The sequence below is a fragment of the Setaria viridis genome, chromosome 5 (genome assembly GCF_005286985.2).
Source record: "Setaria viridis chromosome 5, Setaria_viridis_v4.0, whole genome shotgun sequence".
Taxonomy (NCBI): Eukaryota; Viridiplantae; Streptophyta; class Magnoliopsida; order Poales; family Poaceae; genus Setaria; species Setaria viridis.
The window spans coordinates 11,664,891-11,736,979 of record NC_048267.2 but is presented as its reverse complement, the minus strand read 5'-3'; the positions used below and the strand labels follow the sequence as shown (position 1 = coordinate 11,736,979).

The 72,089-nt window shown below is 44.8% G+C and overlaps 2 protein-coding genes and 1 non-coding gene across 8 annotated transcripts in view; 2 read left to right on the top strand and 1 right to left on the bottom strand.

Moving 5' to 3' along the window:
• The window catches only part of LOC117858049 (casein kinase 1-like protein HD16), a 6,241-nt gene extending 1,881 nt beyond the window's left edge, over positions 1-4,360 (top strand). The window contains exons 3-16 of one of the 2 annotated variants that reach the window (XM_034741032.2): positions 70-143; positions 276-345; positions 528-583; positions 666-737; positions 823-917; positions 1,018-1,084; positions 1,175-1,304; positions 1,407-1,625; positions 2,146-2,366; positions 2,441-2,615; positions 2,783-2,873; positions 3,332-3,489; positions 3,662-3,850; positions 3,941-4,360. In XM_034741032.2, coding sequence (XP_034596923.1) covers positions 70-143; positions 276-345; positions 528-583; positions 666-737; positions 823-917; positions 1,018-1,084; positions 1,175-1,304; positions 1,407-1,625; positions 2,146-2,366; positions 2,441-2,615; positions 2,783-2,873; positions 3,332-3,489; positions 3,662-3,850; positions 3,941-4,000 — 1,677 coding nt within the window. In that variant the 3' untranslated portion in view covers positions 4,001-4,360. The remainder of the gene's footprint in view (positions 1-69; positions 144-275; positions 346-527; positions 584-665; positions 738-822; positions 918-1,017; positions 1,085-1,174; positions 1,305-1,406; positions 1,626-2,145; positions 2,367-2,440; positions 2,616-2,782; positions 2,874-3,331; positions 3,490-3,661; positions 3,851-3,940) is intronic. The other variant, XM_034741033.2, reaches the window with a different exon arrangement.
• Positions 4,361-11,953: 7,593 nt separating this feature from the next.
• LOC117857234 (probable RNA-dependent RNA polymerase 3) lies at positions 11,954-62,182 on the top strand. Its single transcript, XM_072293918.1, has 19 exons — positions 11,954-12,467; positions 12,948-13,531; positions 13,745-13,865; positions 14,490-14,573; positions 15,517-15,706; positions 16,822-17,005; positions 17,313-17,400; positions 17,476-17,619; positions 17,945-17,986; positions 18,089-18,160; positions 18,530-18,636; positions 19,072-19,220; positions 19,365-19,590; positions 20,415-20,640; positions 60,294-60,439; positions 60,991-61,150; positions 61,424-61,568; positions 61,700-61,833; positions 61,931-62,182. Exons 2-19 carry the CDS (start codon positions 13,263-13,265, stop codon positions 62,180-62,182), a joined length of 2,739 nt encoding a protein of 912 aa, XP_072150019.1. The 5' UTR covers positions 11,954-12,467; positions 12,948-13,262.
• On the bottom strand, positions 23,367-27,629 carry LOC117857235 (uncharacterized). 5 transcript variants are annotated; one of them, XR_011898292.1, is made up of 3 exons: positions 26,032-27,458; positions 24,384-24,961; positions 23,367-23,764 (listed from the first exon to the last, which is right to left on the bottom strand). It is a non-coding gene; the product is annotated as an uncharacterized protein (transcript). The 5 variants fall into 5 exon arrangements; XR_011898293.1 differs by having other exon boundaries at positions 23,367-24,543; positions 24,706-24,961; XR_011898294.1 differs by having other exon boundaries at positions 23,367-24,961; positions 26,032-27,043; positions 27,144-27,457.
• Positions 62,183-72,089: the final 9,907 nt, after the last annotated feature.

The window sequence follows — 72,089 nt, the reverse complement described above, 5'->3', positions numbered from 1 at the left end:
TAAATGCTTCATAGTGTTGGAACTGAAAAGGTTTAGTCACATCAATTTTCATACCTCTATATCTGTCAGGTTGCGCTGAAATTTGAACATCAAACCAGCAAAGGTTGCAACTATGGAGCTCCTTATGAGTGGCAAGTTTACAAGTACGTACTGATTTGTGAATCATGACTAGTTGTCTTTTATTTTTTTTTCTTTCTATGTAATTCTTTTTGGTGTTAGTTATTTCTTGGGTTGCATTTAACCACTCCTGCTTATTTGAAACCTCTCTTTGGCAGCACTCTTAGTGGAAACCATGGTGTTCCACGGGTACACTACAAAGGAAAACAGGCTGAGTTTTACATCATGGTATTGGACAATGAACTTCATATATTTGTTTCACTTGCACGCATAGATATTATATGCATGAGTTTTTTTTAGTTTGGTTTCTCGTGTGTTTTCCTAGCTCTTTGGAGTCTTATTTTGTACCTCTTTCCTTAATAATATCGACAAAATTTTGTTCTTATTAATCGTATTCGGTCTGCATGCAGGTTATGGACATGCTGGGGCCAAGCCTATGGGATGTTTGGAATAATAATTCCCACTCGTGGGTATCTGTACATCATTATAATTAATCTTTACTGTTCATATTTAACCCTTTCCATCATTTCCAATCTTGTATTTTACAGGATGTCTGTTGAGATGGTTGCTTGCATAGGCATAGAGGCAATCTCCATACTGGAGAAGATGCACTCTAAAGGGTAATTTGTTTACTGTTGTTGAGATAGAACCATGGGTCTTGTATAGTTGTTTTGAAACTGTATTTCATAAGATGTGTATATGCAGGTATGTCCATGGTGATGTGAAACCTGAGAACTTCTTGCTTGGTCCTCCTGGTACCCCAGATGAGAAGAAGCTTTTTCTTGTTGACCTTGGATTGGGTAAGTTGTAACCAGATTCAACTCTTGTCTTGTATCATGTCTATTTGATGCCAGACATTTATGTTGTTTCTTCATAAAATATTATTTTGTACTTGTGCAGCAACTAAATGGAAGGATGCTGGTACGGGGAGCCATGTTGACTATGATCAGAGACCTGATATTTTTAGGTTCGGTTGGGAATATTTGTATGCTGTCCTTTACCACGCACATTACTTCATTGGAATGCTTTTGTCATTTGTTTTTTCCTTCATAAACAGGGGTACTGTTCGCTACGCTAGTGTGCATGCTCACTTGGGAAGAACTGGGAGCAGGAGAGATGACCTTGAATCCCTCGCATACACACTTATTTTTCTTCTCCGTGGTCGCCTCCCTTGGCAAGGATACCAGGTTAGTTGATGTTCAGGTCACTTTTATTCTTACTCACATTATTTATTTATTTATTTTCAGTCTTAAATTGTTATTTCTCATTCCATTGTTCAATCAATTTAGGGAGAGAACAAAGGTTTTCTTGTCTGCAAGAAAAAGATGTCAACACCTCCAGAGTCTTTGTGTGGAATTTGCCCACAACCTTTCCGGCATTTTGTTGAGTATGTCGTGAACTTGAAATTTGATGAAGAACCAAACTATGCGAAGTGCATATCTCTTTTTGATGGCATTGTTGGCCCAAATCCAGACATAAGACCAATAAACACAGATGGTGCTCAGAAGGTACATTATTCCTATGTGAACTCTTTATTTTTATTAGCTCAAAGGACTTGCATCCTTGTCCTATGTCTTACCCCAAGTAATTTATGGTTCCATTGGCTCTGGAGCCATTGTCTATGTTAGCAAATAGCAATCACAATGCTGCTAGAATCCTATATTTGTTTACTACATAGGGGTAACCCTGTGATTTAAACTTTGCGGGAATCTGTTATACAATACACAGCAGCAACAACAACATCAAAGCCTTTCAGTTGCAAGCAAGTTGGGGTAGGCTAAATCTGTTATACAATACGCATCAACTCAAATTTCCCTTGTTCATTCTGAGAAACTCAAAATATTGTCTATGGCTTACATGAGAATAGAAATATAGTATTATGCTATCATAGGCCATACGAAGACACTTGTCTTTTAGAGTAATAAAAAGGGCAATGAGATTTCAATGCGTAACATGATATGCAGCGGAAAAGATAGTGAATTGGCAAAAGTACAATAGTTGACCCCCATTTTCAATTCTCGATTGCAGGTTATACATCACCTCCTTTTGCATTCATGCAATAAAAAAGTTATCTTCTTAATAACTAATGCTCAATCGGATTTCCAGCTAATATATCAGGTTGGCCAGAAGAGAGGCCGCTTAATAGTGGATGAAAATGATGATGAGCAACCCAAGAAAAAGATCAGAATGGGGATGCCTGCAACTCAGTGGATTAGTGTGTACAATGCCCGTCGACCTATGAAACAGAGGTCTGCTGGATGCATCTATCTGCCAAATAGCAGTAAAGAGATTTTTTCTATTTTCTTACCCACATTTGTTTCAGGTACCACTACAATGTAGCTGATAATAGATTACTACAGCATATTCAAAAGGGAAATGAAGATGGCTTGTTTATCAGTTCAGTTGCCTCATGCTCAAATCTGTGGGCTTTAATTATGGATGCTGGAACCGGTTTTACATCTCAAGTATACGAACTCTCTCATCACTTTCTTCACAAGGTAAGCAGTATCAATTCTGTTTCTTTCCTGGATTTACTATTACTATTATCTGTTTATGGTTGGGTGTCAACACGTCACTGATTAGACATCCTCAGTGATATCTCAATTGTCATTTGCATGGTGTTGTTTTATGCTGTCAGACCTTTAACTTGCCTGCGTTATGTTAGGAATGGATAATGGAGCAGTGGGAGAGAAATTTCTATATCACCGCACTGGCCGGTGCGAATAATGGCAGCTCTCTGGTGATCATGTCAAGAGGTAATTATTCTTAATGTTTCAGCTTGATGCCTGGACTGCAGAAATCACCCAGACAAATATGATCTAGTGACACTGGACACTGGATCATCACTGCATGATCTAGTGACAAGGTTCATCTCAGAAATCACCCAGACAAATATGACATGACATGTTTCCCCCTCAACTTTAGCACCTACTAAACTAAAAAGAAACTCCTTTAGCATCTACTGTAGGAGCCATACTCGTTACTCCCTCATGAATCATGATGGAGATGTGTTTAAGCTTCTAACACAATAAGCTATATCTTTTTTGACCTAATAAATAAGCTATACCTAGGAGACTAGGAATATGGGCGGGGGTTATAGACTTTAGTGCCTTTTTGTTTGGATGCTATGTGAAGTGGAAATGCTTTGATATCGGAATATTTGTTTTTGCTGTTGGTATAAATGAACAAGAAATGACTCAGTGTGGTTTTCCAGGGACGCAATATGCGCAGCAGTCCTACAAAGTAAGTGATTCATTTCCCTTCAAATGGATAAACAAAAAATGGAAGGAGGGCTTTTATGTTACTGCTATGGCGACAGCTGGGAGCCGATGGGCAGTTGTCATGTCCCGCAATGCTGGTTTCAGTGCTCAGGTATGTGCTAGCGTGTCTTTGGTTTACAGTGTCAACAAACCCTAAATGGAATCAAACTGATAAACTCAGATGTATTCTTGGTTGATGAAGTAAATCTGGAAAGAATTTAACATTTAAGTATAGAATTACGGAGGATCCATTCCTGACCTGAGCAGTGGTGTTTCTTTTGTAGGTAGTGGAGCTTGACTTCTTATATCCAAGTGAGGGCATCCACATGCGTTGGGACAATGGTTATCGCATCACGGCAACGGCTGCCACGTGGGACCAGGCAGCCTTTATCTTGAGCGTCCCTAGGAGAAAGCCTACTGATGAAACACAGGAGACATTGAGAACATCTGCTTTCCCCAGCCAGCATGTCAAGGTGGCTTCACCTTCCTCTCTTTTTTTAAATTTGTGAGCTCCAGATAGTTCTTTTTTATTTGTTTCCACCTGCTGATCAATCTGTTTACAGGACAAATGGTCGAAGAACCTCTACCTTGCTTCCATTTGCTATGGAAGATCAGTATCGTGAAGCCCGTTCTCTCGAGTATGATCTACTAATGTCAACCACAGGTGGTGTTATGATAAGAGGTGGAGGATTTTGAAGCTCAAAACTTTGCTAACCTACTTACCCGCAACTAACAAAAGGTAACTTATATGAGAGAGAGAGAGAGAGAGAGAGAGAGAGAGAGAGAGAGAGAGAGCAAAGCCGGTTGTGTTTGGCTAGCATGCAGCAAAGAACAGTGTGGTCTGTTTTTGTTTTTTTCTCTGTCGGTTGTGTATAAATTATCCAAAGCATTTAGAGTATGCTGTAAAGAATGTAGAAGCGTACCAGCTGAACCGTTGCCATGTACAGTAAGTTGAAGCTTTACAAGGTTTGTTTGGCTCCCAAGTCCCAGACGTGCTGTTTCATTTGTAGAGTGCCAGCCGGTTTCGTTCAAAACATCAGATTTCCTTGGAGTTGGTTAGTAGAGAAGGCTGGGATGGATCGGTGGTCACGCAGTTATGGGGCCATGGGCTTATGTTATGGCTTGTACGAGTGGAAACTCGAAGCCCTCAGGGGAATCGGAATCCCCCATGCACATGCCGTCTGAAGATGCAGGCTTCTCGCCCGTATTGCGTTTGACGTCGACGAGACGAGGCTAGTACGATCCTTTCTTTTACAGAGCACGCAGATTGGACCTCATGCTCTAGTTCACTGACAACCTGGACCCGTACCCGGTGCTCCACTTTGATCACCACTTTTTATTTTTATTTTAATAATCGACGGTGCCGAAGTCGAACGGCTCGCTTGTGTCATGAACAGATATATGATGGGCCAGTGGCCATGTAAGGTGTGCGTGGGCCGATGGGCCGGATATTTGTGAACTGCATGTGTATATTTTTCTTTTACTTTACTTATGTGTATATATATTCCGTGGTGAACCGATGTGAAGCAGTTGCCGAGCGGAGCAAGAGGAGGCATGCGCTTTTTTTAAGAGCAAATACCACCACTGCACTGCATCACTTTGACTCCCTCCTTCAGACTGCAACAATGACAGTTCTTTCTTCAACTTTTGTATCTTATAAAAAAAACAATATTACTTTTGCCTCCGGATAGATTTTTTTGATCGCATAGTTACACATAGGTTTTTCACTATTTCACCCACGGTCGACTGTGCATCACGATTAAAGAGATGGCGGTGAGCATTTAGGATTTCAAGAGGCGCAGTTGGACCGGCACTCTTGCATCGTCAGGTGGCAATTCTCTTTCCGAGATTGATCCGGACAACAGTAGCAAGCGGTGCCTTTTATCCTATCGAAGAACCCACACCACGTGCTGATGCAAAAGGTCACCTTTAACCTTTCTCTCATATGATGATGGTGTGGCGTTGGCAGAAGTAGTGATGGAACTCATGGTGGCATCCTGTAGTAGCTGATGGCGACCTGCAGTTTTTTCTATTAAACTACTGCAATCCTTAGGATAATAGCAACAACAATACAATCACACAGATACTTACAGTACACAGGGAATACTAAGGATCCAGTAACCAAGGCGGACAAGAACATGATCATCATCTTGTTGCCCTTCATAATGTGTATGCCTTTGCAACTAGACTAGGCGAACGATGAGAAGACAATGGTTGGATGTGAGCAATGAGGACGCTCACCCCTCCATGTATGTATGAGCCTGCCGAGCATTAATTCATTGCTTCATATATAGCACAGCTCATGATGCTCCCATTAAGAACTGCAGCAAGAAGCATCGCCAACTCGGTAAGACATAAATTCCTCATCACATTTATAGATCTCAAAAATGAACTGTTGACAACATTTTACTATCAGCTAGTCTAGAACTCTAGATTGTGCTGGGATTTACAAACCTGCTTGACATGGACGCAAGTTTTGTCTTCGGGGATGTTAGAAACTCCGTTCAACAAGATCTGCCGAGCACGATCTGGTAAGGTTCTCGCCAAGAAATCTGCTTCCAAAATTCTGCAGCAGAGGAGGCTTAAAGAACAGAGTTTTCGCTGGTTCACTGTTACAGTGTGACATGCTTCATCCTTGCCCTGAACACAGATGCACGGTCAGGGCTGCACTGCAGTGCTTATGCCCCAGCTGGGCTGATCAGAAATTCAGTACATGTTGGCAGCCATTATCCTGGCCAGCAAGCACGTCCTGGTATCCTCAGGTGCGACTCTTGGATTCCCTGCGATGAACATTTAGAACAGAAATGTTCAGGCCACTTGAAATTTCTCGAAATTCTTTACAGGCAATGGTCCAAGGTTCAAGAGCAGTAACTCGGCGACGACGGTGCACCGCGCGAGCTTGAGCCAATCTGCTGATAAATCTGTTTACAGGACAAATATAATGGTCCAAGAACCTCATGCCCCCTTTGGAACATAGGATTGCAAAAACATAGGAATAGGAAAAACTTAAGAATTCTATAGGAATGCAACTACAAAACATAGGATTAGAAAATATAGGAATTTTTCCTAAGGTAGGTGTTTGGAATGGCATAGGAAATTCACAGGAATGGAAATCTTATGAAGTGTATAATCCCCAATAGCATTAGCTAAACTAACAGAATGGAAACCTTAATGGGTGCTCAGGGACTTGCATTAGCAACAGCTAAGCTCATTTGCCTCGATCCCATGCAAAGGGAAAAGAAAAAAAGAGGTCTGACTGGATGCTACCGGAAAAGAGCTCTTTCTTCTTGTGGTTTTCCTATGAAGAAATGAGCAGCATAGGAAACTTTCCTTCAATTTTCCTATGCTCCAATCCTCCGTTCCAAAGGCATGGAATCCTTCATTTTTCCTCCAAAGTTCCTCCAATCCAAAGGAGGCCTCAACCTTTGTACCATATGCTATGGAAGATCAGTAGTATTTGGCCTGGTTTGGTTCCCCTGCTTATTTTTAGCACCCGTCACATCGAATATTTAGATACTAATTAGAAGTATTAAACGTAGATTATTTACAAAACCCATTACATAAGTGGAGGCTAAACGGCGAGACGAATCTATTAAGCCTAATTAGTCCATAATTTGACAATATGTTGCTACAGTAAATATTTGCTAATGATGGCTTAATTAGACTTAATAGATTCGTCTCGCCGTTTAACCTCCACTTATGTAATGGGTTTTGTAAATAATCTACGTTTAATACTCCTAATTAGTATCTAAATATTCGATATGACACATGCTAAAAATAAGCAAAAGTAACCAAACGCCGTGCCCAGTCGGGGTTGCGTTCATTCAAAGCATCAGATTTTCCTTCAAGTTATGGATCGGTGGCCACGCATGCAGTTATGGCTGTGCGAGTGGAAACTCGAATCACTGACCTGACCTCGTGTTTTCCAAAGGGACGTACGCACAGCTTGGCTGAGCTTACTTTTGAGTTGACGCATGAGTCTAGAGCAGCAGAGGGTGAGCAGCAGAGGGGAATCAGGCCTTGTTTAGTTTTTTTTTTCTAACTTTGGTACTATGAAAAAAAAAATTTCCCATCACATCAAATTTGCGGTACATGCATGGAGTACTAAATGTAGACGAAATCAAAAACTAATTGCACAGTTTTATTGTACTTTACGAGATGAATCTTTTGAGAATAATAATTCACAAATACAAATGAAATGTTACATTTGCGCATTTATAACAAAATGCAAACTTTGCCTCGGAATCTCCCGCGCGGCCATGCCCATGCCGCCTGAACCAGAGGCATGCAGGTGAGGCTTGTCGCCCGTATTGAGTTTGACGTCGACGAGACGAGTCGAGTCCGATCCTTTCTTTTACGGAGCACACGGGACGTTGGGTCTCGTGCTCAACCTGGACCCGTAACCGGGGCTCTCCTCTCCGCTTTGATCAAGGCGAGTCCTGCCGGTCCATCACTAGGCTCCACGCCTCCGCCTCCGCCTCCGCCTCCGCTGCGCCCGCGGCCCGCGCAGCGCCACCAAACGCTGCTATGGGCCTGTTCGTAACATCGGATATTTAATACTAATTAGAAGTATTAAATATAATTTAATTATAAAACTAATTATATAGATGGAGTCTAATTCGCGAGATGAATCTATTAAGCCTAATTAGTCCATGATTTGACAATGTGGTGCTACAGTAATCATTTGCTAATGATGGATTAATTAGGCTTAATAGATTCGTCTCGCGAATTAGTATAGGGGTTCTGCAGTTAGTTTTATAATTAGCTCACGTTTAATCCTCTTAATTAGCGTCCGAACATCCGATGTGACCCCTTCTAAAGTTTAGTACCCCGCATCCAAACAGCTTTATGATCCCCACTTACCACTGCAATGGCGCTGGACCAACAATGGGATCTTTGTACACTGGCTGCAGCCTGCAGCATCCATCGAGAGTGGAATGAACTACTCCGTGCAAGAAAATGCCATGATTACTCCTAGCTAGTACGAAAATGCCAACAGTTAACTACAGAATTATGCAAAAAGAAAAAGAAAAGAAAACAAAGCCTCTGTGCCGTTATCAGGCCCGGTAGCGTGTCACACCCAGTTTGAAAATCAAAAGAAGATGACTACCATATGTGTATCATGATCAAGTTTCATGTGTACGATGACTTCAGTAAATATCAAATACGGTGTTAAAATGTAAAGAGAGAGTTACATAGATTACATAATCAGAAGCTGAGATAAAAATCTTCAATATAAGCAGTGGATCTCTAATAACTCCACATGCAGTTGATCGGGGGAAAACGTACACCTAGCAATTTTTCAAAGTCTCCAACAGAGTTGTTTTGTACTGAACAACAGATATAGCAAGCATAAGTACAATTAGAAAATATGTAGTGTAAGGCTAGGTCAAGAAATAGGTTTACTGCATTTAAGCATTTTAAAGTTGGTCAAATTTTATTATCAAACTATTTACTAAAATGTAAGTTTATACCACCCAATTAAGCATGAGAGCAAGGATATATCATGAACAGAAATAAAATACATGTTTATTGTTCTTCAAGTTCAATTATCATGCGAGGGTTCATGACGCTCTTGATCCTGAGCACGGCTGATATATCAGTTTTACACTCTGCAGAGGTTGTACACTTTCACCATAAGTCGCGTAAAAGTTTAGAAGAACTTTAGACCCAACTATGCTGTACAAAACTAGACACTTATCACACTCCCGAGATGTGACTGTACAAGGACGCTACGAGGCCTTTACAAATATTCTGTAGTAGGTAGTGGTTCACTAAGGTTTCGACAGTTGTGTGTGTAACCTTCCCCTAAGGTGAGTATCAACAAAGAGAATACCACTCAAAGGAGCCGAGCTATACCCCATCACAAGGCCCCCTCTTGCCCTTTCAGTAAGACCACCAGAAACTAGAGTCTCTAATTAATTAGTCAAGATCAGATCCTGTTCGTCTTATGGTTGTACTGTTTTCCTGGGTGGTCATCCCATGTTCCAGTTAAAGCATGTGAGATAAATCAGATTCATCATTGTTCATTAGTTCCCACCATAAACAAGTATAGCAACTAGCATGGCTACCCAACAATAAGGTAAACCCAGGTTTACAAGGAATAATATTGGAACCTAGATAAATCCTTAGGACCATCAAATTAAGACTCAAACGTGCATATCATATATTTCATCATCACATATAAATGGTGTATAGGATAAAATATGATCAAGGACACATCTTGACTTCCTTAAAGTCCTAATACTATTCAGAGTCTTTGAAGTCTTCGGGGGTGTTTGGATCCCCAGGCTAAACTTTAACCCCTGTCACATCGAATGTTTAGATACTAATTAGGAGTATTAAACATAGACTATTTACAAAACCCATTGCACAGATGGAGGCTAAACGGCGAGACGAATCTATTAAGACTAATTAATCCATGATTTGACAATGTGTTGCTACAGTAACCATTTGCTAATGATGGATTAATTAGGCTTAATAGATTCATCTCGTCGTTTAGCCTCCATCTGTGTAATTAGTTTTATAATAAACTCATATTTAGTCCTCCTAATTAGCCTCCGAATATTCGATGTGACGCGAACTAAACTTTAGCTTAGGATCAAACACCCCTTCTTGAAATTCCTCGAACCACGCTTCTCGAACTGCGCTTCTTCTACTGTTACATGATCATCCAAATTCCAAAGCAACTAAACAAAGCAAACAAATACATTTGCTAAAACAACACAACTTGTTTATCTATCGTACACGTTGCAAGGATGTGTGAGCGCGAGAATCACTTAAACCGGAGCTAAAACGAAGAAGTTACGAGATAAGCAAGATTTCAGAGACTCGGATGCAATTAACTCAAGAAAGAGCTTCAACGCACGTAAAACAGTGCTCGCAATTAGATCCAAGGTCACGGTTAGATCCGGAGAAGGGCTCGGTTTGGACTAGGTTGAAGGCGTATAAAAGATCAAGGAGGTTCTTCTGCAAATCATCCAAGACACATAGAATTGACAAATTATTACAGATGAGTCCGGGGCCCTAACTGCAAAACGCTGAGGGTTTATTTTGCAAAAGCTCGGAGAGCTTTGACCAAGGCAGATGGGGCTCCGGCAGTCTAGGACCACGGCGGGGTGGCGCAGAATGGGAAGGTGGTCGAGGGGCTCTTGGGGGTGGCTCACTGGCGGCGGGGCGGATGGATTCCGGCCGGAAATTCGACGGCGGATGGTGCAGCCGGCTCGGGCTCCACGCGGCGGCGGCGGCGGCGGGGACCGGCGGGGCGTCCTCGGCTCGGTTACGCGGGGCTCCAGGCGGTGGCGGCGCGCAGGCGGCAGACGCACGGGGCTAGGGGCAAAGGCGCGGCCGGCGGCGCTGATGGCGACGGGCGCGCAAGCGGGGGCGCGGCGTGGCCAGGCGAGGACGGCGGCGGCGGCGGCGTGCGGTGCAGCAGGATCTCGGGCGGCGCCTTTTTATAGGCGCGTGGACCCGCGCCCGCGTGGCGCGCACGCGGAGGTTCCTGATAGGACAGAGAAATTCTCTTTTTTAGAAATATTTCTCGTGTAAAGATAAATCTAGAAAAATTTAGATAAATCAATTAAGTCACGAAAAATACTCTTGGAGCTTGTGAAAAGGATTATAGAGCCTTCTAATAAATAGATTTAGCTCTAGTAAAAAGAAGAATTAATCCAGAAAAATTTGGAAGAATTATCAGAGAACCTAACAGTCGTATAAACATATTTTAAAATCATTTTGCGCTCAAGGTTTAACAAATGCAACCAGCATGAATACAACACACTTCAACTTAAAGTTCATTAAGTTAATTTAGAAAAGATTATAATGCATAATAAATTCACATAGAAACCTTAAAGTCTTAAACGAACTCAAACAAATTCTAGAAAGTTATAATTAATTTTATTAAATTGCAAAAGGTGAAAAAAATTAGGGTGTCACATACACGGCTACTGGGCAATAGGAAGAGGAAGAGCTCGATCGATGACGATGACGCAGGAAGGAACCTGAGCACTGGAGCAGTAGCGAGTCTGAATTATCCTCTGTCGTTACCCAGGCCCCGCCGCCGCGCATTCCAAAGCCTTCCCAAACCGCGCCACGCGTCCTGTAGCACTGGAGCGCGGCAGGCGGCTCCCCCCACCCGTCCAACGGTCCTTAAGTACCCACCCAACGGCTCGTCTCATCTCATCTCATCTCCGGCTCCCACTGCCACGCGGGCCCCGCGCACACTTGTACTCTCGCGTTCGTATTTGATCGCAACCGGAGAGCGCCGCTCCTCGCTTCCCCACTCACAGCCGGAGGCTTTCCAAGCAAGATCTTGTTTAGTTGCCAAAATTTGGAAGTGACAAATTAGTGTTACAGTGCTGTAGCACACTGTGGCATTTCATTTGTATATGTGAATTATTATCTAAACATTGACTAATTAGGCTTAAAAGATTTGTCTCGCAAAGTACAACAAAACTGTACAATTAGTTTTTAATTTCATCTATATTTAGTACTAAGATACCGCAAGTTTGATGTGATGAGGAATCTTCTTTTTTATACTGCTAAAATTGGGAGTTGGTGGTGAAAGCCAAACTCGCTCCCTCCCCTCTCGCCGCGACACAGCCCACTCTTCCCTCTCGCCACCGCCGGCGGAGGGCGCATGCTCTAAACCCTAGACTCTACGCCCACCCGGAGACCGGCTGCACCTGCAATGCAGCAGCCCTCGCCGTGCTACGACGACCAGCCGACGCCGCCGCGGGCGCTGGGGCCGCCGGTCCTCCCGGCGGCGGTGTCCGCGGAGCTCGCGCGGCTCGAGGCGGAGGTGGGGCAGGCCGCGGACCCGCAGGCGCGCGCCAGGCTCGCGGGGCTCGGCGAGGCCGCGGCGTCGCGGGCGCTCCGGAGGATCTGGGAGAATCGGCACGGCGTGCGGAGGCTGTCTGTCACGACCCAAATTGCAAAACAAGTTTAACACTCTGACCATCAATTCACTTAATTCGAGATCAAATTGGGCGGTTCTCACACTGTCCGCCTACATCATGCGCATGGTGGAGAGGGAGGCCATGGAGCACAACGCCGCCGGGATCCCCACCGCCGAGAGCGCCGCCTCGCAAGGTCCGTGTCTGTCTCGCTCGCTCTCGGCCCTTTGTGGCGGCAACGCTTTTTTTTTTTTTTTTTGGTTCGCTTCGAGGTCGTCCCTTTCGCTTTCAGTTGCGGTGTATCTTCTGCAGTGAAGTAGCGCTATTTTCAGACGGATTCTGGTTGCAGTTCTGGGGGATTTTGCCCGTTCACTCGCACCGTTTTGGGAGTGATTCTCCATTTAGGGGCTCTCCTACTGATCATCAGATAGCTTCATAGCCTGCATTATATTATGATGCTGTCCCTTCAATTATTGGAAAGTGCATTATCTGTTTGTCAGCTGATACTCTGCTTTTCGTTGCTCATTCTCGGGGACTCCCGCCGAGGGATGCTTTGAGCTTTCTGTTCCGTCCAATCATCTTTCGGTTAATTCGCACATGTGATTTTCCCCCTGTATTACGCCCTACACTGCTTGCCTTCTTCCTGATCGTGAAGTCTTTTTTTTTTGTCATACAGACAATTCGGTATTTATTGGGGTCACTGTACGACAACGAGGTTCAGAGCCCTGATGCTGGAATTGCCTTTGGTCTTTCAAACCAGGCAACAATCAAGCCTGCGAGCTCTGTCCAGAAGATGCCTTGCAGACTGCAGAATGAGCAGAGAAGATATTCTTATACTATTCCAGTTCCAGACTCGGATGGACTGGAGGTTGAAAGCAGCCCGCCCGGTTGGACCTCTCCTGGTGGGTTGCAGAATCAGCCTCCTTTCTCACCAGTGGCTTCTCCAGCGGCAAATCGCCGAAGAACTGAAGCTGGATAACCCGAGTATGAGATGCCCGATGGCACTGCCCGGGATGACACCCTGAGCCCTGTTCGGGATATTACAAGGCGTGTTCGACCAATGGATGGCCCGTCAGGGAGGGTAGGGGTGGCAACACCACCTTCTCTTGCTACTGGGAATGCTTTGATGGCAACGGAGGCACCACCACCGAGAACTGGCTCCACAACCCGGGAGCGTGTCAGCTTTCCAAGCCCTCAAATGATAGCACTGGGGGAGTTGGAGTTTGTTCGTGTTTTCCTCATTTATGTGTACCTTGCAGAGTAAGTCTTGATTTGATTTTACGTTCTTTTAATCGGAACAAGTAATGGTACTAACGTCAGTAAATAAGGGATTATTTGATTAACCCCTATGTCCAATGGAATACAATAGACCAAAAGACTATCTACTTTTTATTAGTTTTTGAAAATGTGTGATCTATTTTTGTGCTGTCTTTGTTAGCCTCTAATCCATTGCACCTCTTTATGTTCCTGTAGCAAGAAGATAGAGGATGTAAACTACATAAGGTATTTGAAGTCTCTGCCCATGGATTGCTTCGAGTCAGAAATCTGGAACAGATTTGAACATGAGTCTCTACCAGCATCAGATAGAAGAAAGGTTATATCACCCTGAAACTTTGGTTACATTACCAGATTATTTCTATCATTTTACCTGATGATGGCAACTGCTACACGTAAATAGCAACTTCGTAGTTGCTTACAGATTATCAGATTCATCTATTTTCATCTGGAACTATATAGACATGTGTATGACATGTTTGTTGATGAAATGGTGTTGCGTGTGTACATAATAGTCCTCATCTATTTGATTAATTTACTGAGAAACAAAAATAGCACCAGACATTATTACTATTACTACCACAGGCACAGTTATGCCATACTAGATCTCCAATAATTTTATAAGAGAATGTTATCTTGGTTTCTTCTAGAAAATCCCCATCGGTTTTAGGTTGTCTTATAGGGGAACAAGAGAGATCAGCAAAACTTTCTTCATTTCATGGAATGTGATCATAAATGTTCTTGCAATACGGATGTTCCCACTCGTAACTTGTAAGCGTTATTTGTGCATCTCCTCTCTCTTGGTAGATCCATGTAGGATCAGCATTAATCTGGGTTTTCATCTGGATAAATCAAATCATACGTGTTATTTTCCCATTTTTACCTTCATAGAGAGTGCTAGCAAAGCTATCTCATGGAACTGTCTGCTGACTGATACCTGCAGAACGTTGATTGGGACCCAAGCAAGACAAGACTGTACTACTGCATTGTTGAGAAAAGAACTGACTCCATAGTAACCATTTTTAAGGTTAGCGAGTTTCCTATTTTTAAGGTTTGAACTTCTGTTTGGAGATTTGATTGGGGCCTATGGGGTGCGAGAAGCCCGTTTTGTGAAAGTGCAAGATAGATGGACTGTTCCAGAAAGGCCAAAATTCAGACTTGGTACATAAATTCACTGTCAAATCAGTTGTAGAAAGGAGCAGTTCCCCATGAACTATTCCTGCTCACTTCATGTACTACTTGTCCTGCTTTGGTTTGCAATGCCGATACAACACTTGAATTTAGTAATTTGATATTTTGCAGGTTAAATTGGCATCGCATACTTCATTCTTGATTTGTTTTTCTTCAAATATGTCTTTCTAGAACTGTACATTTTGCGCCTTTCATAAAGGGGAGCATTGCACCAAAACTGCATCCATATCTGCCCGGAAGTGCGGACTGGTGTACACAGTACTGACTTATGTGATTTTTCAAAATTTATGGAATCGTCTGTCATTAGATTGTTGTTGTCATATAACATCTCTTTGGCTCATCCTTAACAGTCATCAGTGCATTGCAAAAGGGATTGGAGGGTCATCTTTAAATATCATTTCTCGTCCATTGATTGAATGTTGGAACATAATCGTGATGAGATATTCTATTGTAGGTTCACTTTTGCTTTTATGCGTACCATCTTGCTCAGCGCTGTTGAGAAAAAAGCTTAATCCTTGTTTGTTGTGATCAGATGAGTCGGTAGAATGATTTTTATCATTCCTTTTTTTTGAAAAAAATATCTTTTGTTGCTGGCTAATGTTGGGTTTCATCTCTAGCCTACCCTAACTTGCTTGAGATTAAAAGGTTTTGTTGTTTTTTGTTGGCTATTTCTTTTTAATTCTACAACCCATTGGAGCTGACTTACTCTAATTTTCATGTTGAGCAATAAATTTCAATATCAATATTGTTTATGACTTTATATTGTTTGATTGGGACAGGGACCATATATTGACAATACAAGAACTCATCTGCAAAAAATTGTTGGTGATGACAATGTTCTTATTGTGAAGTTCGCTGATATACCTGGGCTTACGAATAGTGCAGGCAACTTTGGTATCTACTGCATGTATTACTGCCAGGTTGCTGAAGATGGTATCCTTTTGGGTCTGCATCTCTACCGCTTTTTCAGTAAGTTTGTTTTTCAGGGGATGCATAATTTATTTAGTTCCAGTTTGAATAAAAGCTACTTAATTTTTGTTGGACACATTTAATGCACCACTGCCATGAAAGCGTGCTGAATTCAGTTCGCAGCTTTCAGAAATGAGTTATTCTGAAATATGGTATGCTGCATGCATGAGGGGCAAAATGGGTTCAGTAAAGAATATACTACTACAGTTACAATACACAGCAGTAACTCCGGCTTCCCTTCTCTTCTCTGACAATAATGACATGCCACAATAAGTTAGAATCACTGTTCATTGACCACTTTTTAGTATTGCCTAAAGAGTAAACTGTGCTGGAGGTCGCTGGACTTATATTGAATGCACAAATAGGTTTCTAAGCGATTCATCTGAGATTACCAATGCACTGGACGTGATGCAACAATTTTACAAAAACCCTCCAACTTCCTTTGGTTTACATGTCCCTACCCCATCACTAAACTTTCTAAGTGGTTCATTTTAGGTTAGCAATGCACCAATTCATTTATTTCACACTGATATGGACACTACAGTGGCTCAAGAGGATGTGATACAACAATTTTACAAAAGCCCTCATCTTCCTTTCATTTATATGTCCCTTTATAGTTTTTTTGTGTCCCTGCGCACAAGTAGTAGTATTTTCACCCACTAGGTCCCAGTTAACCTGCTGGCCATTGTTCTACCACCTTTCTTAAACATGGCCTCCCATTCCATGTGCCGTCAGCCGCCTTGCTGGAATTGTGCTGGTGCCAAGTGCATTCGTGACGATTCTGCACAAAGATGGTCTCATGTGCCGTGTGGCATGCTCCTTTTTATTGTAAATTATTCTAAGAAATGAATTCTGGCATGTTCCTGTTTTCTTGTAAGAAAAATCCTGTACTGTTTCCAGGGAAAAATATATTTCTGTGCTGATGATTTGAAGTTTTCGAAGAAGCCACATACCTACTTAGATAATGAGATTGCAGTGGACTAGTTACCATGTTTCTATGTCTTTGTGTACAGTGAGTGTTAAGTTTGTTTTAGAACTGGTGTCTCATGTTAAGTAGCTGCACATTGATTCTGCTGTATGAGTTGTCTTGACTTACTTGTCTGTCCTTTTACCAGTTTACAAAGATGGAGGGAAGGAGGAGAAACAAAAGGAGGAAAAAAATAAAGCGAAAAACAAGAAATTCAGACCTTCTTTTAGGTGCTATTTTGTTCACATCGAGTCTGGTTGCACAATCGATCAAGCTCGTAGGCGCTTTATGGACATACACAATGCTCCCACTGTGTCAAAATATCTGGCCAGGTTAACTTTCTTATTTACACTTGGTATATTACCAAGCAAAATGGTAATTGATGAATACTGTTAGGAATATATTATAGGAGATCAGTGATTTGCAATGAAAACATGAAGTTTGATTAGATTTGGTGATACCTTTAACATTTGTGCAAGTGAGAAAACCTTCTTTTCTATTTTAAAGTCTCTCCATTTTACTTCATGTTGAATGTTATGATGCTGGACATCCTTCTGTCCTAGTTTATGGCTGTCACCAATACCCCATTCTCCAATGTTTTTATTAAAATTTATGTGCTCTTTTGTGGGAATGATACAGGTTTGCGTTGATATTATCCAAAACTGTCACATTAGATGTTAACTTCTCGGAGATTAATGTTATCATAATTGAAGACAAACCCTGCAAGGTATGCATTTCTTTCCTCTGATGTTTCAAGGCTGGCTTCTTGAATATATTATTTATTTTGGGCAGAATGTTTCAGGATGAACATGGAAACATCGTTCCTGATGATGATGGGAAGCCCTTAATACACACTGACGGGACCGGCCTAATATCATTTGATTTAGCTATAAAATGCCCAGTCAGTGTCTTCAAGGGAAACTTTTTGAAGGGACATGAGCTGCAGGTGCCCTCCTCCCCCCTCTCCCTCCCTCCTCTTCACCTGTCCACCATTCCATAAATGTTCATCAATTTGCTACCCACTCTTCTTGTGTCACTTAGTATGAAGATTGGTTGTGTTCTAGTACTATTTGTTTTGCTCAGTTTAGTTGCTTTTTTCCCTATTAATCCATTATAAGGAAGGGCATTACTTTAAATATTGTACCCTAATGCAATTTATCACCTACACTTATGTATGCTATATCTCTAGTTAACACTGACCTTCCTGAATCTACCATTGTTGTATCATCAGTCTTGTGTACTCATTATTAACTTTGGTTATGCCCTCACAGGATACAGTGGATTCTGAGAAGCATCGATATCTCATCTCATATGTATTCCCTGAACTGTAAAATAGAATGACCTGTTATTTCTAAAGTGCTCTACGATTTAACTAATGAATTCTTATTTCTTCTCTTTGTTTTTCTTTACTCTAGCCTCTTCTAATACAGTTCTGTATGTTCTATAATGGAAATGCAGTAAAGGGAACCGTTCTAGCTGATAAAAGGGTATGTTTTATCAATTTGCATGGTTGGACCAATTTAGCAGGCTTGTCTTGGTTTAGCAGATTTATAAAGTGGTTGCTTTGAGGCTTATCTTAGTTAGATCTTGCTTATTTATCAGTTCTGCTGATATCTTTTGTGTTAATGTGATACCTCTATCTTGACAGTATATTATGACTGGATTGTGGTGTTATTGACCATATTGGAATATTCAATTAAATGATACCCACAAAATTCATTTTTAAATTCTGTTTACTGTTTGAAAGCATGTTATCCTTTACAACCATAAAATTTCTGCTGAATTTGTTGCTGCCAATTCTCTCAACTCAATCCTTTGTGCAGAATCAGTAAAAGTTCATTTTTTCTATGTTGCAGCTTCCTGATAAAACCATTCATATTAGACCATCAATGATAAAGATAAATGCTGATTCCAATTCATCAGGCGGGCAGTCATTTAACTCGTTCGAAGTAGATACTACAAGGTATGATAAAGAACTACATATGTTTGCTAGGAATGAGCAGTTACCTTTTCCATTTTACTCTGCACTTCTCTGCAAAATCTTTGAATACACATTCTCATCAAATGAAATGTTCTGTCCATTTCTCCAAATACTTTGTAGCATAAAGCAAGTTTACCGAAGAGCTAAGGTTAAGGTGCATGCTTGGTCACTGATTATCAGCAAACATGTCTTTATTTTTAAATGGTAAAATGTTGGAGCCATCTTCCTCAGATGCTATTTGCATAGGAAGGATTTTGATCTAGAACGTTAGATCTAATTCGAAGTTCCAACTAATCCAAAAGATTTCAAAGCAACTCCACTCATTCTATCATCAATTTATGGTTTTATACAGATATTGGATTCCTTTCCTTTTTGGTAAACACATCAACAGCACTTACTTTTATTGCATCATTTCAGCAACCGGCCTAGAAAGGCATATACATCGAGGTTCTTAATCGCACTGCTTCATTATGGAGGCGTTCCAGCTGAGTATTCTATGGAGCTTCTAGGGAAGGCAATAGAAGATGCCAATAAGGTTCTTAATAAAGCTGGGGACTCGCTGGAAGGTCGGTTTGGGATTCTATGAATGTTCGGTTGTCGCTCTCCAGCTATTTGCTATTCTTAATAACATAGTTCAATCATTCAGCTAGTAACATTTGACCCTTGGCTATTTTCTTTTCAATTTTTCATTAACTTGATACCTTTTGCAGTTGCATTAAACCATGCTGACATGGATGATTTAATGTCTGGACGAATGATCCTTGCTGGAATTCAGCCAGAGGATGAGGCACTTTTGCAATTCCAGCTAGATATAATGACCAAAGAAGAAAGAAAAGGTTTCCGACAGGGAAAGATACCGATTGATGATTGTTATTATCTAATGGGCACAACTGATCCCACAGGGGCCCTGAAACCAGACCAAGTTCGTGTGATACAGTAAGTGGCAGGAATATCCACCATATCGTTTGAATTTGCTTTGGTACATGTTTTTCTGATGCTCCTTGATTATTTTCAGATATAAGAATTGAATAGTTTAGCAATATTTATAATGCTTGGGTTTCTTACTTTCTATGGGTTGGGTCATGTTTTACAATTTTATTTTAGTAGAAATACGAAAACAAATTAATTGCCTCTGACTTCCCAATTGCATCAGAAACTTCATTAATGCCCTAAGGTTGAATTGTAATGAAACCTATGACTAGAGGGTTCTACATTTTCTTGCATGGATATTGTAAGGAACACATTTTTTTTTGCTTCGTATCATTTTTAGAGAACGTAACTATTGCTCTGTGATTTTCTTTCTGCTTCAAAAGAACATAACATCTGACAAGACTAGATGGATACAGCAGTAAAAGCAGATGCTGGACTACAGTAGTCTTAAATGGGCTGGCCATATGAGTTCATGATGACTTGTATATGCTAGGTTAATGATCTTTTTTTCTCGAAAAGCTAGGTTAATGACTTTATCAGGAATTGAGCCTAGCTCAACTTCTTCGGGAATGGGGTGACTGATGTGGTTGTGAACCCCAACCACCCGCGTCCGAGTCCTCTGCAACTTGAATTCGGGTTGGGTCTCGGATGACTTTATCAGGGAGAGTTGCTCTCCATTCTGTCTTATTTGTTTCTACACAAATGCCTTATTATCATGGTAACATGAAATGTGTTTTTGTTTTACTTTTCCATTAAGTAAGCTTCCTAGCAACTTTGTGTGGAATATTGAGCACCGCTTTTTGGTACTTACACTCTATCTCATTGAACAGTGACAACCGCCAAGTTTCAGGAAAGGTTCTTGTCTATAAACATCCTGGGTTACACTTCGGCGATATACATAAGTTGACAGCAACACATATTGATGGTCTGGAGGAAATTGTGGGGGATTCCAAATATGATATATTTTTTCCAACCTCTGGATCACGGTCTTTGGCTGATGAAATGGCCAATAGCGATTTTGATGGAGACATGTATTGGGTCTCATGGAACTCACAGGTTGCTTTTGTTTCAAACAATTTACCATTTATAGTGAACTGTTCATGCATCTTTTTACATAGCAATTGACTGGGGTTTTAGAAAACACCATGAAATTAGTTTCACACGGCCCCAACTATAGAAGGAGTGCTATAATCAACCCATATCTCTTGATCCTTCTTGCTGACTTACATTAGCCAATTCACAGTTTAATGATAAATCTCCAATTCCCCATGTTGTAACTTCCCTTCTGTTACTTCAAGCATCTTGAACTTTAATACTACATGAATGTGCACTTTTCATTAGGAAAACCTTTATGTTTGAAAAGCTGGATCCAAGTCGGATTCCCGCATTGTTACCTCAAAGATCAAGTGACTAAGCAACTTCCAAGTTGTTGAGCTTTAGAACCTTGTTACTCCATGCTGTCCTCAATTGTTTGCGGTGGGTGGCATGTTGAGCGGAGAGAACAGATGATGTGCTGCTGAGGAGATGCAATGGCTGAGGCCCCACGATGGTGGGGGCTAAGAAGTAGGTGAACAGGGACCCATGAGTAGAAGAGAGATGAGAGAAGCAGCAACAGTAGTATCTCACTGTTGAGATCCTCTGCCCTGCTTTTGTCTCCAAAGCTTTTACACTGCTAGAGTCCACTTGCTACTCGCCCACTCACCTCGATATCTGTCATTACCTCCTCAGCCACGGCAGGTAGCAAAGTGCAGGGAGAGAGAACAGAGCGGTGCCAAAGCTGATTTGACCACTAATATGTGGGACCTGCTTGCATCTGTCCATAGACAAAGGGATGTCAAGGAGCCTTATTTTCTGCAACAAGTTCCTCTGAACCTTGAGATTAAGAAAAAAAGAAGGAATTATAAAAGAATAGCCTTCTTTAACTTGCTAAGTGAGTGAAACTAGAGTGCTCTGGGAAATCTTGAGTTTTATAGTTTGTTCATTGCACAGTCCATTGTTTTTTGTTAGTTTAACTAGTCTATAATATATTTTCTTCTGCAATTTATTTTGGAGCACTCATTTAGCATCAGTATGTTTTGATATGCCAATGCATTCGGATGTGTTCTTTCTCTCTGTGCAGAATTGTTACTATGATTGCAAAATTTACCTTTTCAGTTACTGAAGCACTTCGAACCTGGTAAACCATGGGAGCATAGAAACCCACCAAAAAAATACTAAACAGAAGAAGCCTCAGGATTATGATGGATCTGAGCTGGAAAGCTTGTTGGTCTGTGAGTTTTTTAGGGCTAGATTCTCGCCAAGGTATTAACGTATGAGGCTAGTTACTGCTGTACCCTATAGTTCTGTTGGCGTTTTTATTTGCCACTAGGCTGGAGGTCTGAGTTTTTGAGGGCTAGATTCTCGCCAAGGTATTAACGTATGAGGCTAGTTACTGCTGTACCCTATAGTTCTGTTGGCGTTTTTATTTGCCACTAGGCTGGAGGTCTGTGAGTTTTTGAGGGCTAGATTCTCACCAAGGTATTAACGTATGAGGCTAGTTACTGCTGTACCCTATAGTTCTGTTGGCGTTTTTATTTGCCACTAGGCTGGAGGTCGTCTTAACATCAAAGTGTTTACTAATGCATTCTAATGAAGAACATGATTTTCTATTCTAATTAACAACTTTTTTTTGCCCTTCAGTTATGTGCTAGGTACATCTGCAAATTGTTGGTTGACACTCATGGATCGGCTATTGACACCTGGAGTTTCTCAGAGTGAAAAGGATTTAATAAAGATCAATATGCTTGAGTTGGTTGACATTTACTATTGGGCCTTGGATGCCCCGAAGAATGGGAATAAGGTTGTTTCCAATCATGAGCTTATATGTTTCTATAGATCAGCCATAGTTGTTTTAAACTTTCCGTATGCTACCAGTAATTGGTATGTGGTTAATCATCAAAAATGGTATACCAAAATCCTATGCTGGCATTTCTTAGTGATAGGACTCTGAGTAATATCCAAAATTCTGGATGCTTAGAACCTTCTGTTCTTCTAAAAATAACAACACGCAGTAAATTTTTGAAACAGTGAATAGGCTGAACTTGGTTCCACCTGTTACTGACTGACTATTATCAACAAGTTCTTATGAATTTATTTGTATGAACAATCTTGACCGTGTCCTAATCCAGAAAATTCAAGATATTGCCAATATGAGCATTCTATCTTCAATCTCATATATTCCAAGTTTCATGCCCAGTCGAAAATGAGCAAATTTTATATGCATTTTGTGTTTTAATTTGTGCCTCCCCAAGTATTTTCCCATGTAAAACTTGAAGGACATTAGTATAAAATCGTGGCCATAGTGATTTGATAAAAAAGATGATCCTTATGCTCCAAGTTGGATACCATGTTTTTTTGAAAACTGTGGTTGGATACCATGTTATGTTGGCATTGCAAAGTATTCTTCAACATTATGGATCCAGTTGACTAACATTATGCTTGGATGCCAGCCTTAGATTGTTTAATTTGAGAATAAGTTACAGAAAACTTGTATCTTGGCAAATAGAGGTATTTAATCCATCTATCTTCAAAACAGATCATAATTCCTCAGTAACTGATGGTCAAGAAGTACCCACACTTCTTGGAACGGGAACCTTCCTACCATTCAACATCATTGCTGGTTGAGATCTATGATCAAGCGAAATCACAACAGTCTGAAACTGCTCCTCCAATCAGTAAGTTGCTACTTTTTGCTTGCTCATGGAATACACTCTGTTGGGAAACGAATCTTTAAAAGGCTCGAATGCAACTGAATTAGAGTATCGCTTGTATTTTAGTTTCAAGATAAATGTGCATCTTTACATCGGGGTAGAGCTCTCCTTTTATAGTGTCTTGGAGGGCACTTTACATTCCTCAATTACTTTACTCAAACACTACATTCCAAGAATATGCTATACATAAAGGTCTTTTGGAGATAACTTGTGCGACTTGGTCTCCTCCGTCGAGTCACGCTCTTCACGCCTCCAGACAGTCCTGTGAATCACGCTCTCAGACGGACCCGCGAACCATGGCTTCACGTTTTCTACACCTTCACGCCTTTGACCTCGCACCCGAATCCAGCTTAACTTCGGTCCACCAAACCTTCTCAGCCTCGTACCGAAGAGATATTAGCCTCGTGCCCTAACCCTTAGCTTGCTCAACCCTGCAAGAGACAATAAACAACTCACTGCTCGGGGTTAGCTTCGAGCGGTCAAGGGTAAGTTTTATCAGTGTTAGATGCTCATTGGTCGTCCTCCAGCTTCGAGAGTGGGTTTTTGGTAGCGACGTGAGGCTAAGGTTGACCTCGCGCTTGGACGACTTCTCGAGGTTAAGGATTTTTAGACCTAGGGTGGCTTCCTTATAAAGCTTATATGGTCCGGGTTAGACTGGGCATGAAACTTGGAATATATGAGATTGAATATAGAATGCTCATACTGGCAATATCTTGAATTTTTTGGATTAGGACACGGTCAAGATTGTTCATACAAATAAATTCATAAGAACTTGTTGATAATAGTCAGTCAGTAACAGGTGGAACCAAGTTCAGCCTATTCACTGTTTCAAAAATTTACTGCGTGTTGTTATTTTTAGAAGAACAGAAGGTTCTAAGCATCCAGAATTTTGGATATTACTCAGAGTCCTATCACTAAGAAATGCCAGCATAGGATTTTGGTATACCATTTTGGATGATTAACCACATACCAATTACTAGTAGCATACGGAAAGTTTAAAACAACTATAGCTGATCTATAGAAACATATAAGCCCATGATTGGAAACAACCTTATTCCCATTCTTCGGGGCATTCAAGGCCCAATAGTAAATGTCAACCAACTCAAGCATATTGATCTTTATTAAATCCTTTTCACTCTGAGAAACTCCAGGTGTCAACAGCCGATCCATGAGTGTCAACCAACAATTTGCAGATGTACCTAGCACATAACTGAAGGGCAAAAAAAAGTTGTTAATTAGAATAGAAAATCATGTTCTTCATTAGAATGCATTAGTAAACACTTTGATGTTAAGACGACCTCCAGCCTAGTGGCAAATAAAAACGCCAACAGAACTATAGGGTACAGCAGTAACTAGCCTCATACGTTAATACCTTGGCGAGAATCTAGCCCTCAAAAACTCACAGACCTCCAGCCTAGTGGCAAATAAAAATGCCAACAGAACTATAGGGTACAGCAGTAACTAGCCTCATACGTTAATACCTTGGCGAGAATCTAGCCCTCAAAAACTCAGAGACCAACAAGCTTTCCAGCTTAGATCCATCATAATCCTGAGGCTTCTTCTGTTTAGTATTTTTTTGGTGGGTTTCTATGCTCCCATGGTTTACCAGGTTCGAAGTGCTTCAGTAACTGAAAAGGTAAATTTTGCAATCATAGTAACAATTCTGCACAGAGAGAAAGAACACATCCGAATGCATTGTCATATCAAAACATACTGACGCTAAATGAGTGCTCCAAAATAAATTGCAGAAGAAAATCTATTATAAACTAGTTAAACTAACAAAAAGCAATGGACTGTGCAATGAACAAACTATAAAACTCAAGATTCCCCAGAGCACTCTAGTTTCACTCACTTGGCAAGTTAAAGAAGGCTATTCTTTTATAATTCCTTCTTTTTTTTCTTAATCTCAAGGTTCAGAGGAACTTGTTGCAGAAAATAAGGCTCCTTGACATCCCTTTGTCTATGGACAGATGCAAGCAGGTCCCACATATTAGTGGTCAAATGAGCTTTGGCACCGCTCTATTCTCCCTCCCTGCACTTTGCTACCTGCCGTGGCTGAGGAGGTAATGACAGATATCGAGGTGAGTGGGCGAGTAGCAAGTGGACTCTAGCAGTGTAAAAGCTTTGGAGACAAAAGCAGGGCAGAGGATCTCAACAGTGAGATACTACTGTTGCTGCTTCTCTCATCTCTCTTCTACTCATGGGTCCCTGTTCACCTACTTCTTAGCCCCCACCATCGTGGGGCCTCAGCCATTGCATCTCCTCAGCAGCCACCCACCACAGACAATTGAGGACAGCATGGAGTAACAAGGTTCTAAAGCTCAACAACTTGGAAGTTGCTTAGTCACTTGATCTTTGAGGTAACAATGCGGGAATCCGACTTGGATCCAGCTTTTCAAACATAAAGGTTTTCCTAATGAAAAGTGCACATTCATGTAGTATTAAAGTTCAAGATGCTTGAAGTAACAGAAGGGAAGTTACAACATGGGGAATTGGAGATTTATCATTAAACTGTGAATTGGCTAATGTAAGTCAGCAAGAAGGATCAAGAGATATGGGTTGATTATAGCACTCCTTCTATAGTTGGGACCGTGTGAAACTAATTTCATGGTGTTTTCTAAAACCCCAGTCAATTGCTATGTAAAAAGATGCATGAACAGTTCACTATAAATGGTAAATTGTTTGAAACAAAAGCAACCTGTGAGTTCCATGAGACCCAATACATGTCTCCATCAAAATCGCTATTGGCCATTTCATCAGCCAAAGACCGTGATCCAGAGGTTGGAAAAATATATCATATTTGGAATCCCCCACAATTTCCTCCAGACCATCAATATGTGTTGCTGTCAACTTATGTATATCGCCGAAGTGTAACCCAGGATGTTTATAGACAAGAACCTTTCCTGAAACTTGGCGGTTGTCACTGTTCAATGAGATAGAGTGTAAGTACCAAAAAGCGGTGCTCAATATTCCACACAAAGTTGGTAGGAAGCTTACTTAATGGAAAAGTAAAACAAAAACACATTTCATGTTACCATGATAATAAGGCATTTGTGTAGAAACAAATAAGATAGAATGGAGAGCAACTCTCCCTGATAAAGTCATCCGAGACCCAACCCGAATTCAAGTTGCAGAGGACTCGGACGCGGGTGGTTGGGGTTCACAACCACATCAGTCACCCCATTCCCGAAGAAGTTGAGCTAGGCTCAATTCCTGATAAAGTCATTAACCTAGCTTTTCGAGAAAAAAAAGATCATTAACCTAGCATATACAAGTCATCATGAACTCATATGGCCAGCCCATTTAAGACTACTGTAGTCCAGCATCTGCTTTTACTGCTGTATCCATCTAGTCTTGTCAGATGTTATGTTCTTTTGAAGCAGAAAGAAAATCACAGAGCAATAGTTTTGTTCTCCCCACTCCGTTCGGCTCTGGGCTCCTCCCTCGGCTCCGGCCCCTCCCTCGGGGGATTAAGATGCCACCGCTCCGTCCAGCTCCGGGCCCCTACCTCGGGGGATCGAGACGCCGCCGCTCCGTCCGGCTCCGAGGCCGGAGGCCAGTTCCTACCTTCGCCCTCCATCCCATCTCCACCGTCGACATCCCGCCGCCGCTCCGTCCGGATCCGGGGCCTGCGGCCGGTTTCCACCTTTGCCCTCCACCCCATGTCCACCGACGACCTCCCGCCGTCCTCCGACATCGACGCCATCATCCTCCGACATCAAGAAAAATCAGAGAACAAATCTACAAGATGAATCCACGGAGCAATCCATAAATCTTCGGAATCAAGAAAAAAAGGACCACATCACCGACCCGGATTTGAAGCTAAGGCGAACATGCATGTCCATGGAACCGGTGCCAGCATCCTCTCCATCGTGCGCTGCCATGGGCAGGCTCGCGCGCTGCTACGCTTTTGGTCAAGAAGCTCGTGCGATCGCCGGAGGCCTCCCTCGCAAGGACGAGGCACACTCGAGCTCAACAAGCCATAGGGGACACAGAGAGAGATGCAGGTGGGTGAGATGAACGCAACAGAGGGAATGAGCGCTGGGACTGGGAGGATAAGGCTGAGCGATGCGAGAGGTTGCCTGGTTCTGGACCCTGAGCGCATGTGAGCTGTGCGATGAAGGGGCAGCAGCAATAGACAGATATAGGGGACTCGCTTCTGCTTGGAACGGCCTATGGCCCATGCGTACGAAGTTTGGTCTTAAAAAAAAGTTCAGTCTCGTTAATGCTCGGCATACCCAGCAGTCCATGAGTCATTCAAAACTTTTATTTATTTAATATAAATCCAGATTTCAAAAAAAACAAGCGCAAGCAAAGTAAACCAACCAATATCGCTAATGTACTAATATTGGTGTCACCACTTATACCTCTTGACTCTGACATACACCTGCATTGTATATGTGGACCTCAAATTATATATTATAAATAATTCATGTGAAGTATAAAATATAATTTATCATTTGAGTTTTGTACATATTTATTGAGTTACCGCTGTGCCATAATTTTCTTTCTCCCGTTGCAACGCATGGGCATATTTGCTAGTACACAGAAAAAACCAATAGTTGTCATGTATATATAAAAAGCAAAGTGGACAAAAAACGCGGTCCGTCATCAAAAAACGCGGTCCGTCGTGTATATAGTCCACGGTAAGTTCCTTCCGCTCAATTTGTCTTCTTCTTGATTGCTTTGCTGCTTTCCCTTCTGTGTTGTTTCCGCTTGGGTATGTGAGTTAATCATTATACCAAGTGTTCGACGAAATGCCCATGTAATCACTTTGTTCTATGAGTAATCATTGTTATTTCTATTGCAGGGCCATCCATCTTACCATTGAAAATTGATGCAGTTGAGATGCAATGGCAGCTTCTGCAACATCGATGCCCCCTGTATTGTGCCCTCAAGACCAAAAATCCTCAGTTTTTAGTATTTCTCAAATGTACTGTGAACACTCGCAATCTATTTGGTTAATTGCTCAAGAGAAGTCCCATACCATTTTTAGAACGTAGCACAGTTTTGAGTATTTCTTATCTTTCAGGCGTGACTTCCACAGCTTTCCTTCCTTTTTGCGACTTATGTGTATAATATTTACTTCTCTGTATATGGCGATGAAACAATACTATAGCATATGTAAGAAAATTTGGCACCACACAGATGGCGGAAACTGGGTAAGGGCTTAGAAGATTTGGTTGCACATGACCTCTTGAATTTTCTTTGTCCTGACCTGCAAGCTACAAGGCAACTTCTTGCCAAGTCTGTTGTGATGAGTGCCATATTTGGGTTCATGTTGAATGTGACCTGACATGCAACAACTTGGAGGTTATTTCGTCACCTTGTTCTTATGTTGATACTTAATGACCTTACTGTCGGGACTACTCCCCAGACCCACGAGTAGGCCTCGGACGGTCCACTAAGGGATGTACTCGGACATGATCAGAACAAGGATGGGCGTATCCTACTCGGACTAGTCTTGTATGTTTATGGAAAACTACTCGGGCTGGTACCGAGTAGAACTCTGTAATAGTACCCGAGTAGGACTCAGACTTGTAACCCTGCCCTCCCGTGTATATAAGGCCGGGCAGGGACCCCCCTCAAACAACGATCCTCAGGACCAGAACATACATCAATACAAACCAACACACAGGACGTAGGGTATTACGCGATCTAGCGGCCCGAACCTGTCTAAATCCTATTCCTTGCGTCACCATTGATTCCTTGATTCTCGACGACCCTTACCGCATAAAAGACCACCTCCAAAAAACTCGGGGTCGGGCGAGGCGGAGCTACTCCTCCAAAGGGTCCGGCGCTCCCGACCCCAGGACTCAGGGTCGGGCGAGGCGGACTTCCACTCAGGGTCGGGCAAGGCAGAGCTACTCCCTCACAGGGTCGGGCTCAGCCGACCCTTGGACTCAGGGTCGGACTCGCTTCGGATTCGGCAGCCCGAGTCAGCATCCAAATCGGTCTCGACTTCAAAGTGGTTCCCGCACGGACTTCGCAACGCGACAAAAGTCTACCAAGATTTTCTTGCTCTAACCCGAGTTGAACTCGGGCATGACGAGGACGTTGACTCCGATTCATCTTACTCACCGGAAATACCATTATCTGACCCAGCCCAAGGGTTGGTAATAACATCGACACCACAAGGCAGATTCGTCCACTGGCCGGGAATGCGACCATCTTTCCTCGACCGCGACTACGACTCGCGTCTCGTCACCCATATAGACAACCTGTCGTACCAAGAAGGCGTTCCACTTACACCCAACCACGAAGGAAGCTACACAGAGATTGCTACATCAAGTTCCGGAAGCTACTACCCGGATAGGGAAATACTTGTTATTACTCCGGTTAACAACCCGAGTACTAGCCAGAATAGAACCCCCAGGCGACTAGCACAAGTCGACAACATCTCTGACGATGAGTCTACAGCTGACAATGAAACTCCCGAACAGCGCAACCAACGAAGGGCGCGCAATGCCTCTCGAGCTGAGCGTCGACAGTCGATGGCTACAAATATCCCTATTACAAATCTTGAACGGGTTTTCAACGCAGTCCAGGCTCAGGAGCACAATACTCCACTCGCGGCTATCGCTTCAATCAACATTTTGATAACTCTGATGCCTCAAGATAAGGATAATCCAGCCACAGCTCAACTCGTGCAGCGGGGCAACGGACTAATCGCACAACTCGCGGAGCAAGCTTACAAGCTGCTTGACAAAGAATCACCAATCCCGTCCGTTCCTCGCATTACAGACGGAAGCAGGGGGGCTGCAGATAAAAATGTCGCCCCACGAAACGATGATGCAGTCAACCAACCCCAGCAACACAGCCAAGGTCCAAGCAAGCATAAAGCTCCTACTCAATAGAGGATGTGGGTGAAGCCAGCTGCACCAACTCGGTTAAAAGTGTTCGCCCTACTCGGAAGAACCGCGAGTTATCCAACATCAGCGACCTACGAGAAATCCTCAACAGTCGGCGCGAACGTGAAGTCGACAGCTACAACCACTTTCCTGCTTTCACAAACCGGGTAATGAAAACAAAATTACCCAAAAAGTTCAAACCGACCGGCATTACCAAGTACGATGGCAAGCAAGATCCAGTTCAATGGATCCGCTGTTACTCGCTAGCCGTCCAAGCAGCCGGAGGCAACAACGACACCAAAGTCATTCATTTCCCCATATGCATGGAACCCGTACCACTGACTTGGCTCGAGTTGCTCAAACCCAAGTCCATCGACTCTTGGGCAGACTTGACAAAGGCTTTTACCAACAACTTTGCTGGCTCCATGGCTAGACCAGGCAACAAGATTGACTTACAACAAATTAAGCAAAAAGAGGGCGAGACCCTTCGCGACTACCTGCGACGGTTCTTTGAAAAGAAGGCTACCATAGTGGACATCTCCGAAACAGATGTCATTGAGTGCTTCCAAAACGGACTCTACGATCGACGAACATACCAAGACTTCGGTCGCCGACGGCCAGCCGATGTCAAAGAACTCAAACTCATGGTCCAACAGTGGGCTGATGAAGAAGACAAAGAGCGCGAACGGTTTGGTTCCCACCGTAACCGCGGACGCGACAACACCCACAATAATGACACAGATAAAAATCATCATAACGATGCTCGGAATTCCTATCCAGGTAATCATAATCGCAAAAGGAAGCCCGACAACACTGTTGCTGCCATGACCAGCTCCGGGAAAAAGGGACAGCGCAGAAATGACGACGGACCAACCTTCACGGAGCTACTCAAAAAACAGTGCCCATGGCACCCGACTAGCAAGCACTCCGCATTGGACTGTTACAACATGCGCCGGGTCATGCAAGACTTGCCGGCACCACCAACTCCTGAAGAGTACGCCAAAAACAGAGACAAGGGTAAAAACAAAGCCCGCAACGACGAAGATGAAGACGGCGATTTCCAACCAGCCTCAAAAACCGTCAACGTCATTTTTGGTGGCATCCCTGGTACAGCATCCAAGCAAGCCAACAAACTCATACTCAGGGAGATCATGGCCGTCGAGCCGATGGACCCCACACCGCTAAAGTGGTCGGAAGTTCCAATTTCTTTCAGCAGAAAGGATCAATGAACAAAATTTTCAGAACCCGACCGTTTTCCACTAGTTTTGGATGCAGTTGTGGTAGGTTCAAAGTTAACCAAAGTACTCATCGATGGCGGGAGCGGCCTCAACGTTATCTTCGCCAAAACATTAAGGAAAATGTGCCTCGACATCACGGACATTCTTACTCCAACGGATTCACCTTTCTACGGTATTGTGCCCGGAAACGCGGCCATACCACTAGGACAAGTTGTCCTCCCAGTCACCTTCGGAACTAAGGAACATTACCGCACCGAGTACATCAGATTCGAGGTCGCCGACTTCGAGACTTCTTATCATGCTATACTCGGACGGCCAGCACTAGCCAAGTTTATGGCCATACCACATTATGTCTACCTGGTACTCAAGATGCCAGGTCCCAAAGGAGAGCTCACGCTACGAGGAGATCTTCGGAGATCCTACGAGTGCGACACCGAAGTCGTGGAAATTGCCGCGACTACTCAATCTCCTAGTCCCATGCAGCAAGTCTTCACAGCTTCAAAGAAACTCCATCCAACTGAACTCGAGATCCCGGAAAACAAGTCAGGCTCCACAAAGGTGAAACCCGCCAGCGAGCAAGACTTCAAATTGTTCGACCTCCAGACCGGCGATCCCTCCAAGACAGCCCTAATCGGAACAGGGCTGGATCCTAAATAGGAATTCGCGCTCGTCAGTTTCCTTCGGGCTAACCACGATATCTTCACTTGGAAGCCGGCCGACATGCCAGGTGTGCCCAAGGAACTGATCGAGCATTCCCTCAACGTCAATCCCAAAGCTACTCCAAAACGGCAACGACTACGCCGGTTCGCTCAGGACAGACGCGACGCCATCAAAAAAGAGTTAGCTAAGCTACTCGTGGCAGGATTCATCAAGGAAGTCTTCCATCCTGACTGGCTCGCCAATCCTGTGCTCGTTCGTAAGTAAAACAACGAATGGAGAATGTGTGTCGACTACACCGACCTCAACAAACACTGCCCGAAAGACCCTTTTGGGTTATCCAGGATAGATCAAGTGGTCGACTCCACCGCTGGGTGCGCCTTGCGATGCTTCCTTGATTGCTACTCCGGCTATCATCAGATAAGCCTCAAAGAGGAAGACCAGGCCAAAACAGCATTCATCACGCCCTTTGGAGCTTTTTGCTACAAAACAATGTCCTTCGGACTCAAGAACGCAGGAGCAACTTACCAAAGGGCCATACAGATGTGTTTTGAAAAACAACTTCATCGCAATGTCGAAGCTTACGTTGACGACGTCGTCGTCAAAACAAGACACCGGGAGGAACTCATTGCCGACTTGGAGGAAACTTTCACCAGTCTCCACGCTTTCCGATGGAAACTCAATCCTTCTAAGTGCGTCTTCGGAGTACTTTCCGGCAAATTACTCGGGTTCATCATTAGCCATCGCGGCATTGAGGCCAACCCGGAGAAGATATCTGCCATCACAAACATGCAGGCTCCTACCAGCATTAAGGATGTGCAGAAACTTACAGGCTGCATGGCCGCTCTCAACCGGTTCATCTCGAGACTTGGAGAACGGGGTCTACCCTTCTTCAAGCTTCTCAAACGCCAGGACAAGTTCAAATGGACGGAATAGGCAGACAAGGCTTTCACACAACTCAAAGACTTTCTGTCAAAGCCTCTTGTACTCACCGCTCCCTCGCCGAACGAGGATTTGCTCCTATACATCTCTGCTACTACTCATGTCGTCAGCACGGCAATAGTAGTCGAACGGTCTGAACTGGGCCACGCTTATAAGGTCCAACGACCTGTCTACTTCGTCAGTGAAGTACTCTCGGACTCCAAAACTCGGTATTCACCGATACAAAAGCTATTATATGCTATTCTTCTCACCTCCCGGAAGCTGCGCCATTACTTCGAAGAGCACAACATCACAGTCATCTCCGACTTCCCGCTTGGCGAAATTCTCCATAACAGAGATGCCACGGGTAGAATCTCCAAATGGGCAGTCGAACTCGGAGCTCTTACTTTGAGCTTCAAGCCAAGGACAGCCATCAAGTCTTAGGCTTTGGTCGACTTCATAGCCGAGTGGACCGAAAATCAAGTTCCTACTCCAGTCGAACGACCAGAGCAGTGGGTAATGTACTTTGACGGATCCCTCAAACTTGAAGGGGCCGGCGCAGGCGTCTTACTCATCTCCCTCAAGGGGGACCAACTCAAGTACGTACTGCAGATATTCTGGGAAGCATCCAATAACGAAGCCGAGTACGGAGTACTGCTACATGGCCTTCGCCTTGCAATCTCCCTCGGTATCAAACGACTACTGGTGTACGGCGACTCCCTAGTTGTCATAAACCAGGTCAATGACGAGTGGGACCGAAACAAGGACATCATGGACGCTTATTGCAAAGAAGTCCATAAGTTGGAAAACAAATTCTCCGGCTTGGAGTTCCATCACATCGTCCGCGACAACAACGTTGCCGCCGACGTCTTATCCAAAATGGGCTCAACTCGTGCAGAAGTTCCAGTAGAAATTTTCGTACACAAACTACGCAAGCCATCCATACCTGAACAGGTCACATCGCCAGTAGTCCCGACTACTGACGCCTCCCAAGAGATCATGATGATAGAAATCGATTGGCGGATACCCTTCATCGACTACATCAAAGATCACCAGCTACCATCCGACAAGAATCAAGCTGTGCAAATCTCCCGACGAGTAAAGAATTACATTCTACTCGGAGATAAGCTTTACAGGAAAGGTGCATCATCTGGAGTACTCATGAAGTGCATCACTAGAGAAGATGGCCAAGAAATCCTAGACGAAATTCACAAAGGAATCTGTGGCAACCACGCCTCTTCGAGGACTCTAGTCGGCAAGGCTTTCAGAGCAGGGTTCTACTGGCCAATGGCTCTGGCCGACGCCAAGCAACTAGTCCAGAGATGCAAAGGTTGTCAATTCTTCACAAAACAGCAACATGTGCTAGCTTACAAGCTAGTCACAATACCTCCAACATGGCCATTTGCCTGCTGGGGGCTCGACATGATTGGCCCGTTACCAACTGCGCCAGGAGGATTCAACAGAGTACTCGTGGCAATTGACAAGTTCACCAAGTGGATCGAGGTCAAACCAGTCACTTGACCAAAGGCAGACCGAGTTCTCGACTTCTTGGATGAAATCGTACATCGCTATGGTTTTCCCAACAGGATTATCACAGATCTCGGGTCAAACTTCAACAATCATGACTTCTGGGAATATTGCGAGAACAGCGGCATCGACGTCCGCTATGTCTCGGTTGCTCATCCGCGAGCCAACGGTCAAGTCGAGCGTGCTAATGGCATGATACTCGATGCTCTGAAGAATTGACTACATGACGTTGGCAACACCAAAGGCGGCCGATGACTCAAAGAGTTACCCAATGCCTTATGGGGCCTACGTACCCAACCGTGCAAAACTACGGGACTATCACCTTACTTTCTGGTATATGTCTTAGAAGCCATACTACCCGCCGACATCATGTGGCAATCACCATCCGTTGAACAATACGACGAGGAGCTTGCAATAGAAACGTGGCGAACGGATATCGACAGTTTGGAAGAAACAAGATGCGCAACACCAGTGCAATCTGCCAGATACCTTGACGGTTTAAGGCGTTATCACGATCGCAACGTCAAGGAAAGATCTTTCAACTCGGGCGATATGATCCTTAAATGTATCCAAGACACGTCAGGATTGCATAAACTCAATTCACCGTGGGAAGGTCCTTACATCGTATCAAAGGTTACAGGACTCGGATCTTACAGGCTCCAAGAGCTTTCAGGAGAACAGGTGCCAAACTCCTGGAATATAGAACACCTTTGTCGCTATTACCCATAGCAGCGCTCGAGTACTCACTTCAAGGCAACTACTCGGGACGACTACTCGAGTACCGACTTCAAGGGGTGTTCGCTTCAACGCGCTATCAATACAACAAGGACACTTGCCCTGATACAAACTCTTCATATCAATCTTTACTGAAACAAGAGTACATCAAGTTACATACGAGTACGAGGACTCGGCTCAACAAAGACTACAAGCAATTGCCTACTGGCGGGCTGCATTTAAGCCTCAGGATTTTACTATATCACAAGGCCACTCAGGTCTGCCGACCACAGGAAGGGCCTACACGCAAGGAAGCTGCGCAAAACGCAGTCACGCCTAGCAATCCTACCCAAGGCACGTCCAGGTACTCCATTACCGCCATCACAAGGACAACGACAACGCCAAATCCGGCAAGACGTGCCTAGAGGGAACCAAGGCTGCTCTTTTGCCAGCCTTGCGAAGCCTATCTACTCTACGGCCGCACCTCCACCACCTTTCAGAGCGGGATGAAGACCGCGGCACTCATCACCCATCACTCGCTACGAGTTCCACTGCGTACTCCACTGGATCAGTAGCTGCAAGATGAGGTAATTGATGAACCCTCCTATGATGATTCTTCTAGCATCGCGGCTATCCCTACGAGCGCAAGAGCCTGTGGAGGCAAGGTGGCCTTAATCTACGAGGAATCTTCTAGCACCGGTGCGCTCTTTGCTGGCTCTCTACACTCAAACAGAAGCAAACGCAGGCAATCCATTGCTACTCAGAAGCTGGAGTTGGCTCGCCCACTAGATGGCCCTATTTATAGCCGAAAGCTCCAACTACCACCAGCCCAAGAGTTACCGTGCACCCGTGATCAATGAGTCTGACAACTCCTGACTCTGCCCATGTGACTGCACTCATGCTACAACAGACAAAGGAGCACAGTACACCCGTGCCTCCGCAAAGGACAACAGAGCATAGTACACTCGTACATCAACAAAGGACAGCCGCGTACAGTACACCCGTGTCCCTCTGAAGACGAGTACTCAAACAGCACTACGACTACTCGACACTCGGGACTACAAGACAAGCTTAGCCTGCATGATGGGGGCTTCGACTACTCTAACCCCAGGACTCAGGGTCGGGCGAAGTGGAGCTTCACTCGGGGTTGGGCGAGGTGGAGCTACCCTTCCACAGGGTCGGACTCTGCCGACCCCAGGCCTCGAGGTCGGGCGAGGCGGAGCCTCACCCGGGGTCGGGCGAGGCGGAACTGCCCTTCTGGAGGGTCGGGCTCAGCCGAACCCAGGACTCAAGGTCGGGCGGAGCCGACCCCAAGCCTCAAGGTCAAGTGAAGTTGAATCCCCTCCCCAGGGGGTCGGGCACAGCAGAGTTGCAATACATCGAGTTTAGACAAAATGGAGTAAACAACAACTACTCTTTGCAAGACAACGACAACAAATCCAAAAGGCTCGACATTTCAAAATATCAATGTATTCAAATATAAGAGTACACAAACAGTTCAAAGCTCTTCTAAGGAAACAAACTCTGACATCTTGGCTGCAATAGGCTCCGCCTCTTCAAGGTACTGCGCATAGGCCTCCTCTGTGCAGTTGCGAGCCATGCCATCTCCAACTGCCGCCAAGTCTGCCCTCGGGTAGTAGGACTTCACAACTGCAAGAACCTGTTTGCAAACAGTCTTGCAAAGTCCCACTACTTTACTCGGGGCAGCTCTTAGTCGCTCTACTAGCGATTGTGGTCCTGCGCCTTCCTCCACGGGGGCTATGGCATTCACCAAATCTTCGGCCGCTCCAGACAGCTCTCGGAGTTCGCCCCAAAGTCTTCCCAAGGTTTGGGCATGATCTCTACATACCACCATGGCCATGGCGAGCATTACACCATTTTGCATCTTTCGGTCTCGCTGATGCTCGCAAGCCGCTTGTGCTTCTGTGAGCGCGGCCCGAAGATGCTCGGCTTCATCTGCCACTCGGTCATGAGCGTTCCTCCAATCAATAACTTGGCTCTTTGCAGCCGCCTCCTGCTTCTTGAGCTCTACAAAGCACAAGAACTCAGGTTACATCCAACTGCAGTTGGACACACCCAAAGTAGTCACCATGCTTACCTTGATACTTCTTGTTCAAGGACTTGTAGCAGCTCTGTAGTTTCTCTTGCAGAACGGCGTGATCCGCGCGTTCCACGGCAAAGGATTTCACCCCGACTTCATGAACCCGAAGCGCTTCTCTCAGTTGGGCACATTCCTGCTCCAGCTGATAGTTTCTTTCCTGAAAGGATTCAAGTACACTGTGGTGAGTTTCACGCCTCACGACTACTCAGATCATGAAGTAATATCGGCAACATCTACCTGGACGCCCCGGAACACATCCATGGCCCTCTGAAGCTCCAAGTCAGAAGGAGGGCTGAGTACTGGCCTTTGGGTACTATCCACAAGGAATCGTACCCAGAGAAGCACCTACAACATTCATCATATCAGCTACCGACTATGATTACAATAACAAATTACAGACACTTACCTGGAGCAGTCGACTGTTTGGATTTCTCAACAACAGCCAGCGCTCCGCTAGAGGATGATGCTAGGCCGGCACTCCCCGAGCCTGATGCAGCAGCGGGTTCCTCCACTAAGCGAATCACATCTTGAAGCATCGACATAGTAGCTCCAAGACGGCCATCGTCAACCTCGGGTATTTCTTCAACAATGAAGTCCTCCAGTGGAATTGATGCTGTAGTCAAAGGTTTCGGCACTATCCCTGTCTCTACAGGAATAGTTTCCTCTGCATCTCTGCACCACCAACGTGTTACTACATGAGCTCAAGACACTTCAACATCATTCCAACAAGAAATGTAAGCTCACCGGGTTGAGCGTGGCGGCAGTCGCACACATTTTTTCTCGGCGACAGGTGGCCGAGTACCAGGAGCCGCAGGAACAGCCGCCGGCACCGTCTTTTCACCAAGACCTACAAAATCGAGGTCAAGACCAACAGTACTACTCAATTGAAAACAATCGGAAGAGACAACGCTTACCACTGTCTATCACATTGGACAGCAAGGTGCCAGTAGCAAGTACTGGTGACACCTCCTTCGCTACTCCAGCAGGAAGCCCTAGAACCGCCTGGTCGGTAATGGGTGGCATGGCAGCCGGAGGAGTTGGCGCAGTTAACTCGGGGGCTACCACAGTTTCTGTTGATGGTACCCTCTCCGGCACCGTGTCAACAGCCTCATCACCGACTTCAGGATCGGACGCGGCTATTTCTTCAGAGGCAGCCTCATCTACAGCCTTCGCGAACCAAGACAAGATTCACCACGTCAATAACGCATTTCAAGCTCCTCGGTGACATACAAGTTATCGACTACATACCTTGGTACCCCGAGACTTTTCAGTGGTTGACGCAGACTTAGCCGCAACCATCTTGCGGACTACTCTACGCCTCTTGACAGGAGGAGAAGGCTCGTCCTCCGACTCCTCGATGACGGCTTCCGATTCTTCTTCCGACCGTGCCACGTAGCCGTCAAGAACTCGGGACTTCTAAACAACAAATCGGTATCAGCAACAAGAAACCCAAGTCACAGAAGAACAAGTCAGGAGGAAAAACTTACCACTTCTGGCTCATACCAGGATTCATACCGACGAAGGGCTGCAGGGATTACTGGTACTCCCTGATAGTTCCTGAAAAACTTAGCCAGCAGTGCCTCCACATCATCGTCAGATATGTCCTCCTCAGACATACGCGATGGATCCTTCAGACCTTTGTACTCACTTCCCGGGTGAGCACGTTTTTTGCTCGATATGCAATTATTCTACGAATATCCTTCACTGACTCTACCAATATCCTTTATTGACAGATGTGCTAGCACTTCAAAGGAAAAATTGATAGGAATGATACCTATTTGTTGCAGCATGTAGGAGGCGTTGTATGTACCTGAGAAGCACATGTAAGTATTTTAGTTTAAATCTGCTAATTGTCAGTATTGTTTTACTGTGTTTTATTTTGCTCAATTCTGCTCTCACACAGTGCCAGGGCCATCGATGAGGGGGTGTGAAGTGAGCGACCGAACAGGGCCACCAAAAATCTGGGGCCACCAAATTGCTAATATGCGGTTAAGTATGGATTTAATCAATAAGGGAAAAAGAAAAAGGCCCATTGCATGTCTATTCGTGGCCATCACTGCTAGACAGTATCCAGAAGAATGAAGGCATCATGCATGCCATCACTGCTGTACGCATGGTAGGCCTCTTGGTAAGTGTGTCGATCCATCAACTAATGATGGAATCTAGCAATTGTTTTAGTGTTTGATTACTTCTATAATTGTCCCTTGTCCTGTAGACCACTTATCGAATTTTAAATGATATAAATTGCTCTGCAGTAGAAGGTTAAAACTTCAGATAGCAAGTTTTTTTAAAGATAGTTGATGTCACACATCCAAAATTTACAGATTATTGCTCATTCTAATTTCAAGGTTCAGCATTCTTTTGTTTTATTATCTTGAGAAGACTAGAGTTCATGTAAATTATTCAAATTACTTGCTATGTAGTATAAAACATGTACCCAAGTTACATAATTATGTAGTATAACTTATATATATATTAGACATGATTTTTCTTTAACTTTTAGGGCCCCATTTTACTTTTCACTCTCGAGCCTCGAATTCCTGGAGACGGCCTGCACAGTGCAGAATACTATTGATTCTTGTAGCAGTATGCAGGTGCACACACTGTTCATTCCTATACTCGAGCAGTTCCTTGAGGCACTGCAGGTTCTGTGCCCCCAACTTCTTGTACACCCAGGGCAGCAACTTGAAGATCAGGAGACTTGCTTGTTTGTGTGGGGGCTGCCAATGTCTCTGACCTGCAAATATTTAGCAGTCTCATCATCCCACCATCCCTGACAATAGTAAGCTATCAACCTAATCTGCCTGATCCTGTCAACCTCTTCTACTCGAATCCTTGTGAATGGAGAGCCAGGGGAGACAATCCTACATCGCCGGGGCCTTCGTCAGGGTGACCCTCTCCCCCCATGCTATTCATTCTAGTCATGGGGGTTCTGAACTTGTTGGTGGAATATGCTTCTAGAGAACAGTTATTGCATCCACTTGCAGTACAACATGCTCGGCACCGGGTGTCCTATTATGCTGATGATGCTGTAGTTTTCTTGTGACCGAACAATTTGGACCTCCAGGTCACCAAGGCCATTCTGGACTTATTTGGGCATGCCTCTGGCCTGCATACTAATCTCAGTAAGAGTTTTGTCTCTCCCATCCAATGTTCGGAAGATGAATTGCTTCTTACTGCAGAGGTCTTAGCTTGTCCTGTAAAAAATTTCCCATGTACATATCTTGGTCTGCCTCTCTCGATTCATAAACCCACAAAGGAAGTGTTGTTACCCCTAATCGATAGAGTGGCTGATCAACTCCCGGGATGGAAGGCCTCTATGATGAATAGGGCTGGTCGTCTGGTTATGGTGAGGGCGGTGCTGACAGCCTCTCCTATGTATCACATGTTAGCCTTTGACCTCCCAAAATGGGTTATCAAGGCTATAGACAAAAGAAGAAGGGGCTTCTTGTGGAAAGGACAAGATCAGGGAAATGGTGGTAATTGCCTGGTGTCTTGGGAGAGGGTCCAGAGGCCCATGGAATATGGAGGATCGGGGGTCCATAACCTTGAGTTGCTAGGATGGGCTCTCCAAATCCGTTGGTTGTGGGCACAGAAAACGGACCCTTCTCGACCATGGGGTGGCTTCCAAATTCAGGTCCCTCATAGGGCTCAAGGTCTGTTCAACATGGCTGTAGAAGCAATTGTGGGAAATGGGGAGACCATTCTGTTCTGGAAGGACAGGTGGCTGAATGGCAAAACCATGGCGGAGATTGCACCTAACTTTATACTTGCCATTCCCAAGAGAATAGTTAGAAGGCGAACTGTGGCTGAGGCCATCAGTAACCAAAAATGGGTGTCTGACATCAAGGGCGCCTTATCTATCCAGGTTCTGGTGGAATACCTCCAGGTCTGGGATTTGATAGATAGCATGGTGATATAGCATGAGGTACCAGATCAGTTCAGATGGAAACTAACCCGATCTGGAAGTTACAGCAGCAAGTCGGCCTATGCGGCTTTCTTCGTTGGGACCATCAAATTCTCCCCTGGAGGAGGATCTGGAAGAGCTGGGCTCCCCTCCGCTGCAAGTTCTTTATTTGGCTAGCAATTAACAACAGGTGCTGGACGGCGGATCGCCTAGCTAAAAGGGGCCTGTCCCACCATGAAGCTTGCCTATTCTGTGATCAAGAGGATGAAGCTATTCAGCACCTTCTGGTTGGCTGTGTCTTCTCTAGACAAATTTGGTTTTCAATTCTCCAGCCCCTACACCTAGCAAATATTGCCCCCATTGCTTCAAACACCAGATTCCTGAGCTGGTGGGGGAAAGCTCTTCGAGCTGTTTCTAAAGAACAGAGGAAAGGTCTAAACTCACTGGTTATTTTGGTCGCCTGGGAAACATGGAAGCATAGGAACTCATGTGTGTTTGAACATACAAGACCTAGCATTACAGAGTTGCTGCAAAATGTAGCTGATGAGTGTGTCTTGTGGGGCATGGCCGGAGCTTCTAAGCTCCAGGACCTCCTTGCCAGGTCATCTTCCATAGCCAATTAGGCTGTGTTGGTAGGTGTTGGCACTAGAAATCGGCTGATCGGAATCCCAGCGTCGGACACACGACCCGGGAGAATCTGCTTAACTCCTGTTCAGGTGATCGCCCTGGTGCGGTTCGTGCGGCGTGCCAACCAATCTGACCTGTTGATTGGCAAGGAAAGAAACGTGTCAGATCCCAGAGGTTGCGATCGGCTAAAGTTCCAATCTCGAGATAGCTTATCAGCGAATCGGCCGATTTGCTGTAATAAAGAAATCGGCTATAATGCAGCCGATTACCGGGCAACGTTAATAAAGAAGACTGCTGGAGTAATCTAAACAACGCTACAGTAACAACACTAGGAACAGATCTAATCGGCTATGCGTAAAACGAATAGATTAAATAACGAAGTACAGGAAAGCCGAAGGTTCCAATTCCTAGCTGGATAACTGGTGATAAAACTAGAACAACAGGTAAAACCTAGAATTCTAGTGAATATCGATAACTGGTGAATAAATCTAAACGAAACGACAGCGATGCGCCCGAAGTTAAAGCTTAGAAACTATTCGATAAGCGGAACTTACAAGATCGGCCGGAGGTCAAGTTGATGCAGCCCCGCCAACCCGTACGAACTCGTGAGAAAGAAGAAAAGTATTGGCGAAGTCGCCGGCTTGAAAGTAAGTACGAGGAAATAGTAGTTTGTTGTATTGATTACGGCCCATATGTCGGGGGCTCTGACTACGCCGACCCTGGGACCTAAGGTCGGGTGAGGCGGAGATCCTCCTTTGGAGGGTCGGGCGCATCCGACCCCAGGACTCAGGGGTCGGGCGAGGCGGAGTTGAACCCTTAAAGGGTAATCGGCCGATCCCTGATTGTAGCACCAATCGGCCGATTTCCAACCGTGACCTCTGTGTCTTGCCGCATCTCCTGATTTCTTCCTTTCCTGACGCCGATTTCATACGTGTCAAAATCTGGAATCAACACATGCCCCCCAGTTTCGGAGTAAAACATAGTCTTTACTTCGAAATTCTTTTCAACTTCCCTTCCGAAACAAACGCATTGAAAATATCCTTCCGTTTCGCGGTCTCCAGCCTGATGATTGCAATCTTTTCGAAACGGGCGCCCACGACAACCACTCCTCCCGAAAAAATCGAAACGCCGGCGTGGTAAAAGTTCCGCTTTTACCCCTTCTCAGACCACCTTTAAATACCAGCACGTCCCGTACTCCCCTTACGAGCTCACATCTTCCTTCTTTAGCACACGGGCCTTCTTCTTCCTCCGGCGCCTTCCTTAGCTCCCAGCTTTTCCCCAGCGTCTCCTTCCATCCACATTCCTCCCTACTTCTCCAATGGCGGCACCTTCAGGCACTTCACCACCGCCCGAAGCCCCGAAAATGGCCCCATCAGCGGAAGTTCCGGCGGCAACGACAGCGGCTCCATCGATGGGAGAAGGAGCTCCATCGGCGGAAATTGGGGCTTCAACCGAAATCCCATTGGTGGCTTCAGCATCTGCAGCTCCATCGGCGATCCCGCCAACTACGATGAGTTTCATCCCGGAGGTCATTACCGAAACTTTCCTTAATAATGTATTTACTTTTAGATCCGTTCTTACTCCCGCACCCTCTTTTTTCCTTTTTTAGGTGGTTAGGCATCAGATTACCATTCGTCTTACAGAAACCCCCGACCTTATCTGTCTTGGTCCCATGGGAAACCCGGATCCAACTGATCTAATCAATCTGGAAACCCATAGGATCCCTTTTAAGCAATCAACCATGGACTTAGATCACTGGTCAGGTACCTTCAGGTCATGGCCGAATGAAACCCCCGGCTGGAGAGAATGGTACCAAAGGATAGCCGCCTCCAAGAGAGTCCAATGGGATGAGCGCAAAATCGGCCAGTGCATCGATCTATCTTTATCCCAAATGGAAAGAAACGAGCCATTAGTGATAGCAGCCTCTTATTTCTGGTCCGACGCTCTTAATGCATTCCTCTTCGGCCACGGACCTATGACTCCCACCTTGGCCGATGTGGTTATGTTAACCAGCCTTGATATCTCCTCCCTAGATACCCCTTTTCGCCTTTTGGCCACGACATCTCATCGGCTGGACACAAAGAGAATCGACGGATGGAAGGGATTCATTAGATGCAATAGGAGGGCCGGATCAGTCGAGAACAGAGAGCACACGGCTTTCCTGATGATGTGGCTAGAGAAACATTTTTTCTGTGGGAGAGCAGCCGGTCCATCCACCAACACACAGGCTCTGGCCGAGGCATTATCGATAGGGGCCTCTGTTCCCCTTGGAAAGCACCTACTGGGGGCAGCCTATCACATGCTCCACCAAATCGGCGTTAAATTATCCCAAGGGGAGCCGATTGGAAACCCCGGTGGGCCCTGGTGGTTTATCAACTTATGGCTTAACCTATACATGAGCAAGATCTCTCAGCAGCGAGTGGAGCACATGACATTCCCCAACATCGAATCGGCAGAGAACCCCACTGTCCGACGCCGATGTACATCTTTCGGCGAAGCGGCATCGGCCTTTTCTGGCTGCTCGTACTCTGCTACCAAGGTGGCCGAATACTTCAGGTGTTTTTATAATGGCTTCAGCGAAGACGCAACCAGCTGGTTCCCTTATCAGAGGGATGACCCAATCTTTGAGCTCCCTTCTTGTTTTGACTCAACTACTGGCCGATTCGATGAAAACCTCACAGACGAATTAATCAAACCGGGAATCTTACCGGCAAACTTCTTCTTGGGGAAAGATGCTCCTACTTATGAGTTCTACAACCCCTCCGTCGCAGCACGGCAATTCGGCATGGGTCAATTGCCGATTTATGCATACTTCGCCAGCCGAGCAAAGTTCAGAGATGAACTCACCAAGGGTCTTGACTATAATCGGCTGCGAGATCGGATTCCAGACTCCAGTACCATAGACCTGAATGAATGGATAGTAGCCCCTTTCACCGTTCAGCAATTCAAGCTATGGTGAGCCGAATGGAAACAGTACCTGTTCTGCACTTCTGCATCGATATACTGCAACCTCCTGGATCCAGCCAACATTGATCCGAACGCCGAGGTACTCTTCTTTTCCCTAGCCGATTTTCATTTCCCCTTATTTTTTTTCACACATATATACTAACTCTTGCTGTTGACTCAGTCTGAAAGCCGCGTTCCCCCAAAACGCAGCCGGAGTGGTCGGCCGATAGAGGACCGTTATCCATACACAACATTCCCCCTCAGCGGCTATCATGCCCCTTCTGTAGACGACATCGCCGGCCGAGCGAAGCAGGCGCAGAGGAAGGTTGTCAAGAAGACCAGTCGCCGAGTGCGTGCCTGTACAGAATCGGCCGATCCACCCATGATTATATCGGTAGAAACTTCGGCCGTGCCGACCCTTCCGATTGCTGAAGAGGTAGACATTCAAGTCGCCACAGAAGCCGGAGCAGCCGCCGCGTCATTATTGGTGGAGGCTATGCAGGTAAACTCACTGTCCAATCTTCCTGATTGCTATTTTCATACTGACTCCTCTTATATTAGGCTGCACAGACTACCCTTGTGAACCCTCAGCAATCGGCAGTAACCCAAGCAGCTAATGAAATGTCAGCGCTCCCTCCTCCTGAGGTATATGATCCTTCAACCCGATCTTCTAGTATTTGGATGACGCTCTTACTAACTTTGACATAGGTTACCGGCACGCTAAGCGCATTGCCTGATCAACCATTGGCCATCCTTCAAGAAGCTGGCCCGAGCAGAGCGTCGATTGTCGTTGAGTCCTCTTCTTCCGACGAACCAATGGTGCCAGTCCTAGAGTCGAGGGTGACGGTTTTGCAAACGCAGCTGGAAGAAATCCATTTTAAAGAGGTAAGAGACCTCCCACCCTTAATTGGCCGATTTGCTACTACCATCGGCTGACTTGTTCTCTTTTCATTTACTATTTTACAGGAACAGGACACCCCTAATAACAGCCTCTTCTCGTTCGCGGTCGCACTTTCTGATGACGAGGAAGTTGCTTCCCATCAGGTCACTTTGAGCTCCGTTCCTGACGACGTCCGTGCCAAGCTTGAAAGCATACGATCCCTTCTTCAAGAGGACATCGGCCGATTGGTAGAAGATACCTCGCCGATTCGGCAGCTCTTTGGTGATGTGAGCGGGCGAGTACCAGAAGAGGCAGAAGAAGCCTTGGCGCCGGCCGCGTATATTGAGTCAGTGCGGATTCCGGTCTTCAGGGCTCTGCATCACATGGCCGATCGCGCCAAACTGACCAAGACTCGTGAAGAAGAAGATTTGTACAAGCGTCAGGCTCAAGAGGTTCATCAACGGATTCATTTTCTGGAGGACTCTCACCCTGGAATCGTCGGCACGATAGACCGCCTCAAACGCCGAAGAGCAGAACTTGCCAAGGAGATGGAGCAAGTGACCAAGGAAATAGCCACCGAAGAGAAGAGGCTTCAGGAACTTCCTTCCGTCATCGCCGATTTGAAGCGGGAGAGGCAGCATCTAGCTCACGAAGCCCATAGACTCCACCGCCACATGTCAGAAGTCCCGGGATCGGCAGAGGATGACCAACGGGTCCTGGACTCGGCCGATCAGATCCGGCGTCGAGCGATTGCGGCTATCAACGCCCTTTTGGGCGACCTGTAAAAGTACTGGTAGCTTTGTACGAACATTAATGCCTCCTTTGACCGTCCTTCGCGGCGCTCTCTTATTTATTACCCTTTTTACTTCTGATGGGACACGTCTTACCAAGCATCCACGCTTTCTCCACTTATAAATACAAGCCTTGGTTTCACTTTTGAGAGCACCCGTTTAACTTGATTCTCTCTTCCCCTGACTTGTTTCCGCCGGCGCGCTCTGCAGTCATGTCTTCTTCGTCATCTTCTTTTTCCTCTGTTAACCAGGTAAGAGACCTGCCTCCGCCTTTCTCTCAGTTCGATTCCTCTGAAAAATCTCATCTTCGACGGTTTTATATTGTCTCTTTTCCTAGCCGCGGCACCTTAGCCCTGGACTCGAACGAGCCATCGGGCTCGTGTACTCTGATGAACCATTGTCACAAGAAGACAATGATCTAATTAGGGCTCATCGTGAAGAATTCAAGGAACACGTCCTTGCCGATGTTCAACGGATTTGGGACTTCCTCGATGGTAACGACCACAGGCGACCTCAAGCCGACAGGAGCCACCCGCTTCCTCATCAAGTTGCTCTTGAAGATGCAATGGCAGGGACATCACGCCCGGCAGTGAACCGGAGTCATCTTGTTCCCCGTCAAGTTGAAGCGGAAGCCGCGATGAAAGACATAGAAGAACGGCACATCCGTCTTCTGATAGAACTAGGCCGGGTAGAGAGAGAACTTAAGAAGAAGCGTGGTTAATTATTTTTGTTCTAAGGGCGACTTGTACTGCGTCGGCCGTGTGACCCATCGTCCGTACCGAAAGATAAATCGGCCGATTTGGACGATTATATTTTCCCTTTAGGCGATTTTCTCTTGTATCGGCTGTATGTTTGTTTACCATATTCTGCGGTCGATCCTTATGCTCCGACCCATATACTAGGGTAGTACCTTTTCAAGTATCTTCCGTTCAAAGCCCTAGTGAACTCTTCTCCTTCGATCGTTTCCAGAATGTAAGCGTTTCCCGGAGCACACCGGCTGATTTTATACGGCCCTTCCCACGTAGGGGACCACTTACCGAATTTAGGATCCTTTGACCCGATCAGCAGCACTAACTTCCATACTAGGTCCCCCGGAGAGAACTGCTTGACCTTGACCTTCTTATCATACCATCTGGCCACCTTCTTCTTGTTTTCTTCGATACTGATCAAAGCTCTCAATCGTTGGCCCGCCAAGTCATCGAGTTCCCTTTTCATGAGTAAGGAGTAATCGTCGGCCGTCAACTGATCTTGGAGCGACGTGCATCTCGATCCTGCCCTCAATTCCCACGGCAGTACTGCCTCGTGACCGTACACCAACTGATAAGGAGACATCTTGGTGGCCCCGTGGCAAGCCATCCTGTATGCCCATAGAGCCTCGGTCAAGCATAGATGCCACTTTTTCGGCTGTTCTTCTATCTTCCTCTTGATTAACTTAATTATCCCTTTATTGGAAGATTCGGCCTGACCATTAGCTTGGGCATAGTACAGAGAGGAGTTTAGTAGTTTGATTCCCATCTCAGCTGTGAACTCTTCAAATTCCCCTGATGTAAACATCGTTCCTTGATCAGTTGTGATAGTCTGGGGAATGCCAAAACGGTAGACGATATGGTCCCTTACGAAATCAACCATGGCGGCCGATGTCACGGCCTTTAGCGGAGTCGTCTCCACCCATTTGGTGAAATAATCTGTGGCTACTAGAATAAATTTATGCCCTTTGCTTGACGGAGGATAAACTTGTCCGATGAGGTCTATTCCCCATCCTCTGAACGACCATGGTTTGATAATAGGATTCATGGCCGATGCGGGCGCACGCTGTACATTCCCGTATTTCTGACAATCTTGGCATCCTTTATAATATTTGAAGCAGTCTTCGAGGATTGTCGGCTAGTAGTACCCATTATTCCTAATCATCCATTTCATCTTATGTGCCGATTGGTGGGCTCCACACACTCCTTCGTGGATTTCTCCCATCAGAGTTTTCGCCTCCTCTGTTCCTAGGCATTTGAGCAGGACACCATCAATCGTCCGGTAGAACAGGTCGTCCTCTAGTAGAACATATTTTGTGGCCTGAAATCGTATCCGCCGATCCACTTTCTTAGATGGATCTTTCAGGTAATCGGCGATCTCTTTTCGCCAGTCGTCGGCTGCGAGCTCTAAAGCCATAGCGCCTTGAATCGGCCGATATCCGGATGCATGTTGGGCAAGCCTGTTGGCATCCTCGTTATGATTCCTAGAGATGTGCTCAATAACCGCGGACTTGAATTCTTTCAGAAGTTGAAGGCAATCCTCGTAATAAATCCTTAATACATCATCCTTGCATTCAGACCTTCCTGTCAATTGGTCCACGATAAGCATGGAATCCCCAAAAATCTCGACGGCGTCGGCCTTGATTTCCCTTAATAATTGTAACCCCTTCAACACAGCTCGGTACTCTGCTTGGTTGTTAGTGGCGGATGCTTCTATCGGCAGAGAGAAATCATAGCTTGCCCCCCGAGGCGATATGAGAACGATGCCGATTCCTGATCCGGCCCCACATGATGAACCGTCAAAATACAAGGTCCACGGCACTGGTTCAACGAAGGTAGTCTCTGGTCCGCAGTGCTGGGCAACAAAATCGGCCATAACCTGACCCTTGACGGCCTTTGCCGATTCATATCGTAGATCGAATTCTGATAAGGCCAAGATCCATTTTCCGATTCGTCCTTTCAAGATCGGCAATGACAGCATGTATCTTACCACATCATCTTTGCATATGACTACACATTCTGCCGATAACAAATAGTGCTTGAGTTTGGTGCATGAGAAGTAAAGGCATAGGCATAGCCGCTCTACCGAGGGATACCTTGTTTCAGCGTCCTGAAGTCTCCTGCTCACATAATATATTACCCGTTCCTTTCCCTCGAACTCCTGGACCAAAGCCGACCCGATAGCTCGTTCATCGGCTGATAAATACAGTTTAAACGGTTTACCAGTTTGAGGTGGGACCAATACTGGTGGTGAGACCAAGCACTGCTTGATATCTTCTAGTGCCTTGCGTTGCTCTTCTCCCCATATGAACTCTTGGTCGGGCTTCAACTTTAACAATGGTGTGAAGGCTTGGATACGCCTAGACAGATTAGATATGAGTCTTCTGATGAAATTCACCTTACCGATTAGGGACTGCAACTTAGTCTTATTTTGCGGGACCACGACTTTATTAATGGCTGCTATGGTCTTCCGGTTGATTTCTATCCCCCGCTCGTGAACCATGAATCCTAAGAATTGTCCGGCGGATACACCGAAGGCACACTTATTCGGGTTCATCTTCAGCCCATGTTTCTTTGTGCATTCCAGTACCTGCCGCAAATCAGTTAAATGCTCCTGGTGTCCTTTTGATTTGACTACGACATCGTCGATGTAAATTTCCACCAGTATGCCGATAAGTTTGTGAAATATGTAATTCATGGCTCGCTGATACGTAGCGCTGGCGTTTTTCAAACCGATAAGTCTTGGATATGTCTTCTACGGCCATTAGTATCTGATTATATCCAGCGTTTCCATCCATGAAACTAATAACTTTAGGCCCCGCGACGGCATCTATCAGCACATCGGCCGTCGGCATTGGGTATCCGTCCATTGGCGTGGCCTGATTGAGATTCCTGAAATCGACGCATACGCGGAGCTTTCTGTTCTTCTTGTATACGGGTACAATGTTGGAGATCCATTCGGCATAACGGCATTGCCGAATAAATTTTGCTTCGATTAGCCGCGTTATTTCGGCCTTTATATCAGGTAGGATTTTAGGATTACACCGCCGTGCAGGCTGTTGATACGGCCGATACCCCGGCTTTATGGGTAACCGATGTTCGACAATAGATCAGTCTAATCCGGGCATCTCATGGTATTCCCAAGCAAAGCAATCCTTAAATTCTCTTAATAAATTTGTTAATTTACATTTGTATTCCGGATCCAAATTTTCACTAATATACGTCGGCCTTGGTTTGGTGCCATCGCCTAAGTCTATCATTTCTAATGAATCGGCCGACGTGAACCCGTGTCCTAGCTTTCCATCTTCCTGGGCGAACTGATCCATTTAGTCTGAATCTTCAGAGCCGACTGCTCGGATCGGCTGTAGGCCAAAATCGGACACCTTCAGGAAATCAGTGTCCCATATCCTCCCGGATATGCACTTGAAATTCTCGCAGCTCCATTGCTACGTATCGGCTGCCGCGACGCTGTATGCGGAATCGGCGGTGACCACCTCGATGTTGTCGCCGACCCACTGTACGAGGCATTGGTGCATCGTAGACGGGATGCAGCAATTTGCGTGTATCCAGTCTCGGCCGAGTAGCATATTGTAGGACCCTTTGCCATTAATAATAAAGAAAGTAGTAGGAAGGGTCTTACTGCCGATGGTGAGGTCGACGCAGAGTGCGCGGCGGGCGGGAGACACGTTGCCTTCGAAGTCCTTGAGCATCATGTCTATCCTAGTAAGGTCATCATCACTCTTTCCTAGCTTCCGGAACATGGCATATGGCATGATGTTAACAGCAGCTCCTCCGTCTACTAGCAATCTGGTGATGGGTCGGCCGTTGACATGCCCCTTAAGGAACAATGCCTTCAGGTGTTGTCGTTTGTCATCTTCGGGCTTCTCGAACGTGGCTGTCATTGGCTCCAAAGCCAATTGTGCCATCTACTCTTCTATTGCCGACATGTTCTGTCGGTCGGCAGGAGTCATGAATTCCATCGGCAGTATGAAAACCATGCTGATGTCGGCTGCCGATTCGTCGTCCCCCCTGTCGTTTCTTTTGGGGCGCCAGACCTGAGACCTGTCGTTTCTGTCATCCACCGTATGTCGTTGCTCTTCTTCCTATTGTTCCCACTGGCGGAGACGTTGGATTCTTCGTTTTTGAGACTTGGTCAATCCATCAGGGCACCACCTAGGGTTCACCGGTTTAGTCTGTGGCCTGGCGCGTTCCCATTCTGGTTTGCGTCCAAAGGGGTTCTCATCTGATACCCGAGCATCGGCCACCTCTTCCAGTCGATCGTGAACGCTGACCTTGTTTTCTGGTTGGCTGTGCCGACCGAACGTGCCCCCCGGCCTATCGTTTCGTTCGCGCCTGTCTTCCGGCCGATCATGTCGGTCACTTCTGCCCCCCAGCCGATCACGCATTGGAGGGCGCCGGTCTTCTTGTTCGCGCCAATTCGTGCTGATCGGCTCTGGTCTTCCATCTCTGGAGCGATACCTCCTGAATGACCGATTATTACGATACGGGCCGTTGCATTCAGGGAAATTATCGGCCGACGGCAACCTAAGGTTGCTCTCCCAGCAGTGGATGAAGAATGGGCATCGCCAGTGATCTTCATGTCGCCGCATCGCCTCTTCTCGGGATCTTGAGTGTTCCTGCTGCCGTTGATATTTGTCGAGCAAAAATTTGGAAGTGACAGGCCTGCGTGGTTCTTCTGATCCGTCGTATTCATCCTCCATCCGCCGTTTTCCCTTGACGTCTTCGGGCGTCGCTTGATTTCTGAGGTCCACGACGCCACTTTTCTTAGCCGATTCAGATGTCAGCACCTTGGTTTGGAGCGAATTCTTCCCCGTGTCAACCATGTTGGTGGGGAAGGGGTGTTGGTCGATCTTCATCGGCTTGGCCGGCTTTGTTGGGACTTCAAATTTGAGCCTGCCTTGTTCGATGGCCGACTGTATTTGCTGTCGGAAGATTTTGCATTCATTTGTATCGTGGGAGGTGGCGTTATGCCACTTGCAATATTTCATCTTCTTCAGCTGTTCGGCCGACGGGATCGTATAATATGGCAAAAGCTTGATCTGTCCTTCTTGGAGAAGAAGATCGAAAATTTTATCAGCCTTTGATGTGTCAAATCCGAATGTTTCCGGCCTCTTTTTCCCGAACGGACACGATATCGGCTTTTTTCCTTTAACCCACTCCGCCAGGCCGATTTCCGTTTCTTCTTCGGATTCAACCTCCTCTAAGTACGCCACCTTTTTCTGGAAGTTCCTTCATGGGTCAAAGTGGCGTACCTCCTGGCCCGACAAACGATGCACAATTTGGCTCAAGCTCTCAAACTCCTGTGAAGCATATTTCTCCCTGATATGAGGCAGGAGACCCTGGAAGGCTATGTCGGCCAATTGTGCGTCAGTCAGAGTCAGGGAGTAACATTTGTTTCTGATCTCCCTGAACCTCTGCACATACGAGGATACCGGCTCATCACTTCTCTGTCTGAGTCTGGTTAAATCAGAAAGCTTCATCTCATGGACCCCCGCATAGAAATACTTGTGAAACTGCCTCTCTAGGTCAGCCTATGTAATTATTGAGTTGGGTGGCAGTGTAGCGAACCATTGGAAGGCTGACCCGGACAGGGATGACGAGAAAAGGCGTACTCGTAGAGCATCTTGCGCCGCTGCCTCTCCGCATTGGATGATGAATCTGTTCACGTGCTCTACAGTTTAGGTGTCATCCAGTCCCGAAAACTTGGTGAAATCGGGAACTTTGTACCGATGGGGAAACGGCAGCAAGTCATAAGTAGGCGGGTATGGTGTCTTGTAAGTGTAGGTCTGCATCTTCGGTTTTAAACCAAATTGTTCTTGAATCACCTCCGCTATGCGTGCCGTCCAGTCTGGTTGTTGTTGATGGACTATCGGCTGAGGAAACGGCACGTGTTGGTAGACCGGCGGCGGGATAACCGGGTGGTGGGTGAGAACGTGGGGCGCTTGATGCGACGTGGCTGGTTGCGTAGTCGGGATCGGCTGTCTGAGTGAGCCGACGGCTTCGTCATATAGTATGATCGGCGCAACGCCCCGAAGTGCTTCTGTTGCTTCTGCCCCCCTGCTCATCTCCGGCACGATGGACTGATATTGTGGCATCATCGACTGCGCAGCCGATTGGAAAGGTGCTTGGATTGGAATGCTTCCATAGCTGGCTGATTGATCTTGGACGGCCGACGCCGATGGTGTCCCCCAAGGCATTGAATTCGAAGGAGACAACTGTGCGGAGGACAACTGAACGGACCGCGGCTGGAGATACGGCACGCTGTTAGGCCCCAGAGGGATTGATGATGAGGAGGTGCCGGGACCTCCAATTGGAGCCTGGATCGGCTTAGGAGCCGAGTAGGGTGTATTTGAATAACTCCTGGTCGGGGCCGTGATAGGTGGAGCATATGCCGGCCCCTGGTACCCTTGGGATACGCCGTTGGCCAAGGAGCTGATGATGGCATTGTATACCGTATTAGAAATCACCGGGGATTGATCAATGAAAGCTTGATAGATAGATTGTTGAACCATCTCGGACATCTTGTCCGAGTCCTCGGTGATTGTGATCTGATGGGGAGTTGGAAACGGAGTCTTTTTGACAGTTTCCCCGCTCCTGGTGCGACTGAAGGATTGCAGACATGTCTTCCGGTAGTATGCCATCTGCTTCTCCAATTCTTCCTTCTGGTCGTCCCTGAGGTCTGCTTCTGTCACTTCGATGACGTTATCTTCCGAGACTTCGGCAGCTTTCGACATAGTGGCGGTTGTATTGGTCCCACCGGGCGTGCCAAAAGTGTGTTGGCGCTAAAAATCGGCTGATTGGAATCCCAGCGTCGGACACACGACCCGGGAGAATCTGCTTAACTCCTGTTCGGGTGATCGTCCTGGTGCGGTTCGCGCGGCGTGCCATCCAATCTGACCTGTTGATTGGCAAGGAAAGAAACGTGTCAGATCCCAGAGGTTGCGATCGGCTAAAGTTCCAATCTCGAGATAGCTTATCAGCGAATCGGCCGATTTGCTGTAATAAAGAAATCGGCTATAATGCAGCCGATTACCGGGCAACGTTAATAAAGAAGACTGCTGGAGTAATCTAAACAACGCTACAGTAACAACACTAGGAACAGATCTAATCGGCTATGCGTAAAACGAATAGATTAAATAACGAAGTACAGGAAAGCCGAAGGTTCCAATTCCTAGCTGGATAACTGGTGATAAAACTAGAACAACAGGTAAAACCTAGAATTCTAGTGAATATCGATAACTGGTGAATAAATCTAAACGAAACGACAGCGATGCGCCCGAAGTTAAAGCTTAGAAACTATTCGATAAGCGGAACTTACAAGATCGGCCGGAGGTCAAGTTGATGCAGCCCCGCCAACCCGTACGAACTCGTGAGAAAGAAGAAAAGTATTGGCGAAGTCGCCGGCTTGAAAGTAAGTACGAGGAAATAGTAGTTTGTTGTATTGATTTGATGATGATTACAGATCTACAAAGGTGGCTATTTATAGCCTGTTACAAACGACTCCTTAACCGACTAGAACTCTATCTCTAATTTTAAACAAAAATGAATATTTACAAGTACGATTCGTACTGGAGTTGATCATCATGCTCTCCTGGGCTGACTTCTTTTTTTATCTTCATGACCCGCTTTAAGCCCATACCGGCCCAATTGCTCCAGCCTCCTAATCGGCCGATTTTCACCCACTCTATCGGCAAGGGACAGCTGATTACGGCCCACATGTCGGGGGCTCTGACTACACCGACCCTGGGACCTAAGGTCGGGCGAGGCGGAGATCCTCCTTCGGAGGGTCGGGCGCATCCAACCCCAGTACTCAGGGGTCGGGCGAGGCGGAGTTGAACCCTTAAAGGGTAATCGGCCGATCCCTGACTGTAGCACCAATCGGCCAATTTTCAACCGTGACCTCTGTGTCTTGCCGCATCTCCTGATTTCTTCCTTTCCTGACGCCGATTTCATACGTGTCAAAATCTGGCGTCAACAGTAGGTCGTTTGGTGGCTCTTGTGGTGTTGCACCTATAAGCTAGAGTTTTGGGTGTGTGTGTAGTGCTTGTGAGTGTTGGGGTGTGTTCGGTACTTAGTCTGGGGGCTATCCCCCTCTCTTTGTACTTTCTATTCTCTATTAATGAAATGACACGCAGCTCTCCTGCATTGTTCGAGAAAAAAAATTAATAGTACCGACAAATTCACTATCTACTGTACTTTTTACAGTCAGGTCGCTAATGATGGTATCCTTTTGGGCTTGCATCAATATCTCTATTTCAGTAAGTTTTGTTTTTCCTAATGTGATATTGGTATAGATCAATTTACAAGCTAAACTTTTTAGACTCGTGTACTTTTATTTCTACCTTAATGAAATGACGTGCAGTTCTCCTGTGTGGTTTGAGAAAAAAAACAAGCCAAACTTCTTAATTGCTATTGATGGTTTTAATCACCACTGTCGTGTCATGTGCACACCGAAGTCAATTCACAGCTTTGATAAATGAAATATTCCAGAACACACTATGCTTGGTGGAAAAAAGTTGGTCTACTGTTTAGTGTGCTACTACAGCTATGGATAATTACAATTTACAGTAGAGCAGTAACTGGAAATACAGCAGTAACTGTGTAGGTGCATACATGACGGCCCAGCCTTGTGGGCTATTATGGATGGCCCATATAGTCTTGGTTAGTCCATGACTTGAATGTATTATAGCTCTGCGTTTAGTCTATAGTGCAGCCTTACCAGTAGTTCTATATAAATCTGCTAATTTTAAGAACCTTGTGTGTAACCAGGGTTCTTTACCCTTTCTTCTTCTTAATATAATGATATGCAGCTTTCTTGTGTGTTTGAGGGAAAAAATAAAGACCTAGGCACCACACTGGATATGATATAGCTATATGCACTATGCTAGTAGTGGTAAACAAAATCATATCATATAACATCCATTCTTCTCATGGCATGGTGATCATGGTGAGGTTCTTTTCTTTCTATGACTGGTCATGGAACCTAAACTGCACCCTTCTCATGTACTCCCTCTAATCCCAAATATAAGTTTATTTGGCTGTATCGTAAGTCAATTTTTTTAGCTTTGACTATAATAGCTAAAAATGTATATAGATTAATAAAATGAGGTTGATATTAGTAGATTCATTGGGAAACATATTTTCATGACATATATCTCTTTCTATTAAAAATAATATATTTTTATAGATATTGTTGGTCAAAGTACAATATTGAAGACCGTGTCAATGTCCAGATCGGAGGTAGTATACATTATCCTCATCTTTGTGATTCTCACATGACCTGGGCTGTTTCAACGTGTTTCTTACCTGAACTAAACTGAAACAAGATTAAGGTGTGGCATAGCTTTTGTAGCCCATCCATTTTCATTTACAGAATAGTATGGAATTATAGGAAGTTTTGTGTAAAACAGATCCTGTGCTGTTTTCATGGGAAAGATATTTCTCAGCGATGGTCCTTAGTTTTGGATTAAACTACTTAACTGTTAGATAACAAGAGGACAATGCACTAGTTTACTAGGCACCAATGGCTTTGCGTACAGCGAGTGCTAAGCATTTTCCTTTCTTACAAGTGGTGTCTTTCATGTTATGTACCTGCATGTTGAATGTATGGTTTGTCTTGACTGGGCTAGTATGCCATTTTGCCAGTTCACAAAGATGGAGGGAAGGAGGAGAAGCTAAAGGAGGAAAAGAAGAAAGAGAAAAACAAAAAATGCAGCACTTCTGTTAGGTGTTATTTTGTTCGGACAGAGTCTGGGTGGGAAAGGGATTACCATTACGATCTCTCTGGCCACACAATTGATCAGGCCCGCAGACTCTTTATGCACATACACAATGCTCCTACTGTGGCCAAATATTTGTCCAGGTTAACCATCTTATTTACTTTTATTGCACAACATTAAGTAATCATTGAATACCTTTAGACACCTATTCCAATATATAGCTGGTGCCTTTTTTGGTACTCGATTTTTTTTTCTCTTTTACATAGTTGGTGCACGATATTAAATCCACTACTTTTGCTATATCCATTGGATCTTGGGTTTCTTACACAATAAACAAAAAGAGGTGATGTGTTATGGGAACACAAAAATTTGATTAACCTTGGTGGTACTTTTACAATTTGTGCACATTGATGGCCTTTTCTGTCTCCCTGTTTCTCTAATGTGTAGTATTGTGTCTTAACACAGGATTTCTTGACTGCACACCAAACCAAATATATTTTTTTCCTGTTAGGAGGGTAAGGTACATCGTAGGACCTTGACACCTGGCACCCTTGTCACGATACAGCTTTGTCTTATTTTGCTTGCTTCCTCTAAGCACACATCCATTACTATGCAACTATCTTCTCATGGCCTTGTTACTGTCATGTTCTCTGCCTTTTGTCCTAGTCTAAGGCTATAACTACCACCTTTTTAGTAAATTCTACTTACTGTTCTGGAGAGAATGTGCAGGTTTGCTTTGATACTATCCAAAACTATCAAATTGGGTGTGGACTTATCAAATGTTCATGTTAAAATAATTGACGACGTACCTTGCAGGGTAAATATTCCTTCATCTCTCGTGTTTGCGCCACTTGCCAGATACTAGATGCCATTTATATTTGACTGAATGTTTCAGTACGAATCTGGACAAATTGCTGTTCAAGATGGGGAGCACTTGATTCATACTGATGGGACTGGCTTAATATCAGTAGATTTAGCTAGGAAATGCCCCACCAGTGTCTTCAAGGGAAGCTTTCTTAAGGCATGTGACCTGGTATTTCTAGCTAACACCAGTCTTCTCAGTTAACCATTATAATTCCTTGAATATTATTTGCTTAATATTTATCTTTTATGCCTTTCACAGGATGCTGTGGATTCAAAGGGCACCGATATCTCACCGCTGAACACGTATTCCCTGTACCATATGATACTATATGCTGCTCTGCTATTTCTCACATGCTTTTTGGCTTAACTAAGCAATTTGTGCTTCTTTTGTACTCCAGCCTCTTTTAATACAGTTCTGTTTGTTCCATAATGGATATGCTGTGAAGGGAACCCTTCTAGTTGATAAAAGGGTATGTGTTTGTCACTCTGTATGGCTTGAACTCTAATTTGCTAGGCTTCTTGTTGTTTAGCATGCTCATCTAAGATTAGTTTCTTTGGACTTTACCTTTCATCATAAATCTTTCTCATACATTGAGCCTGTTGTTTATACCTGTGAGAACTTGAAAAATGCAATGCTTCTGTCTCTTATATCATGGCAACATTATAGTGTTATTGACCATATTTGGAAGATTCAATTAAATATCCCAGTTAAGAGTATTTTCAATTTCCTTGCATACTTCAATGTTATTGCCGATTTTCTCAAGCTTCTTCTCTTACCTAATCCCTATAGTAAATCCGTGATGAATGCGCTTCTCCTTTGTTACAGCTTCCCTCTGAGACAATCTGTATAAGACCATCAATGATAAAAATATACGGTGATAAAAATTCATCTGGAAAGAAGCCATTTAACTCTTTGGAAATAATTACTACAAGGTAAGTCGTAACCCATACTCCCATCTTCTCGGAATTCTTTTTTCATTATTGTTATTTGTTTGGTATTATGATATACTTATATCTGAGTCCAAATTTGAACTAAACTTTTCTACAGCTATTTGAGTGCTTTCCTTTTGGTTAACAACTCAGCAGTTTGTATTGTATTATTGCATCTTTTCAGCAACCGAACTAAAAGGACATTGATATCAAGGTTCTTAATTTCACTACTTCACTATGGGCGGGTTCCAGCAGAGTATTTTGTGGAGCTTCTAAGGAGGGCACTTGAAGATGTCAATAAAGCTCGTCACAAGCCTAGAGATTCACTGGAAGGTTACTTTGAGATTCACAGCCACTCACTTATGCTACAATGATATAAGTTGTACTGTTTGAGTGTCTGGTTAAATTGTCACATTCCAACTATTCTGCCATTGAATCATTTAACTAGTAACGCCTGGGCCTTGGCTATTGCTTTCTATTAACATGGTCCCTATTTACAGTTGCATTTAACCATGCTGACCTGGATGATTCAATGTCGGCACGAATGATTCTATCTGGAATTCAACCAGAAGATGAGGCATATTTGCAATTCCAGCTAGCTCTAATGACTAAGGAGGAAAGAAAAGGACTCAAACAAGGAAGGATCCCGATTGATGAATGTTATTATCTAATGGGCACAACAGATCCGACGGGGACTCTGAAAAAGGACCAAGTTTGTGTTATACTGTATGCCAGCAATATCCATCATATCCATTTGAATTGAATGGTCTTCCATTTATGTCTTTCTGACGCCCCCTTAATTTTGTTTAGGCATTCAAAATTTATAGATAACAATCTTTATGAAACAATCCTTTGGTACTTTATTTGGATCTATTTGCATGTTTTATAATTTGTTTTATCAGGAACACAACAATGTAAAAAAGAAAACCTTTACTTCCCCAATCACATAAGAAACTCATCTTTTATTGCCCCAAAATTGAGCCATGATACTGAACTTTGGAATGTATTTTCTGTTTTGGAGATTTTAAGACTTGGGAATTTTGCAAATAGGCCCATGCAACACACAGAGAAATTAAGAAAACACTTTTTTGATTTAGATATTTTTGTTACATTCTTGATTCTTAGCAGATGCGTTGTAACATAACCTGGTTTTTATTAGATTGATCTGAAGTTAGTTCATAATATGGGTTCATGATGATTTGCTCTGCTAGGCTGACCTCAGAGTGTTGAACTCCGAGGGTCAATGAAACCCCTGTTGCCGGGCTGGGTTCAAATCTTGGTACCAGCTTTTTTAAGGACAAAGTCAGAGGGATGTCTTTCCCTTGAGTCAAGAGTTCTTTTTTTCTGGGGAGTTCTTATGGTTTCAGTTGGACTAAACTCTGGAATATTTTCTTTTGGATTCTGTTTTTGTAGTGCTCATTTAGCACCAACATATTTTCATATGCCATCATATTATGCTCTGTTTTTTTGTTTCTTCTGAGAAGAATTGTCACTTCAATTGCAAATTTGACCTTTTACAGTTATTGGAGTGCTTTAAACAACATAAACCATGGTTTCGAAGAATATCACGGAGAAAGACAGAACAAAAGAAGCCTCAGGATTATCCTGGATCCAAATTGGAACGCCTGTTATTCCGCGAATACTTGAGAGCTCGGTTTACACCCAGGTACTAACTGAGGTGGATGGATTTCTCTATATCCCTGTAATTCCATTGATGTGCTTATTTGATGCTAAGAAGGCTGGAGAATGTCTTGACCCTAAAAATTGTACCTGCATTCTATGCAAGAACTAAGAAGTCATGATTGTAAGGTCCAATTTATCCAAATGGAATAAATCCTTTCAAAGCATCCTCCCCACCTTGTGGATTGTATTAGATAAAAACAAGGATGTCAAGTTTGGTAGGAATAACATATGAGGTGCAACTTTTATTCTCATCTTGAGGAAAATCACGATAGCATGAATTGTTATGAAGTGCTTTAAGCTTCTGTTGGGTTCATCTTATAGTAAGGACAGTGTGGTTGTCTTACTTTTTTTTGTGGCAATTCCCTTTACCCAAAAATTGAGGAAATTTGGGGATGTTTTACTTGATATCTTGCTGACATGTGGTCCTTGTCTCCTTGGTCCACATGCCAGTGAGAAAATGAAGTGGTAGTACTTAGTTAGCATCACCGTAAAAGTCATGCAGTCTAATTATCATTTTTGTTTTCTGCCCTTCAGTTATGTGCTGGGTGCAGCTGCAGATTGTTGGTTGGCATTTATGGATCAGCTCTTGACAGGCGACATTCCTAAAAGCGAACGGAAAATGATAAAGAGGAAGATGCTTGACTTGGTTGACATTTATTACTTGGCTTTGGATGCTCCAAAGTCAGGAGAAAAGGTCATTTCCAATCCTGGGCTCACATGTTTTGGTGTTTAACCATCCTCATATGTTTTGTTTTGATCTGAGAATTATTTGACTGGAGAATGAGAGATGTATGAGTAAGACTGAAACAGTCCAGATGAAATAATACAGGAACTCAGAAGAAATAGACGAACAATTTGTCTGATTTATGTTCAAATATTTTGTAAGAAAGTTTTGTTAAAAATGATTATATGTTACACTTTAACCTTAAGATTTTTATCTTCTTCTGCCCATCTGGCTTCCAAATAGATCACTGTTCCTGAAGAGCTAATGGTCAAGCAATACCCACACTTCATGGAACGGGGAAGATATCCTGACTACCATTCAGCATCCGTGCTGGGCAAAATCTATGATGAAGTAACGTCACAAGAGTCTGAAGCTGGTCCTTCAATCAGTAAGTAGCTGATAAGTCTCATGTCCCTCTTTCCGTTGACAACAGAGAAGGTAACTGATTTTCTTCTTTTTACCATGCCATTCCTTTTATTATCAGAGATAGTGCCCTGCAATGCTTCACTGAAATGGCAGTATCTGAAGATTACAAGCGTCGTTGGGCAGCTCTTTATCAGGAGTACTTGAGGGAAAGCTCTAAACTTCATAAGCTGGAGAATAAGGCGGAAAGGAACACCAATTTCCGCGAACTCTACCAAGAGTACAAGTGGGTAAGTATCCTTTTGCCGAATGGAACGCATTGAGAGTTCAAATGGCTGTCCGAAGCGCAGGCAGGCAGGGCTTATTTTGCGTTGCGGGATTCTGCAGATGCTGTACAAGGCCGAGGAGTTTGAATACAGCCCAAGGGAGCGCTTCGATCTCTTCAACGAGGCCTGCGCGGTGTACCAGGTGGTGTACGAGCACGCCGTGCCCCGCAACGAGGTCAGCAAGTGCGGCTTCGCGTGGAAGGTGGCCGGCCGCGCGCTGTGCCAGCTGTACACGCTGAAGCACGGCGGCGACACCGTGCTCTGCTCCTTCTCGGTTCTTGAGGGCGCTTTCAAGAAGAACCGCGCGCCGTAGAGCCTAGCGCATTGCTGTGTTGCTCGAGTGCCCTTTTGTATGCGAAGCTGATGTTGGAGTAGCATGTAGTGATGCTATTGTTAGGCGATGCACCGAGCAGAGGACTGCATATAAGGTATGTATAGCTCGTAGAAGTTGCCAGTGGTGTATGTATATATGGTATGTGTATCGACTGGGTTCATTCAGGACTAGAATCTAGAACATGTCCATGTCCTCTGTTCTCGGTCTCGTCTGGGAGTTTTTTCTAAGGATAATGATCGTCTGGGAATTAACCGAGTAAAGCAGTACTCTCACCTTTTGTAATGTGAATTAAATGGAGCCTTTCGGCACTTAATTACGGCGGAAATCTTATTTTGCATGTTTAAACTTTTATTTGGCACTTGGACCTCTTAATGAGGCACTAGAATGCACGGTGGTAAGGAAAACCAAAACCTGATGATGGCACATGTTATTGGGCCGGATTTGCGGTTAGGCCCAGTTCGTCCATCAAATTAGCAGCCCAATTATTTACTACCCGGCGGCGGCCTTCGCCGAAGGACCATGCGTTGACCTTTCTTCTTCAACGGCGGATTAATTAATGTTAATAATTTACGAAAAGAACAGGAAATTACATTTTAAACACTATCCTCACTTTCAACACGTAGCAGTTTGTGCGTCGTCAACGTCAACGGCTTAAGTGCAGGGATAGCTTTTCCTTGACTTGGATCCCCCCACGAGCTGGCTTGGCAGTTGGCACGGGTTGCTTTCGCACATGATCTGCAAATCGACAGCTAGCTGAAAACATCCTGGTCGGATCTGATGGCCTGTACTTGCCTCAGAAATCGCACACTCGTACCTAGCTAGACCACTAGGACATTACCATGGTCTATAAAGCGACACTTTGGCTAACAATGTATATAAGGTATTATCATTAAACAAAAAAATATAGTTATTTGCTTGGAAATATTTTTCATTATGAATCTAGTAATTAATTAATGCAAATCTTAACCGTTACTTTATAATTTGTTTTAATACTTATGAGTAAGAATAAAGAATTTGATTGTGGGCGTATATTTCTGATGAGCTCTCTTTTACGATACACATTACTAGGCTATACTAGTGTTCGAAAATGACTAGTATACAAATATCCGATAGTCAAGATTAATTGTATACTACTAAAACCTTCATCTATGGTATGGATAGTAGACATGAGTAGTATAGTTAGTATAAGAGTATCATGGTAAAAGAATACAAATGATATCACTATAATTTTATTTTTGACACTAGTATATGTTGGCGCAAAAGATCGGACAGTGGTCCTGACTCCAGCATCGGACACACGACCTGGGAGAATCTGCTTAGCTCCTGTTCGGGTTATCGCCCTGATGCGGTTCGCGCGGAGTGCCAGTCAATCTGACCTGTTGATTGACAAGGGAGAAAAGATATCAAATTCCAGAGATTCGATCGACTGAATTTCCGATCTATTCTAAAAGATGTATTAGTGGATTGGCTGATTTAATGTAAAGATGACCGGCTATGAACAGCTGATGATCATGTAGCAATTGTAACAGAAACCACTGGAGTAACCTAAACAATGCTACAGAGACAACACTTGGAACAGATCTAATCGGCTGCCTGATAATGAACAAAATATTGATATAGCCGACAGTTCATGCCGCAAGCTGGATAACTGGTGATAAAAACTAAAATAACAGATAAAACCTATAATTCTAGTAAATATCGATAACTAGTGAATAAATCTAAACGAAACAACAACGATGCGCCTGAAGTTAAAGCTCAGATATTACTCGATACGTGGAACTTACAAATTGGCCGGAGGTCGTGTTGATGTAGCCCTGCCAACTCGTACGAACTCGTGAAAAGAAAGAGAGTTTGGCGAAGTCGCCTACTTGAAAGTAAAATCGCGTGAAAAAAAGTAGATTTGTATTGATGATTGTTGGTTGTTCTACAAGCCTCACAAGGCACCTATTTATACCCTGTTACAACTGATTTCCTAATCGACTACGATTTTATCTCTTATTCAAAATAACAAATATTTACATACGGATACAACTCGCATCGGAGTCGAACACCAATCAATCCTCTATGGGCCAACTCTGTCTTTACTTTGTTACCGCCTTGGCCCATTTAGACCCATATCGGCCGAGCTGCTCTGGCTTTCAATCGGCCAGTCTCCATCGACTTCATTGGCTAATCGGCCGAAACACTGTAGCTTTATCAGCCGATTTCCCTAGCCACAGCCTCCTATTTGACTGCGTCGGCCAATCTTTTCTCTTCCTGACGCTGACCCTAACACGTGTCATAAACCGATGTCAACTGTATAAAGTTTAAAAGAAAATTTTTTACTTTTTAGAATGTAATAATTACTAAATTAGCTATAATAATATATACTATATACCACTAACTCGTAATATTATATTTCTGATCGGTGAGGTAGTGGTTAAGAACGAACACCATCAATGAGGCACATTGCACTGTTCCACACCGATCGACTACTGATGGATTATTGTCCAGAAGTGGTAAGTAGCCATCGTTTGCGATCCGGATTCCGATCGATCGATCGATTGATCTCTCAGCATCTTGGGCAAGATCTCCTCAATCTTCGGAGATCGATCGATACACAAGGACGATGGAACCTGTCGGCTGTGGCGTGCATGCATAGCCATCTATATGGGCCATGCGTCTTTGAATCGGTCAACTGCTGCAGCTGCGTCACTAACCTGGACTTGATCGAACCGGCGGCTAGTTGATGGTTAAGCTACTGGCACATTAAAGCAGAGATCGATGCTTCAGCGAGATTGAGTTCATCGATCCTGGCTCGACGACGATGCTCTCAGCTCTCCTGACAGATCCGATCCGATCCGATCTGATTCGATCGCTCCCTTCACTCACTGACCTGTGGTCAATCGATCGATCGATCGCTCTCGTCGTTGGAGATGGCTAGAAGTTGGACGTGACCTAGCAAGCAGGCAGAGATCGCTAGCTCGATCGCGCGACAAGCCAGAATAATCAGATGGATCGGATACGGGCGAATCTTGGACGAAGCGTATCGGCCGGACAGCGAAAGTGAACCATGCATGCATCATCCTGATCGACTTCATTCATGCTAGCTGATCAGTCTCTGTTCCGGGTGGTCTGGCTCTGGCCTGGCCTTCTAGAAAACCGGCGGCTCTCTGCTGGTGTCGTGTCAAGAGGGAGTTCATTCAGAGTTGCGAGTCTTTTCTGTCACTCTTTATGCATTAATTCTTGGAGACCAGATCACTTGATCGAACGGATCGGAAGGATAAGAGCCTCGATCGTCTACCTGTGCACAGTGCACTCCAAGGAAACGAAGCCATCTGCGGCCGTTTCGTCATCGATCAGATCGCCGTGGGTCAAGTGGTCTGGATATCTAGCTAACGTAACGTCTCGATCAGCTAGCACCCAGCAATTCCACACACACGCAGGTCAGGTGCCGTTTTCTCCTCGGAGAAATTAAACAGTCGAGTCCAGTTCTTCCGATCCCTGTCGCACACGTACAGTCGTTTGGGATCGGACATTCGTGCGCGCTGGTCAAGCTGCATATCCGTAGCAAGATATGCCCACGAAAGAATCATATGTTCATTCATGCGGAATGGAAACATATTCCTGACACGTCGTCGTCCGTCGCCGATCGATAGATCTGCAGCAGCTAGCAGGTTTCTTAACTTCAATTCTCATTAATTTCTCCCGTCAGGAGATCTTGGCAAAGAGTTTGCACGCGCCACATTCCTATCTATATGTTTTTTGCGAGTACTCACAAGTCACGCGTCGACATTTGAGACGACTGATCGATCGACCTATGACTATTTCGATCGCTAGCACTTGACACGTTCGTTCCTTCTCGTTTACAAATATAGTATAGAGCTATAGAAAGAATCGAATTGAAGACCATTGCACCAGCAGCAGCTGCTGCCGAGAATGTCAAGGCGACAGGATCCGGTCAGGATGCATGCTCGACACAGATGTGATGGACAGACATGTGGTCTGGAATGGATAGATTGTGTCGAGATCGATCAATAGACCATGCATCATCTATCTGCAGATCTGACGCGGATCCTATTATGTAGATAAATAAACAAGATAACCTTACCTTGACTGGACTAAAGATACTACGTACTTTTCATGCAGATAACCTTGACATACAGGCCAGTTAGAAGAAAGATCAAGTAGCTAGCTAGCTATAGTGACGATCGAAGACGAACACTGCCAAGATCCGCCGAGGATCTCGATCGATCGTCACCACCAATCATACTATATGCATCCATTGACTTGCTGATATAGCTAGTTAGAATAGAATCTTTCGACGACGATGCGTGCAGCTGATTTCGGTTTTTGTTTTTCGTTGTAGAGACTGCCCGTGCCAGCAGACGCGCAGCGTATCTGCAGATTCTTGTGCACACGGTGGCACCCGCGAGATTTGACGCGACGCGAGGCCATGACTGATGGACAACGTCGTCATCAGAATCCTCAGCAAGAGATTCTTCCTTCTCTGCATGCATGGTCGGGAATGCGTGCACGCGCGCGCGGCCATCCTAGTCCTAGCTGTAGCTGATGACCTCCGCGAGAACAAGGGAAGCGAAATTTGAACGCGATCCGTGCGGCAGATCCGGCGCGCGGCAGCACATGCATGCCTTCCAGTCAGATTCCAGACCCCCCAGAGCCACCACCGTTGTCGTTGCTCGCAGTGGCTGACCTTGCCTAGTTGCATGCACGCATGCATGAGAACAGCATATATGCAGTTCCCATGCGAAATTTAGCTACTGCATGCGTAAGTGCAGTGTTAGAATGAAAAACATCAAGTAAGATGAATTAAGCTAGCAAAAGTATAGTGTAAATCGTCCAGAAATAAGTAGCGACGATTCTCATATACATGTGGAGCATGCATGCATGCATACGCACTCGACATCATGCACAGTGCTACATGTCTACGTGCTGCTTGTTACTCGTTCCATTTCAAATTGCAGGTAGTTTTGATTTTTTTAAATTTAACATTTTTATTACGTATCTGGACATAGTGTATATTTAGATAGAAAATAAATATATACATTTAAAAATATCAAAACGACCTACAATCTGGAACAAAGGAAGTAACTTTTATATACATGTGTGCGCCTGACTATATACGTAGGTAATAACCAACCATCTTTCATAACAGTGTGCATGATGCATGCACGATCCATGTGAGGAAGATCTAGCAAAGCTAAAAGCCACGTTTTTCCACGTGAAAGAGATCGTGCAGGAGCTACTAGCAGCCAACGATCCCGATCGCTCTGCTCTGTCTTCAGGCTTTACATGCTGATCGATGTTGTGTACGACAAGATCCGATCCTAGCCTGCAGGGATCCCACTGCACTGCACACACACAAAAGCTAGCTACGACCTACTCCAATCGAATCTCTTCGCATACCGTAGTGCCACTTGTCGACAAATCAAAGTGTCCATCACCTTTGTTTTGGTCTCTCCAATCGCCGTGTGTTGTCGTCACTAGTAGAGAACTGACTTTCGATGTGCCCCCTTTTGTCCCGGTTTAAAGTTGGTCTGGGACAAAAGGGGATGCGCCACGGTAGGCAAAAATGGAGGGGAGATTTACTACCGGTTGGTATCTGCAACCGGGATTAAAGGCTGCCCTTTAGTTTCGGTTGTAACGGCTAGTTCCGAGGTGTTGGTGGCATGACCCTTTTGTCCCGGTTGGAGCCTCCAACCGGGATAAAAGGGTGGACCTTTTGTCCCGGTTGGTGTTACCAACCTGGACAAATAGTTTACTCCCGGTTGGTAATTCCAACCGGGACAAAAGGTCCATCCTTTTGTCCCGGTTGGAGCCTCCAACCGGGACTAAACTTTCAACCGGGACAAAAGGTGTTCCTTTTTGTCTCGGTTGGAGTTTTTAACCGGGATAAAAAGTCATCCCCATTATATACCAAGACAGAGGCCTTTCTTCCTCCTCCAGCCCGAGCTAGTCCACCACATAGACAGAGAGCTGAGCTTCACTGAAGCAAGGGAGGTGATGCCCGAATTTTTTTCCCTTATTTTCGTGGGAATTTCACTCAGCCAACACAAGTGTTGTGAAGGTTTGCTACTTCATCCTCTTGTTATGCTTTGATTTATGCTTTGGAGATGGAAAGTTTATTTGCTAGAATGTGATAAAGTAGAAAATGGAGAGGTATTTTGAGCTAGAATGTGAGGGAGATTGATGTGTTATATATAGTATGTATTCTTGCAGTAGGTTAAGAATGATGCTACCTTGTCTAGACGGTTTATCTTATCAAATTCAATATGGTTTTTCAAATCCATACTTGTTGAACTTGCATACCGTGTTCATCTCTGCGAGGATGTTCTCCGCCGAGCAGCAACGTATGTCAAGAAGGAGGTTTGATTCTGCGAGAAAGAGTGGATACGGACATCGTGACCGTGTCCCCTTTTTCGTAGAATCGAACCTCTTTCATGACGAAGTGCGGTGCCGCCCAGTTGAGGACATGCTCACGAGATGATCACGGTCTTCAAGTTCAACAACTTATGCAGTGCTAAGGTAAGAATTTTTGTACATAGATGGCTTCTGCTACTGGAGGAAGTGGCGATGGTGGGGGCGATCGTCGTTCCTCTTTCGGCAAGGGGAAAATCATAGTTGGCCCTCAGCATAAGCCGAAGAAAATGAGCGCGTTGGAAAAAGCAATGCTTCATTATTTGTAGAAACGTCATGAAGAAGCTGTTGCCGCGGGTCAGGAACCTCCTTTTGGTGGTCGTTATGCTCCACCCTCAGTTCCGGGTGTTTCACGTCCACTTTATGCTCCACCCTCAGTTCCGGGTGTTTCACGTCCACTTAGTACTACCATTTCAGGCAGCACAAATAAATCACAGGATGAGGCTGGGTCAGCGGAACCTTCATCTTCACCGCCCAATGATGCTTAAAGTCCTCCTAGATAATAACCAGTGGATGGCTTGTTGTATTGTATCATGTTGTTTGGATCTTTAATTTAAATATGTGTATTTGTATATATATCTAAACTTTCAGCATTATTTGCACTACAACGTTTGACATGCTTTCAATTGTGAATCCATTTTCAAGTGTAATCAATTGTCACGCGTAATCCATTTTCAAGTGTAATCAATTTTCACGCATAATCTATTTTCAAGTGTAATCAATTTTCACGCGTAATCCATTGTCAAGTGTAATCCATTTTCATGCGTAATATGATGCAGATGGACCGGTAATGGATGTATAATGCAGACAGGTGGAGCAAGGTGTTTATTGATGGCTTGCATTATTTTCTCGAAGTGGCCAAAGCGAACAAGCCAGAGAATGGGTTCGTATGTTGTCCATGCTTCCAATGCAATAACAAGAAGGACTATTCAAAGGATTCCTGTAACATTCACAAATTTCCAAATTATAGATGTTAAATATTCAACAAGGACTCTTGAAGAAAGAAAGAGTAGCGGCAATATGTGAAGGTCTCGTTGGATTCCTAATGGACGAGGTGGTAAATCCAAAAGGAGAATTTTATTACAATGGACGACAATTAGACACTCCGAGCAACACCTCGACGGGATCAAGATTGTAGATATATAGTTTGATTTGTATCTATAATACACGCTAAGATTGATTTGTACTAGTTGAATTGTGTATATATATATAGTAATTGTATAATTACAAATTTCATTCGTTTAAATACTAGTTGATTTTATTATAAAAAAATCTCAACTACTAAAGGTTAACAAAAGGGCCGCGGTACTACGTACGTGATGCATGAAAATTTCAGACGCCATGCAGGGCACCATTTAGTCCCGGTTGGGAAATCCAACCGGAACTAAAGGGTAACCCTTTACTCCCAGTTGGAAAATCCAACCGGGACTAAAGGGGCACCCTTTACTCCTGGTTGCTTTTACCAACCGGGAGTAAAGGGCCTGTCCCGTGCCTGGCGTGGCAGGCCCTTTAGTCCCGGTGGGACTAAAGGGTGACCTTTACTCCCGATTGAAGGACCCGGGACTAAAGACTCCCCCCTTGTCCCGGTTGGTTTATCCCGGATGAATTTTCGGGAGATATGCACCCTACCAACCGGGATTAAAGGTTAGTTCTCTACTAGTGCGTGTATATACTAGATACGTAGAAGCTACCCCCTGGCTACTAGTCTATGTCGATCTCTTCATTCGGTGCTAGCTCTAGATAGCTCCGATCCCCTGCCACACGTGCTGAATTATATATGCTGAGCAAGAGCGTGAATGGAGTATGGGCATCATTTATACAGAACACTCACAAGGATGGCTAAATTATGGCAGGCTAATAAGCTTCCATCGAATACCAGCATCTTCTTATGTCAGGTCCATAAGGACACGATCCAAATCAGCAGGATGTAGTGAAGAAAAAACGGCATATACATATAGGAGATTAGAATAATGTGAATACCACTACTGGGAAAGGCCCTTCTGTACCGGTTGGAAACCCCCTTTAGTACCGGTTTTACAATAGGGTGTCTTTGGTTGGGCTTTCCAACCTGCTTTTGTTTTTGCAAAAGCCAAAAGCTAACCAAAGGGTCCCAAAACCATTGATGCTTTTGCTCAAAAGCAGTTTTCATTGTAGTACAAACCTAAAAGAACCTCTCCCCTGCTTTTGTTAGCTTTTGAGGTGAGCAACTTTGAGTTATTTATCCACCTTCCACTGGTTAATGAAAAAACGGTTCGTTCTTCTTTTTTTTTTTCCGTGTTCGGTTCCGCCCCCGACCGCACAGTCTCCCCGACGGCTAACGTGCGCCGCCACCGGCAGCGGTCCTGCCCTTCGGCCGGCCGGCCGCCCGCTCCATCTCCTAGCGGCATCGCCCGAGGCCGGTTGCCGCCAAGACTCGGCTTCTCTGGCCGGTGCCCGCCCTGTCCCAGCCCGCCGCCCAGTGCCAGGCCACCGCCAGCCCTTGTGCGCCCTCCGACCTCCGGCCCAGCGGCCTCGCACGCTTCTCCGAGGAGGTGGAGTGCTAGCTGCTTCTCTCCACTAAGCACTAGTACCCGTACTTCTTTGCTTGTAGCCCAACGAGCAGGCCAACAGGCGCACACGCTCAACTCGCTGCTGCTCTGTTTCTTTTTCCCCTCCCTGCTACCTACAACGCTCAAGCAAGCTGCACTAAATCCATGGTGATGGCTGGGGTTCTCCGATCATTACTACTCCAATGTGATTCTCCAAGGTCTCTAGTTGCTATTACTCCATTTGCTCCTTCGATTTCTTCCTCTGTTGTGATTATCACCTCACCCTAGCAGCTTGTGCAGGATGGGCCGCTGCCGGCGAACTGCTCGGCCATGGTGCCGTGGCCGACGATATGTAGTGCTGTGAGGGGACTCAAGAGGTGTGTGTTGAGGCTCATATGGCTGGGCTTCTAGCTGTACGTCAGTGCCGGATCTTGTGGATGCAACTCTCGTGAGCTAGCTGTGCAGTGCTCTCCGAGGATCATCACCGAGGAGGTGGAGTGCTCCCTTTGCTGTCAGACGAGCTCGTCTGCTACTGCTAGACCATCAAGGAGTTCCTGATGCTCAACTGCATTACCAGATGATCGAGCGTTGTAATTTGTGACAAAAAGTTGTGTTAATTCTTTGGATTCGACGGATGATGTAAGGATAGATGATGTTGCAGTTGCATCTCTTTGATTGGAATTTCAGAGTGTAATCCATTATTTGTAGTGTAATCCTTGTGTTTATGTTTAACGAAGGACAAGAACCGTCTCTTGCAGTACATCAATATGCATGTCTTATATTTATCTGAAATAAGAGGTAGTTAACATTGGCTCAGTCGACAAGAACTATCCAGTTTAAAAACTTTGATGGATGAAAATATAGAAAATTTATTTTTTTTCCTTTTTAAAATAGTCATTTACATGTGAATTAGTGAACACATTATTTTGTTACGAGCAATT

Bases quoted from the DNA above. Each gene is read 5' to 3' on its own strand.
- LOC117857234 (XM_072293918.1), top strand. From the start codon at position 13,263: ATGCCCGATGGCACTGCCCGGGATGACACCCTGAGCCCTGTTCGGGAT. The intron at 15,707-16,821 runs GTAAGTTTGTTT...TCCTTTTACCAG, and splicing joins GCATCTCTACCGCTTTTTCA to TTTACAAAGATGGAGGGAAG. The intron at 18,161-18,529 runs GTATGTTTTATC...TCTATGTTGCAG, and splicing joins CCGTTCTAGCTGATAAAAGG to CTTCCTGATAAAACCATTCA.